Source organism: Cornus florida, unplaced genomic scaffold, assembly GCF_030987335.1.
Source record: "Cornus florida cultivar Cherokee Brave unplaced genomic scaffold, ASM3098733v1 CherokeeBrave_3.0.0_Hap2_Chr03, whole genome shotgun sequence".
Taxonomy (NCBI): domain Eukaryota; kingdom Viridiplantae; phylum Streptophyta; class Magnoliopsida; order Cornales; family Cornaceae; genus Cornus; species Cornus florida.
The window spans coordinates 49,164,547-49,227,765 of NW_026775573.1; the positions used below are offsets into that span (position 1 = coordinate 49,164,547).

At 34.7% G+C, this 63,219-nt stretch overlaps 1 protein-coding gene across 2 annotated transcripts; it reads right to left on the reverse strand.

Moving 5' to 3' along the window:
- Window positions 1-33,513: 33,513 nt before the first annotated feature.
- LOC132300470 (uncharacterized) lies at window positions 33,514-51,095 on the reverse strand. 2 transcript variants are annotated; one of them, XM_059797555.1, is made up of 12 exons: window positions 50,955-51,095; window positions 49,082-49,196; window positions 48,484-48,566; window positions 48,254-48,329; window positions 48,020-48,087; window positions 43,770-43,854; window positions 41,716-41,810; window positions 41,550-41,633; window positions 36,053-36,199; window positions 34,850-34,958; window positions 34,620-34,739; window positions 33,514-33,861 (listed from the first exon to the last, which is right to left on the reverse strand). In XM_059797555.1, the coding sequence occupies exons 2-12, from the start codon at window positions 49,167-49,169 to the stop codon at window positions 33,788-33,790; spliced, it is 1,029 nt and encodes a 342-aa protein (XP_059653538.1). In that variant the 5' UTR covers window positions 49,170-49,196; window positions 50,955-51,095; the 3' UTR covers window positions 33,514-33,787. The 2 variants fall into 2 exon arrangements, with proteins under 2 accessions (XP_059653538.1, XP_059653539.1); XM_059797556.1 differs by lacking the exon at window positions 48,484-48,566.
- Window positions 51,096-63,219: the final 12,124 nt, after the last annotated feature.

Here is a 63,219-nt window from a genome sequence, read left to right on the forward strand (position 1 = left end):
AAGGGTTGGAATTGGAATCCGGCTTGCAGATTTGAGAACCGGGAGGACACGTTCTTTACATAGGAGTCATCTGGAAATACCACACGCCTATAAAAGTTTTTGTTGAAAGAGAAATAAGGGGGCATGGGGATCATTTGAGTCAGACCAAATTGCCTAGCAAGTTGGTTTGGATTGTAGAACTCAACTCCAACTTTTGAGTTTACTGTGCCTAGAGGGCCAGTGTTGAAGTGAAGGTCTCTTGAAAGTAAGAAACTAGCCCACATGGCCGAATGCTTATCAGCTGATTTTTTGGTAGACACTCCTTGAGGAGGAGTCACCCATCGAGGTGCTTATGAGCAATGAGAAAATGGAAGGAATTGGCTGATAGTCCTCTGTTCACAACCGGAGTAAAAGAAATTGAAGCAATCTCCAAACGAATGGGATTTAGGTACGGCTGATGCGTAACTTACAGAAAGTAATGGGTCATTGGCCGAAGGCCTTACCACAGGTCCGAGTTCATGAAAGTACACTTGAAGCCAAATTTGAAATAACCAGAGGGGACCACCATAGCGTCCGAAGTTGGAGGTAAGCAAGTCATAAATCCCTCTATATAAATGAGAAAGCACCAAGGGGGCAAGAGCAAGGTGTTTACCTCTTGAAAGGGCAACGGCCACATGAATGTAATCCTTTGTGACTTGAAAGGCCGGTACGCATAGAAGAAACTTGTTCAGCCACGCCAACAAGAAGGCAATATGTTCAGCATCATTCACAGGGACGCGAGGATCCATGGTGGAAGTTAAGTATTTGCCATAAGAGGATTCAGATGATTTGGTTCCAGTTTGCTTTGAAGGGAAGATGAAAGGAGAATCCTTTTCTACCAATAAGGTACTTACATCAATCCCAAAGGGTTTGAGGCCGGTTAGATAGCACACGTCTTGAATGGTTGGAGCCATCATGCCACATTTCAAGTGTAAGGAGTTGGTGGTGGTCGACCAATTAAACATGGCTGCTATCATCATGGCTCTGTCTTGGGCGATGTCAGTTTTACTTAGCTGAATGGCATCATATATGCCACAATCCTTCCATATTTCTCCCTTCACAGCTCCAACTCGGTCGACCCAATTGATCCAAGCATCATTTGGGCTATGCCATGTTCTAAAATGAAAGTGTGGCAAACTGCCATTTTTATTAGGAGGGAAGGTTTGAAGGAATGGAAGAACGTCGGCCGAAGGATAGAAAGGTGAGATTGATGAAGGAGCTTTATCAAGGAAAGTAGGACCTAAGCCTTTGAAGTCAGTACGAAGATCGATAAGGGTATTGAGACAGTATTTGTAAGGAGATAGAGTTTTTAGGGATTTTTCTATGATGTTGCCATAAGTTGAAGGATCGGTAGGATGAGGGATAGAGGTGGAATCAGTTGATTTAGTTTTCTTAGGAGCCATAGAGGACGTCAGGAACGATTTCGCCGAGAAAGAATTTCAGAGATAGAAAGTTTAAGGAAAGAAGAATGATTTAGAGATTAGAGGGTATCAAGCTAAATACTTGTTGGATGTAATAGCGGATTAGTGTAGTCGCCGCTTTAATTGGGAAAGATAACCATTAAAGCAGGTGGTTGGGAAAAGGATTTATTACTAAAATTTGAATTACAATTTTAGGCCAATTCAAATTCCAAACGCTTCGTATCATAAGTGATAAAAGCCTTTGAAATTCAGGGGGCATTTGTTGGCACCAAAACTTGGCAGCCACTTCAGCAGCGACGTGGACCAATGGGAAGCCGATAAGGGTTGAGCATGTCCAAGAATGGTCGGCCAATGGAGAAATAGTAGGAGAAGATTTAGGAGGATATCTATATATATTCAGCCACCTCACCAAAAGGGTTGTTACTAAATAACCGAGATTTGTGTTAATTTTAAAAGGAAATTTCGTCAGAAATAGAACATTGGGAGAGGTTGGCTGAGGTGATATAATTAAGTTCCTAAAAAATAGGGATTTAGTTATAAGAAAGGAAATTGAATCCTTATAGAAATGAAATTCAAAAAGAAAGGGGCAGCCACGTGAGCGTATGGGTCAAGGCTATAAATGGTTTTCCAACCATTTAAAGGAATATTTCAGTCAAAGCTTGAAGAAAGAAGTTGCTAAAAATCAGCAACTTACTAGCAATCTTCCAGCAGCTTTCTACCGACTTCTTAGCAATTAATATTTTCTTCAACAAAGGTATTTTATTTGAAGTAAGACGAAACAAAAGGAGAAGAGATGTGAAAGACTACTGGAATATGACTTATTTTCAGCAACAAAGTGAAGCAAATCAAGGAAAAGAGAGATTTCAGTAAAGACTTTCCCATTGAAACTGGAGCATCGATATTGAAGGCGAGGAATGTTGGGCCGTAGCTCGGTTTGAATTTCAAAAGAAAAAAAAAATGATTGAAGCAAAAGAGATTTTCTAGCAATTAATTAGGAGAATAGGTTGAGATAGAACTTCTATAAATAGAAGTATTGTATTCCATTCCAATCTGTCCAGCACCACCACAAAACATGCATTTCAACTAAAAATATTTTCAATTGACTCTACGTCATTTTTTCCTATCAATTTCTTTATTTCAATTTAATGGCAATTGATTAGATCATTGTCAACTATTTCAATTCAGCCATTTACTTTCTTTCAATTTCAATTATGCCAATTTTAATTACGCAATTTTAGTTAGGCTTTCAATTCAATGGCAATTGATTAAATTCTTGCCATTGAATCGTAGTGACAATTGATTAAATTCTTGTCATTACTTGGCTGATGGCAATTGATTAAATTCTTGCTATCACGTTTCAGTGGCGATCGATTAAATTCTTGACATTGTGTTTGGCTGATGGCGATTGATTAAGTTCTCGCCATCACGTTCGGCCGGCGATCGATTAAGTTCTTGCTGCCTGTCTTCACTCGGCCATTCCATCCATTCAAACATTCATCAGCCGTTGCATTTCTTTAGACACTCTAAAAAGTCCTTGCTACAAACAAGGCATAAAAGAACCTTGCTGGGAGTTCTTACTAGTCTCTCTCCCACACAATCGCCTGAGAGTCAGCCATCGGAAAAAGGGATAGGCTGGTGTTCAATTACATATTTTGGGTATTTTGTACAAATACTCTGGCACGCTCGCGAAGAGTCCATCGACCGGCGTAGGGAACAAAAACCGCGCGAACAGTACGAAAAGATTATATACGTAACTGATCGTGAATTATGAAGTACTTTAAGACACTCAAGATTATGTTGACAAAAATATAAACAGTTTTAATTTGTTAGTAGCGTAATGTACATTTTAAAAGTAAATGGTTGTAACACTTGCCACACACTCGTCTTATATTGCTTATGTACCTAGTGTTATTAGCCAACTTATGCATGCATCATGTGATTAGACTGGATCAATTTTAGTCGAATATCCATATCTGGTTATTGCTCTTTTATTAGAGGTAATCTAGTAACATGGCACCAAAAAAAAAAAAAAAAAAAAATTAGTCGGATGTTGCTAAATCTAGAATTGGTTCATTGAATACGTGAGTTACTTTGGTTGAAATTGTTGTTGCAAGCATTGGGGTTTGATTCCAACGATCCAATGATGTTGTACTGTGAAAAAAATAAATAAATAAATAAAACGCATTAAACATTGCACACAATCCAATCCAACATGATAGAACTATTAAAGTTGATAGACACTTTATTAAGAACAATTAGGAATGCATGGATGTTCAATGACCAAATGTGCAATGTTATAGATATTGCCAACTCTTTAGAGGTCCAGTGGGGCACCATGGACTCCTAAGAGGCCGGGGGGAGGGGGTTGTTACAGACAGTGGGGGTAATTTGGGTAATTTGCAATTATAATTTGGGTATATCAGGTTCATTGTTCGAGTTTTTCAGGTTTTATAATTTGGGATGGACTTGAGTATGGCTTTGGTTGCTCCGTCATGGTAACTGAATTTTGTTATTTTTGAACCTGAATTGATTGGCTGATCCTATGGTCAAAACTGCCATTGCAGATGAAACAAGTATATAATAGAGGAGTAATCTCTAATTAAATTTAAATTTGGTGGAATATATATATTTATCGTTAAGTTAAAATTATGAAACTTTAGTAACTTTTAAAATCCTTGGAAAATGTTGGATGTAATACTTTACTAAACTAAAAATCACACTTTATCCAACCATATCCCCACTTTGGAATCTTAAATTCCAAAGATTAAAAAAGAAAAAGAAAAATAGAGAGTCTCTAAACCCTTTTATGATTTCTTTACTTTTAAAAGGATTTGAAGCTTAAATCTTAATAAAAGTTGAAGCTATTAAGACTATATGAACAAAATTAAATAAGGCTAGATAAACTATGTACAAGGAACAAGAACACCAAAAGGCTATTAAGAACAGGGGAAAAGAATTGTACAAGGAAATAAATCAAAAAATAATAGTTATCCCAAACGCTTTAAGGCTTTTACCTTTACCTCATGGATTAGGCCCTTCTCCAACAAGCCCATGAGATAGCTTAGGCCTGAACTTAGGGTCTGTTTTGTAATTCTCATTTTATTTTATTTTGTGAAAATTAGGGTTTTTTTTTTTTTTTTTTTTTCACTTAACCCAAAATTAGAGAGATTATTAAGTATGACTAGAATGTTTTTGTTGCCGAATTTTGTGAAGGATTGATTGTGTAATGAGATGGTTGAAATCTTCAAATAATGTATATAAATAGGGAAGACATCAAAATAATGAAGATGATGAGGTAGTCTAATTTTTGTTTTATTATTATAAATCTTTTTTTAATAATTTATTTTAAATAAAATTATTTACAGTAGTATGAAATGCTAAGAACCAACCGCATTTATCCATTAGGCTGGCAGGGCTAATTTATTTTTGAGTTAATATCAAAACTAATCATTATAGAACTTATATAATTCATATGAATACACACCATTACGTTAAAAAAAAAAAAAAAAAAAAAAAAAAAAAAAAAAAAAAAAAATCATTTGTCTCACCAGTGAAAAACCATTTATGAAATCAAAATTACAATTAACGAATTTAATTGAGATTTTAAATCTTCATTGATGTGGTGGCGCATGTTATTATTATATTGTTCAGTGAAAAACCATTTGTCTCACCAGTGAAAAACCATTTATGAAATCAAAATTACAATTAACGAATTTAATTGAGATTTTAAATCTTCATTGATGTGGTGGCGCATGTTATTATTATATTATTCAGTGTAATTTCTTAAGATATATGAGGATGTTTTATTTTATTTGTATTAAAGTCATTTATATTACAGTGAAATTAAGTGTTCCATAATATTTAAGTTTAGTTTATGTGCATTATAAAGAAATTGTTAAACTTAAATAAATGGAATTTCTACAGTTTAGGTTCTTCCTTGGGGTTTAGGAAGAACGGTAAAATGACCGTTTCAAATGTGGTAGCCAAAGTGGGTGATGCCTGCCAAAAGGTGATACGCTCACGGAGGTTATTATTTCTTTGAAAATTTTAAAACATTGGTCTTATTGAGGTCTCACAGTACACTTACCTACATGAGGGCATTTTTCTGCCAAAAGGTAATCAATGTCTTAGTGTGCAATAAGTGAGTAGAATATTTGAGAGTGCTTAAATTATAACTAAATAACCCTCTTGCCAAAAGGTAGTGGAAGTGTTTAGTAATAATTCAAGTATAATCAAATAGGTCTATGTGCGATTTTATCGCAGGTTTGGGGGTAAAGTAAAAATCTAAAATTCTGCCAAAAGGTGATTTTTAGATGACATTTTATTTGTTTCCATAGGGTGGATGGTTTTGCACATAGTAAAACACCCTGAGAAATTCGACTTAAAACCCCAAGCACGAATTAAAGTAAGAATCCCTCAAGTTATGACATATTATTTTATATGTTGTTTATGTGGTGTTATTCAATATAACATTTATTCAAGTTACAGACGCTTCCGCAATTTTAAAGATAGCTCATAAGGATTGAACCATTGAATGGTTAAAATTATATTGGCTAGAAGATATGTTTTGATATTATATTGGGTTTCTTAGACCATGAGTCTACGTTTTTTTTTTAGGAAGAAACCCATGTGCCTAGTGCGGAATCTTCTTAGGTAAAAAAAGTTATTGCATTTTTAGGTGGACTAAAGGTACTACCATGTCATTAGGTTAATTTATGCTTCTATTGGTGATACTATTCAGGGTGGTATTCTAGTTTTGATACTGCAAAGAGCTTCTGGTTTTTATCAAGAAAGAGTTAATGGGCATTAAGAAGCAACTACAGTACTATTATCTGACATGGATTATGTTAGTGAGATATGATGGCAATGGTTTAGTAAGAGAATGCATCTATAAGATGTGTAAGCTGGTTAATGATCTGAGTTTTTCAAGGTGAATTATAATTCATAAGAAGTTAAATGTGGCATTAACCAACTGTTAGCACTTTGTGTGATTGAAAGGAAGCAACTCAAGGGTGTTAAAACTGAGTCAGCTCTCTTGCCATGACAACAAGAATCGTTGCAAGAATAAACTAGGTGGCAAGAAAGTGAATAAGGCTAAACAGAATAAAGAAAGGCAGAACAATATATGAAAAGTCATTGATCATGGAATGATAAATGTTGATCCTGTAGAAATAAAAGGACATCAAAAGAAAAGGTTATTGTGGTGAAAAAGAAAACCAAAGCAGAAAAGAAAATTGTCATGTTAATAGTTGAGCCTAACTTGGTAAAAGTATAGGTATTGATATGGTGGATGGATTCAGGTGTGATTCTACTTATTTCTTGTTTTTCTATAAACTCGATACCTTCCGAATAAAATCGTGCTTTGGTTAGAGAGGATTCATCTATGCTATGCATAGGATATTGGGGAATGTCTCTCCAAAGAGACTTGAACCCTTGGTCAAAGATGAGATTATTTGGCCACAAATTTTATGCATTGGTTGTATCAAAGGACAAATGCAGAGAAACGCAATTTTGAGGTTAATCGGTTATTTGGTCTTTTAGACTATATTTATATTGAATTTTGTGGTCCATTTCTTATTGTAACTCGTTTGCGGTAAAGGTATTTCATTGTCTTCATTGATGGGTTCTCAAGGTATGATTGTGTACTTAATCCACCAGAAGTCCGAAGCACTTGATGTGTGTAAAAACTACTAGACTAAAGTTGAAAGTAGTTGGTATAAAAATTATGGTTTTAAGATCAGATTAAGTTGGTGAGTTTTAATGGGAAAATGGTAAGAAGGGTGTAAATCGTAGTACTTTCAGTACATACTTAAAGAGCAGTGCATTATACATCACTCCTAGTTTTCCTTAACAGAATAAAGTTGCAGAAAATAGAAGTGTAGGTGTAATACCCCGTAATTTTAAAGAATGTATTTAAATTAATTTTGTGTTAGGTTAATTAATTTTATTTATTTGTGCATACTACATTATTTTATTAAATTCATTTAATTGTGCATGTAAATTAATTGTGTATGTTAAAATAGTAAATTTATTCATTTAATTGTGCATGTATTATTTTAATTACTTTTATTTGTTGATTATGTTTAATAAAGCTATATTAGTTAATTAGAGTATTATATTTGTGTTATATAGTATTATGATGATATAATGTATTATTTTGTAATAATAATAATTATATTAGTTTAATAATAATAATAATAATAATAATATAATAATAATAATAATTATTATAAAAGTTTATTAATAATAATATTAGTAATAATAATAATAATATTTATAATAATAGTATTAAACCAAAGTCATGATGAAATTAGAGATTAGGATAGGATTGCATCAATGGTTATGGTTGGAATTAAAGCCATATAGGTAGGAATATGAGAAATGGGTGAGAAGTTATTATAAATTAGATATTTGTAATATTTATATTATATATTTTGTGTATAAATTAACTAGCTTGCCTTAGAAAAAAATAAAAGGGAGTTAGAAGCAAAGTATAAATTCTAGAGAGCTATTTTATAAGAGTGAAAGGAAAAGAGAAAGAGAAAGAAGCTTGGACCGGTGTAGGCAATTTTACCCGACTACGCGCAGACCGGCGGATTTATTTTAAATCCAAAAAGGCAAGTTATTATCTACTTTTCCCCTTTGAATTAATAAATTAATTGTTTAGCTTAGTTTTATGCATAGAGCCAAGGTTTAGAGGTTAATAAATTATTAGTTTTATTTTATTCAATTAATGGAATTTTAATTATATAGGATGGTATATATTTATTTAATGTCCTATGAAATTAATAATGGCTAAAAATAATTAAATAAGACTTTAGGGATTTTTCTAGAATTTTCTAGATTTTTCCGGGCATTTTCTGCAATTTCCGGCGACCTTCCGGCGAGTTTTTCCGGTCGCCGGCAGTGGGGGAGACGACCGGAGTGATCCGGTGCGACGCGGCACACCATAGGAGGGTGTACGCGCGCATCCTGGCCATTAGTGGAGTCTGATTGATCCGGTGCATCGCGGTCCATGATACCGCGGTACACCCGGATCTGTGGGCGTTGGATGGAGGGAAGATAGGGTGAGATGATCCGGTGTGACGCGAGTACGGAATCCGGATGCAGCCAACCAACCAGGAAGTGACACGTCAGCAAGGCACCCTTAGTGCGCGCGTGGCAGCGCGTGCGCGCGCGTGGGAGCGCGTGGCTGATGCCAGACGCGCGTGGAGGCGCGTGGGAGAGTGGGGAAGGTTGGGCTGCGCGTGGGGAGGCTCTGGGAGGCGCGTGAGGGCGCGTGTGGGGTCCCTACAGCTGCTGGAAATTACCAGAATACCCCTAGGGCCTGTTTTGTAAATTCCAGAACCTTAAACTTGGATTTTTAGGTACTGTGTTGGTAATTACGGGTTTAACGGGCCACGAAATTATTATTTTAACACCCGTTACTTATTCTTATGGCCGATTAATCTTTTCTAAGCATTTATTGGCTCGTTCGCAGTACGGATACTAATGTGATTTATTTAACGACATTGTTAAATATAAAAAGTGTTATTATCGTATTTAATGGTATCAAACATTACTGTTAAATTAAATAAGGCCATGGTTTTAGTCAGATAAATTATCCATGATATCTTATAGGATGTTTATACTGTTAATTGATATATAAACCATGATTATTATGCTGTGTGCATTTCAGGAAATAAATGGACTGTTTAATTATGTCGCATTTATATTATATGGATGTGTTGCCATATAGAACCATATGAGCTGGCTAATAAGTTTAGACTCATTTATACCTTATGCATTCGTTGCGATAGACAGATGTGTGGCTGTCGGGGTATGTGGTTTAATATTATTGGCATGTGTTGCCTAACTGACATACTTGGTATATTTATTAATATTATTGGCATGTGTTGCCTAAATTGACATTCTCGGTATCTTTATTAATATTGTTGGCATGTGTTGCCTAATTTATATGCTCAGTATATTCATCAGTACTTTGCGAGGTGTTATCACTGTGTAGTTCGTTATAGTCTGTGTTGTCAGTACCGTGCACCATGTATAATAGCTGATTTCCCGGGTAGGGAAAGGCGACACTTAACCACCTAGTGTGAGTCTAAGTGATCACCGTCTATTCTGGTTGAGGTCATGTTATACATCGGATAGTTCCCGTAGGATGTATACAGATATAGTACTCATCCGATTCATAATGATTAATTTATTTGATTCTCTGATTTGGGTCATAGTAGAGAGGACTTGCTCGTGGGGTTGACCCACCATTGTTGTTATTTCAGGATACGGTCAGTATCCGTTTCAAGGCTGAGGTTAGCAGTGTGGGACCATCATCCGAACTCATCTACTCTTACGATCCAGTGCAGGGTAGAAGTTTTATGTAATACTTCAGTTTCAGTTTTTATTTACTTTTGACGTTGAACTCTCAGGGTTATATTTAAGGATCCCTGACGTAGGATTTCCAAGTTGTAATGAAGTACTGCATTAAATAAAGGTTGGATGGATGTTGTATTATTTAATGTTTCTTTCCTGTCTAAATTCTTTTAATTCCATCATTTTGTATTCCATGCTTGTATATTGCCAATTGTTTTTGATATCCCTCGTTTTTCGTGTATAAGCCTGATCAACTTATGCGTGGAAAATGTGGGGGTGTTACAGTTGGTATCAGAGCATTCCAGGTTCGAGTGTCTTAGGGATCTGTGATTACTATACTTCCGCGTTGTGTATTCTGATAATTAGAGCCTAAGTATTAGGGTTCTTTGTATTCTTTTAGTCGGTCCATGATAATGTACTGACGTTAGATTTTTCTGAATTTAAAAGAAGGATGTCTCGGCGTGGGACAAGGAATGCGAACCGTCATCGCAGTATTTCCCCAACTCAAAATGAGAATCAGGAATTTTCTCCTCAAGTTGCTGACATCATTGCACGAGCTGTGGCAGCAGGAGTAGCATCTGCTCTACGAAACCAGCAACCTCCTCCGATAGTACCTGTTCCTGAACCAGTGGCACAGCCAATGTCATGGGACAAAGTTCGTCACTCGTTCATTCGGGGAAATCCACCGACATTTGCGGGGTCCACAGATGTCTTGTTAGCATATCAGTGGAAACAGGAGAGCGAGCGTCATCTTCGGATGGTAATCTGTACCGAAGTGCAGAAACAGATGCTGGCTACGTTTATGCTGATAGGCAATGCATTGCAGTGGTGGGAGTCTATTACTACTGTCGATGAGAGGACCAGATTGACGTATGCTGAATTTCAGACTCGCTTTGACGGCAAGTATTTTCCTATGTCAGTAAGATCAGCGATGAAGACCGAATTTCTGGATCTGCAACAGGAAGATATGACTGTGGCTGAGTATGAACAGAAGTTCATAAATTTGTCATTATTTGCACCAGAGGAGGTCAATACGGAAGAAAAGAAGAGAGACCGCTTTGTGAAGGGGTTAATATGGCCGATTAAAGTGGTGATCTTAGGTAGTCCTGCATATACTACTTATATCCAGGTGGTTAATGCCGCCTTACAGCACTGCCAGATGAGGAGTGATTACCGGAAGTCCAAGGGAGATAAGCGGACTAACCGAGACTACCAGACAGTGGAGAAAGGAAGCAGCAGTGGTGCCAAGTCCAATGATCGGGGCAGATTTCAAGGACATCCACCTTGGAAGAAAAACAAAGGAAACCTAGATGTGCAGAGGGATGGAGTCCCTAATCAGGGTAGACAAGGTGGGATACCTCAGACCGGACAGGAACAGTGGTCGGGAAATCAACAGAGAAGGCAGGCAGGTCCTTTTACGGGACGTTGTTATCACTGTAGAAAGATTGGGCATCCGGCCAAGATGTGTCCCAAAGCTAAGCAGGGACAGTATGGGCAGCCGAGACCTAATCAGCCATTACCTCTACCGGCCCCACCGATGCCACGTGGGCAAGTTCAGAATTTTCCGGCACTTCCAGCACCACCATTTCCTCCGGGACAACCTCCACAGCAGTTGCATCATGGCAGAGTTTATAACTTCATGCCACATAATGCGCAAGCTCCTCAGGCTATTGAGGGTATGTTTTCTATACATGGTCGAACTGCTCGTATACTGTTTGACACTGGTGCATCACATTCTTTTGTGTCTAGATCTTTTGTTATCTTATCTGGTATGACGACTCAGTTATGTGACCAACCTCTTAATATTTATACACCATTGGGAGTTGGCGCAATTTTACGAGAGTATAGCGGTGATATCCTTATAGATATGGGCCGGCTTCGATTTCTTGCAAATTTGTTAGTGTTAGATATGCATTCGTATGATGTTATACTTGGGATGGACTGGTTATCTCAGTACCATGCTCAGGTTAACTGTTACGAAAAGTCTATTGTATTTTCCATACCAGGACAGGAGATGTATCTTCTTGTTGTACCACAACCTGATAGAGGGCCTAGCACTTATTTATTCATTCTTGAGGAGGACTCACAGGAAGCGACTGCGGTATCTCTTGACAGCATCCCGGTAGTACAGGAATTCCAGGATGTATTCCAGGAAATTCCAGGCTTGCCACCGAGTCGAGAGATAGATTTCGTTATTGATTTAGCTCCAGGCACTACGCCTATTGCTAAGGTACCGTACCGAATGGCACCAGTGGAGATGCGAGAGTTGAAAGATCAAATTCAACAGTTGCTCAGCCAGGGATTTATTCGCAGGAGTACTTCACCATGGGGAGCACCAGTACTGTTTGTCAAGAAGAAGGATGGATCTCTTCGTCTTTGTATTGATTACAGAGAACTGAACAAGGTCACTATTCGCAACAAGTACCCGTTGCCCAGAATTGATGACCTGTTTGATCAGTTGAAGGGAGCTACTTACTTCTCAAAGATCGATTTGAGGTCTGGTTATCATCAGCTACGAGTCAGAGAACAAGATGTTCCAAAGACAGCATTTCTCACGAGGTACGGATCTTATGAGTTTCGTGTTATGCCTTTCGGTTTGACGAACGCTCCAGCTGTCTTTATGGACTTGATGAATAGAGTATTCAGAGAATACTTAGATCAGTTTGTCATTGTTTTCATTGATGATATTCTGGTTTACTCTAAGTCGGAGAAGGACCATGCCAGACATTTACGCACAGTATTGCAGACACTTCGAGAACATCAGTTGTTTGCGAAGTTTGAGAAGTGTGAATTTTGGCAGAAAGAGGTCAAATTTCTGGGACATGTAGTGTCAGAAGAAGGGTTAGCAGTAGATCCAGCTAAGGTTGCGGCCGTTATGGAGTGGGGACAGCCTACCTCACCGACAGAGATTCGCAGTTTTCTGGGATTAGCGGGGTATTATCGCCGGTTCATCCAGGGATTTTCCAAAATTGCGGGTCCACTTACTCATCTAACTAAGAAGAATGTACCATTTGTATGGGATGATTCTTGTCAGACTGCTTTTGCTGAATTGAAGAGTAAGTTAACTTCTGCACCTGTCTTAGCCACACCACAGAGTGGAATCGAGTATTTAGTATTTACCGACGCTTCTCTGAAGGGTTTGGGTTGTGTGTTGATGCAAGAAGAGCGACCAGTTTCTTATGGGTCTAGGAAGCTTAAGCCTCATGAGCTTAATTACCCGACTCACGACCTAGAGCTCGCCGCAGTGGTTTTTGCCTTGCGTATTTGGAGACATTATCTTTTGGGGGAGACTTTTCGATTGTTTAGCGATCATAAGAGTCTACAGTATTTGTTCACACAGAGGGAACTGAATATGAGACAACGCAGATGGTTGGAATTCGTGAAAGACTATCACTTCTCTATTCAGTATCATCCAGGGAAAGCGAATGTTGTAGCAGACGCACTCAGCCGCCGACCCTATGTCAGCCTTTCAGCTTTGTTTACAACAGAGTGGGATGCTTTGAAGACGGTTGATGAGTTAGCAGACGCTTTTATGGCATGTGTGGTAGTAACTCCTTCTATCATTCATCAGGTCATTCAAGCGCAACTCTCAGATCAACAGTGTATTGATCGGGTTTCGGAGTTAGCCTCCGGAGATGTTCCTTTTTATTCTATAGGGACTGATGGAGGATTGAGGTACAAGGGACGTTTAATTGTGCCTTCAGCTGATAATTTGAGAAATGTTGTGATGAGAGAGACACACACTTCTCAGTTCTCTGTACATCCAGGGGGAGACAAGATGTATCAGGACATGAAACGCCAGTTTTGGTGGGCCGGCATGAAAAGAGATATAGCTATCTTTGTCTCTAAATGTAGCACCTGTCAGATGATTAAGATTGATCATCAGAGACCGCCAGGATCGTTACAGCCACTTCCCATACCAGAGTGGAAATGGGAAAGTATTTCCATGGACTTTATAGAGGGATTACCTACTTCACAGCATAATCACAACTCTATTTGGGTCATTGTTGATAGATTGACCAAGTCCGCTCACTTTCTGCCTGTTCGTTCAAACTTTACGTCAGAACAGTATGCTAAGCTGTATATTGCAGAAATGGTGAAACTTCATGGTGTACCATTGTCCATCGTATCAGATAGAGATCCGAAGTTTGTATCAGGATTTTGGAGGAGCTTTCAGCAGGCTTTGGGTACAGAACTATATCTTAGCACTGCTTATCATCCTCAAACAGATGGACAGACTGAGCGAGTTAATCAGATTTTAGAAGACATGTTGCGGGCATGTGTTCTTGATTTTAAGGGCAATTGGGAGGAATATTTGCCGCTTTCAGAGTTTGCTTATAACAATAGTTATCAGAAAACTATTGGTATGGCACCATTTGAGGCTTTGTACGGCAGACCGTGTAGGTCTCCTGTCTGTTGGCTTGGAGTTGGCGAGAACAGCTTTCTGGGTCCTGAATTTATTAAGGACACGTCAGAAAAGATCGCTATCATTAGGGATCGGATGCGTACAGCTCAAAGCAGACAGAAAAGTTATGCTGACCGTCGAACTCGTGCTTTGGAGTTTAAGGTTGGTGATCAGGTTTTGCTTAAGGTTTCTCCCATGAAGGGAGTAATGCGGTTTGGGTCAAAGGGTAAGTTATCGCCTCGTTTTGTGGGTCCTTTTATGATTACAGATCGGATTGGGGCAGTAGCTTATCGTCTGGCTCTACCAGATAATCTTCATAGGGTACATAATGTTTTTCATGTATCTATGCTGCGAAAATTTCTACGGGATGAAGATCGATACCAACACATTGATGTGGGTGAGATTGAGTTGCAACCCGATGCAACCTATTTGGAACAACCTTACTGTATTCTCGATCGTAGGAATCAGATACTGCGCACGAAGACTATTCCATTAGTACGTGTACAGTGGAGTCATCATAGTGCTACAGAGTCTACTTGGGAACGGGAAGATATTATCCGTGCCAAGTATCCAGAACTTTTTAAGACAGGTATGTAGTGAATTTCGGGGACGAAATTCCTTTATTAGGGGGGGAGAATGTAATACCCCGTAATTTTAAAGAATGTATTTAAATTAATTTTGTGTTAGGTTAATTAATTTTATTTATTTGTGCATACTACATTATTTTATTAAATTCATTTAATTGTGCATGTAAATTAATTGTGTATGTTAAAATAGTAAATTTATTCATTTAATTGTGCATGTATTATTTTAATTACTTTTATTTGTTGATTATGTTTAATAAAGCTATATTAGTTAATTAGAGTATTATATTTGTGTTATATAGTATTATGATGATATAATGTATTATTTTGTAATAATAATAATTATATTAGTTTAATAATAATAATAATAATAATAATATAATAATAATAATAATTATTATAAAAGTTTATTAATAATAATATTAGTAATAATAATAATAATATTTATAATAATAGTATTAAACCAAAGTCATGATGAAATTAGAGATTAGGATAGGATTGCATCAATGGTTATGGTTGGAATTAAAGCCATATAGGTAGGAATATGAGAAATGGGTGAGAAGTTATTATAAATTAGATATTTGTAATATTTATATTATATATTTTGTGTATAAATTAACTAGCTTGCCTTAGAAAAAAATAAAAGGGAGTTAGAAGCAAAGTATAAATTCTAGAGAGCTATTTTATAAGAGTGAAAGGAAAAGAGAAAGAGAAAGAAGCTTGGACCGGTGTAGGCAATTTTACCCGACTACGCGCAGACCGGCGGATTTATTTTAAATCCAAAAAGGCAAGTTATTATCTACTTTTCCCCTTTGAATTAATAAATTAATTGTTTAGCTTAGTTTTATGCATAGAGCCAAGGTTTAGAGGTTAATAAATTATTAGTTTTATTTTATTCAATTAATGGAATTTTAATTATATAGGATGGTATATATTTATTTAATGTCCTATGAAATTAATAATGGCTAAAAATAATTAAATAAGACTTTAGGGATTTTTCTAGAATTTTCTAGATTTTTCCGGGCATTTTCTGCAATTTCCGGCGACCTTCCGGCGAGTTTTTCCGGTCGCCGGCAGTGGGGGAGACGACCGGAGTGATCCGGTGCGACGCGGCACACCATAGGAGGGTGTACGCGCGCATCCTGGCCATTAGTGGAGTCTGATTGATCCGGTGCATCGCGGTCCATGATACCGCGGTACACCCGGATCTGTGGGCGTTGGATGGAGGGAAGATAGGGTGAGATGATCCGGTGTGACGCGAGTACGGAATCCGGATGCAGCCAACCAACCAGGAAGTGACACGTCAGCAAGGCACCCTTAGTGCGCGCGTGGCAGCGCGTGCGCGCGCGTGGGAGCGCGTGGCTGATGCCAGACGCGCGTGGAGGCGCGTGGGAGAGTGGGGAAGGTTGGGCTGCGCGTGGGGAGGCTCTGGGAGGCGCGTGAGGGCGCGTGTGGGGTCCCTACAGCTGCTGGAAATTACCAGAATACCCCTAGGGCCTGTTTTGTAAATTCCAGAACCTTAAACTTGGATTTTTAGGTACTGTGTTGGTAATTACGGGTTTAACGGGCCACGAAATTATTATTTTAACACCCGTTACTTATTCTTATGGCCGATTAATCTTTTCTAAGCATTTATTGGCTCGTTCGCAGTACGGATACTAATGTGATTTATTTAACGACATTGTTAAATATAAAAAGTGTTATTATCGTATTTAATGGTATCAAACATTACTGTTAAATTAAATAAGGCCATGGTTTTAGTCAGATAAATTATCCATGATATCTTATAGGATGTTTATACTGTTAATTGATATATAAACCATGATTATTATGCTGTGTGCATTTCAGGAAATAAATGGACTGTTTAATTATGTCGCATTTATATTATATGGATGTGTTGCCATATAGAACCATATGAGCTGGCTAATAAGTTTAGACTCATTTATACCTTATGCATTCGTTGCGATAGACAGATGTGTGGCTGTCGGGGTATGTGGTTTAATATTATTGGCATGTGTTGCCTAACTGACATACTTGGTATATTTATTAATATTATTGGCATGTGTTGCCTAAATTGACATTCTCGGTATCTTTATTAATATTGTTGGCATGTGTTGCCTAATTTATATGCTCAGTATATTCATCAGTACTTTGCGAGGTGTTATCACTGTGTAGTTCGTTATAGTCTGTGTTGTCAGTACCGTGCACCATGTATAATAGCTGATTTCCCGGGTAGGGAAAGGCGACACTTAACCACCTAGTGTGAGTCTAAGTGATCACCGTCTATTCTGGTTGAGGTCATGTTATACATCGGATAGTTCCCGTAGGATGTATACAGATATAGTACTCATCCGATTCATAATGATTAATTTATTTGATTCTCTGATTTGGGTCATAGTAGAGAGGACTTGCTCGTGGGGTTGACCCACCATTGTTGTTATTTCAGGATACGGTCAGTATCCGTTTCAAGGCTGAGGTTAGCAGTGTGGGACCATCATCCGAACTCATCTACTCTTACGATCCAGTGCAGGGTAGAAGTTTTATGTAATACTTCAGTTTCAGTTTTTATTTACTTTTGACGTTGAACTCTCAGGGTTATATTTAAGGATCCCTGACGTAGGATTTCCAAGTTGTAATGAAGTACTGCATTAAATAAAGGTTGGATGGATGTTGTATTATTTAATGTTTCTTTCCTGTCTAAATTCTTTTAATTCCATCATTTTGTATTCCATGCTTGTATATTGCCAATTGTTTTTGATATCCCTCGTTTTTCGTGTATAAGCCTGATCAACTTATGCGTGGAAAATGTGGGGGTGTTACAGTAGGAATGTCTTATAGAGACAGAGTTATATAATGCAGATATCAAGGAGCTTAATCTTACACTATCACTTATTGTTCTGTTGGGCATCCTGAAAGATTAAAGGATTGAATATTTTACTATCCAGTTTACCTATGGAGATTGTTGATATATATCATACAAATTTGATGAGAATGGCGAATCCAATGGGAGTTTAGAATACTGTAGTTTCTTTTTGCAGATGAGCAACTTTCAGTATCTATTCCGTTTATTTCAGACTTCATTCCACTTTCTTTAGTGGTTTTATTTATAATTCCTATTCTCATTTTTTTTGCTATTCCCATTCATTTAGTTATTTCTCATTTGCAGTCTCTTCTTTCAGTTTTCAATCTAGTTCCTAAGCTAGTTTTAGCTTAGGAGATCTTATAGAGTTTGGAAGTATACTGTAGTTGGTGATTTTGAGGTGTCTTGTGAATATAAGACAAAATTGATGGCCAAGTGCTTAAGCAAAAGTTAAGTGTTGATTTATTTGAGATTTTCTCCAATTTCATTAAAGGACTCTTTAAGAGTCATTCTTTCATTATCACTCATTTATGGCTTAAATAAGTTTTACAGCAGTAGTATCCAAAATTTTGATACAGTGGTTACTAATTGTAGATTCAAAGAGAATGTTATGGATAAATGCATATACCTCAAGTTCAGTGGGAGTTATTTTTGTTTTCCTTGTCCTATATGTTGATGATATTTTGCAAGGTAGCAATGACATTCATGTGATACATGATATTAGGAATTTTATGTAAAGTTTTGACATGAAGAACATGGGTAAGCAAAGTATGTCCTTGGCATTAGGATCCATAGAGATCACGCTATTAGAATACTTGGACTTTCTCTAAAAGCTTATATTAATTAAGTATATGGAAACAATTTAAGGGTGACCAAGTGTAGTAAGTTCATTGACATAAAGTACAATTTTAAGCGTGAGAATGTTAAAGTTTAAGTGTTATTAAGATTTTCCTATATGGTTACAGAAAGATTGTTGCAGATCCTCTCTAACTAAAGGTCTTCAGCCAAAGATAATAGAGTATTTATAAAGTACGTGATTCGGATAGGTGTTCGAGAATCATTATGTTATGATGTTCGGTATTTCTTTTATATATGCTACATTACAGTTAGTTTCTTTACGCCTTGTGGTGACAGTTATTTTTCCTCCAGTTTACACCTTATGGTGACAGTCATTTGCATCCAAAATAAAGTTATGATACATCATCATTATTATTATTTTGATATATATGGTTTATACACGTGCTATTATGTTTGTCTGGGAGTAGTATTTCACTCATGAGGTTGTTTGGGCTAGATATAAGATTGACACCATATCGGTAAATCCAAACATAAGATTTGTCTGGGAGTGGTAATACACTCATGAGATTGTTTGGACTAGATGTGAGATTGACACCATATCGGTAAATCCAAACATAAATATTAAAGTTTGCCTGTGGGAGTTTTTTTTTTTTTTTTTTTCACACTCCATGAGGATAGCTTAGGCTAGATATGAGATTGACTCCATATTGGTAAACTCTCACACTGAACAGAAGGTTGGCGGTTTGCTGTAATATGTTCAGGTGACATACCGCGATGGTATAAAGTAGGACGAATAGTGAGGTGTGCGTTTAGACCACATGCAGTTTGCACATCTCATGAAATACAGTAAAAACCACTATATTTGCTTGAATCCTAGATGTAATCGATTTTGAGACTATGGAACTGTTTAGACTAATATATTACTTGTCTACGCATTCATGATCCATTATTGAATAAATTTATGGAGGAGAGTGTTCTAAAGTTTCAATCCATCAATTTCGATGATTGTGTTTTCTAAATAAAAATGAGTGGCCACTCGACTTTTATACAGTGTGTTGCAATCCATAGTGTTATTTTATAAAACTTAGAGTGCATAAAACCAAGTGGGAGATTGTTGGAATTTTATATATATATTTAAATAATAAAAATTATTTTATAGTCCTATACACTACGTTTTCTAAAGTAGGATTGCAATGTGATTATTGATACTTGATGGATTGGATTGTTCTTTCTAATTTGGTGGTCTAATTGGGAGTATGGTTTTTATATCGTTGGATTATGGTTTTCAAACTTATTTGGTGTGATTTAATTCTAACCATTAATATCTAAGTTTCTATGATAGGAAAGGAAACTTAGGTATGCTTGTTTGTAGAGAAGTCGTCCCCCCCCCCCCCCCTGTTGTTGTTCTATATAAGGGTTTTAAAACCCTTATTCAATCCTATCGTATCGACAACTCTCAGAAGGGGGTAAAACGCTCTAATATTTCGCAGGAATTTACAGAGAATTACACGGATATTCTAAAGGTATATGTGTGTTAATCATCAACCAGGTACGAGTCTGAATTACTCTTTAATTAATTAAAGTATTCTTAATTTTTACATGAATTAATTTGATTAAAACCCAACAGTCATGTCCTTCTCTGCTAAACTTTGCTGTCGATCGACTCCGGTGTCTATCAGCCAAGTGTCTGTGATTTTGTTTGAGGACTTCTTTGGCTAACTTGGAGTTGGAGACGACAACATTTAGGGTAGACCCGAAACAAACCGATATGATAGGACCGCAGGACTCGGAGTTTAGGTGTTGTTGACGGTGTGTTAAATAACGGAGAAACACTGAATTCACTTTCACTGTTTCATTGAAAACTAGCCATGGATATGGAATTTTAAGTTCTTGTGCATCTACAGAATTCTGGGAGGAAAAAGAAAAGAAAAGAAAATTGCAATCCATAAATAAAATAGAACTAGGATCTCAATTTCGTGCCTGTGTCAAAAAGAAAGAAATTTATACAAAAATTATTCATGGAAAACTGCAGCAATAAAAGATGGAACTTACGGATTCTCGACTCCAAGTAGTCCTTCCCGTGGTAGGTTGTTACAGCTGGGGTCAAGCTTGTCGCTGTGTGTTTTGGTTGCCCGTCGGTGTACCACAGTTGCCGAGAGCTTGCCCGTTGTTGGTCGGAGCTTTGCGGGTTATACTTATGCCGTCGGAGTGATGATGTAAGCGTATAGGATTAATTTTTTTGCCAGCTGGATGCCACATGGATTTTGTCTAATTAATCGGTTAGATGTTTCTGCCGGACTATCACTAGTCTTTTTTCTTCCCTCATCTTTTAATCTATCCATATGAAAATGTGTGTGTACATATATAAAAAAAAAAAAATTAGATAATTTGAAAGGCTATTTTTGTTTTAAAAAATAATATTTATAGAATCTTATAAAAATAGAAATTCAGATAGTTAATAAATTTAAAACTAACAAATTCTAACGGAGACATGAGAGAACAATCGCATGCCTGATTGCACTCTCTATATTTTGACTATATGTTTACGAAGTTAATCATTATAATATCTAGTTGGTATGGTTGCATATAAAGATGGTATGTATTTGACAATCAGCAAAGATGATTATGGCTTGCTTTTATATATAAGTAGTAATTTTGATGTAATCATCATCTGAGTAATTACAGCAACATTGTCCCATGAATTATTAGTACTAAATTCAACAAATTTTAATGATCAGCCAATGCACGATGTTAGATTGTAAAAGTAATATAAAATTCATTACCTACCACCTATAGGGTTAGTGTTTCTTGTGACACACATCTCTCCTACCATTCATGTATCACATGCCATACTTAGCTGTCACCTACCACACTCATAGTTTATATATAGAACCTTTTGTACTGTTCATTAATATACAATGCAATATAATATACGTTTTCACATATTCAATGTGGTATTAGAACCAACGCGGGGATGGCACCAAAAGTCTCATTCCCGGTGGCGGGCATTCACCACCCACGTGATCTTGCATCAGTCTTAGTAATTTGATCATAAGTTTTGAGTCGAATATTGGAAGGACCCAAACTCTTCGGCTGTGAAGAAAGACTTGAAACCCGTTATATTTGTATTCACGGTCGTAAAAATCACTCCAAATAGGTTAAAATTGGGTTGTAAGTTGACACAAATACGAAAGACAAATTGTGACTAAATTCGTTTTTCGCACTTTCCTGTTTTCTTTTTCTCGGAGAAAATCCTACCTTATGTCTAACATAAATTATGATCAATATTATTATTGTATTTCAGTTTATTTTTTTTATTATGAGTTATTGAACTTTTTTTGCTAAGATTAAGAGTGAAACCACAATATTGATATGGTGTCTGCTTAATAATTTTTTTTCGTTTTATTTAAGTTTTTATATTTTTCAATTGATTCTACTATTTTGGAAAAGTGTTTGTTCTGTATAATTATTTGATTTATCATTAACTCCAGATACGATGAATGCTTAGGATTCCATACAAATCAAATTACTAGTTTGTCAAGTTATGAATCAATTAATTTTATGAATTCATCTTTTGAAAAATATTTAATATTTTGATAAAATAACTTTCAATATCTTCTGGTTCGGATCATGCTTCGTATGCTCAATTGAATTATAAAAGAATCGTTATCAAATATCATGAATTTGTTGTGTGTAAATCACAAAAACCTTACTGTTTTGAAATATATTTTTTTTAAAAATCAATTATTTGTTATCAAACCTCTAAATATTGAAAACGTTTTAAATACATATATTTTTCACCATAAATTGTTGTTTTCTCTTTTTGTTAGACTCACCGAGAACATTTTACTACGCGACATTCACATTTGAGAGCATTATTAGAAGTAACAGCATGCAAGGGATTGGCCCCCGGGGGCTTAGCAGTGACGGTAAGGTGTTGGCTTGGGTCATCACTCGGCCCAGGTTCGAGCTTTTCCCCCTGCTAAGATTCTCTCGACTCACCTGGTGTATGGTGGGGGTAGCCCTACACCTCCAGTTTGATGCCACATGTTGGGATTCGTAAGGGCCGCTTCGTGGGGAGTTTTGGATTATCCAAAAAAAAAAAAAACATGCAAGGGATTGGATTGGTTTGGTTAAGAAACATCAAAGTTGCCAAATTATTTGCAACCTTCTCATAAACCAATAAATAATACTTATCCCAAACGCTTTTAGGCTTTTACCTTTGCCTCATGGACTAGGCCCTTCTCCAATAAGCCCATCAGATCCTTTTTGCCAGATCTTAGGGTCTGTTTTGTAATTGTTATTTTATTTTATTGTGTGAAAATCAGGTAAAATGTACAAAAATATGTTTAGTTAACTATTTTTTAAAATTAAAGAAATGTCATGCCTGATATTAATGTGAAAAACTTTATAGATGTATAAATATATAATATGTATTTAACCAATTTAAATACTTTATGTGTGGGTGGTCTATATATATACATATTTTAAACTCGAGTTGGTTACATCAAACATTCATAAGCAGTTGTAAATTGGAAAGTTATCTTGGCAAACGAAAATAGAGAGTGAAATTTTTTATAATAGGAATATTTTCTTAAATGATATTTATTTTTAAAAGATTACAATTTGTAGAAAAATGAAAATTTTATAGAGCTTCTCAAATGCACATTTTAGATATTTATTTAAAAGTTATTGGTTTCATGACTCTGAAGTAATGCTTCATTCCTTCATTCCTTTGATTACTATCATTCATAATGATTCACAATGAACGCCGGCTAATGAACCAGATATGGAGCTGTAAAAAAAAAAACATAAAAAAAGAGGAATTTAAAAAGGCAGACAAAACAAAAACCAACGAATTCAACGGAAAAAAACACATTATTTTAAGAATTTATTTGGAAATTGAAGAGAAGAGAACAGAAAGAGGGATTAACAAAAATACTTTTTTTTAGAGGGTTTGTTGTGCGAGAGCTGTGCCTCTGGTCGGATTCACTTGGCTAGAAAGAGAGAGTCTTCGCCGGATTGACGACTCACTTGGCTAGAAAGAGAGAGTCTTCGCCGGATTGACGACGAAGTTGGTCCCTCTCTGTTCTCCGCGGCAGAGGTTGTGACAATCTCCTCCTTTGTTGCCCCACCGCAAACGAGTATAATTAAATTTCCTCCAATATTTCATTTATGATTATTTTTTTTTTTTTTTCAATTCAAATTTTAAAAAATGGCTTACTAAAACAAACTCTGAATAAACTGTTACAAATTGATTTAGAAACATGAAATAAAGCAAATTCACATCAATTTGAAAGTCATTATTAAGATGCATATAATCATGCGGATTGTGCTTCTTAAAATGAATGTAGCATTTTCTATCAACAAATTCTTTAAAAAAAGTAAAATATATACTGCCATATATGATTTGTAATTTTTTTTCATCTTCAGCAGTCTGTTAAGATACCGAACCCCTTCACACAGTCACGTAAGCATTTTTTCATTCTCCTCCCCCTTTTCCACTCGCGGTTCTCTTTCTTCTCTCTCATTCCCTTTCGAGAGCGGCATAGAGAAAAATTTGTAATTGACAGCAAGGTAAGAACTGCTCGACCATCTGCTATCATTGCAGTAGATTATAGGGTTTTTTAAGATAGAATTCTGGTGGCGGCGATAAAGGTTTACTATTGACGGGATGGGAAAGTAAAATATAGGGGGAAATTATTTTTTTTTTTCTAATTGAAGAGAATTAGGACGTAAGGTTTAATCACGAAAAGTTAATCAAGTAGGTTTGTAAAAGTTATATAGGGTCTTGGGTATGATACGTGGTTGGTTATTATTGGGGAATAGCTAAAAATAGGTAATACAAAATTTTTGTGTAAATCTACTCTGATACGTTAGATTTACACAAAAATATACTAGTGTCGGAGATGCTCAAAAATAATAATAATAACAATAATAATAATCCCACCTAATCTTACTTTTTATAAATCTGTCCTATAAATATTTAGGCACTTTCAAAACTAATTTTAATTATAAGAAAATTTGGTTAGATTTACACTTTGGCAAGAGTTGTGTCAAAATGAAACATCTATAACCTATATAATGTCTTTGTAAATCTTTAGGGTCTAACTGATTGGTAACTCTAAAAATAATTATAAAAATTCAGAGAACTAAAAACTGTTGTTAGAGAATTATAAAAAACAGTGTCTGAAAATAAACCTACCTTTTTATAAATGAGTTTTCATTATACAATTTTCATGCATGTTTTTTTGTATAATTTTTTATTTTCCGAAAACATAAAAATATTCCCAAAGTTATAAATCAAGCAGGGCCTTAATTTCCCGTGATATAAAACAATGGATCCGATACAACTCCACGTGCCTTTCTCCATTTAAATCTGTTTCTGGGTTAGTTTTTGATGATTTTGGAAGGTACATAATATAATATAATATAATATAATATATCTATATATATATATATATATATAAAACTCCCTCCGTTCTAAATTAAATATCCACATTTTTATTTTTTTTAGTCCCAAAATAAATCAAAGTAGTAAATTTTTGCAACATTACCACTTTAACCTTATTTGCATTGAACTTATAAAAAAACAGTAAATCATTACATCTGTCTCATTTTAGTATGGACATATTTCATAATTCATTAACTATCAATACAATAAAAAATATTAAAATCCATCCCCCTTAAAAAGTTAAATTCTTAAGAAAAGAAGTTTAGTTTAGTCCGGACTGAGTAATATTTATGTTGTATATTGTACGGTAATGGAAATGCTTTTGAGTTCTATATTAAAATGAGTTTCATATACTTAAGAATTTCAGGATTTTGTATTTTATTTATTTATTTATTTTTTTTTTTGCATAAATATATATCTTCAATTTCATATTTAAAACTGGCAATTTTTTTTTTTCTTTTAAAATTTTCAGTTGTGATGAGGTATTTCACAGCAGGTCTTGTCACAACGAAATGAAAGAAAGATGATGTTTATTGATTTTATTATTATTATTATTTATTTATTCTTTTCGTTTTCTCATGGTGCAAACGCGTTAGTAGAAAATTTATAAACATTTCGTTTCATACTTTACTATTATTTTGAATTTTAAAATTTTTTGTTCACTCTCAACTCTACTTCAATCAAAGTAATTTATGATTTCAAATGATGAACTTTTCTTATTCTCGGAAATTAACCACTTGCAATGCAAGTGTCTTTTTGGTGTGTGTATATATATATATATATATTGGTACAGAGTTGTTAAGTAAAATTTGGGACTTTTTTCTAAAGCAAATGGTGCTGTAACATCGGTATCAAACTATCCTTTTAAGCTTTTGGTAAACATACTGGCCATCACGTTCTTCCTTGTCTGAAGTTTCTTGGCGTCGACAGGTTTATCACCTTCTGCTAGTTTACCGAGTATTTCAACAATTTCTTTAATACCTGCATCCTCTACGGTGTTTACCTTCTGCTAGTTTACCGAGTATTTCAACAATTGCTTTCGACATATGCAGGGTTTGCTGCCATTTGCTCGCTGAGAATAGTTTGCCGCAGAACCAGAATACTGCGCAGTTTACACAAATATCAGTCAGTGTCGAGAAAATTGAGAGTCGGAGAGTTTTAGAAGGAAAGAGAGATGGAAATCTAATTCACCTACCTGGTAGAAATTACAATGATCTTCTGAATTTGAGACTGGACACCCCCTTAGCCTATAGAGGTTGAGCTTCAGAGTTTCAGGTACAGCTTCTTCTGTTAGGCCAGCTACTCCACTTACTAACTTTAACAACCCGAGCCTCACCATCAAATCAACCTTGTCCCCCTTGCATTTAAGATGTTGATAATCTGATGAACCACCTACAGCCAAAAAACAAGATAATGTTAAGAAATATAGATATATATATATACACACATACATATACATATCTGTGTCGCATTTTGTACCGATTTCTTTCTTTTAAAAAAAAATTAAATAATATTTTTACCTGTAGTGTTCGTAGAGGCCTCAGAATATGAAGCCTCTTGGTTTCCACTGATTTTGACTGAGATGCTTCCGCCAGTTCTAAGGGGGGTGGAAGGAACAAGTCTTTGAGACGAACTATCTGTTGAGTAATATTTTAATAAAATAAATATATTTATTTATTAAAATATTACTCAACAAACCCCACCTATATTAATAAAATAAGTAAAATATATAATTGAGCAACTTTGTATTATGCAATAGGCATAGATGCTTTCTGGGGTTGAAGTTACGCTTAGTATGATAATCTCCATTTGAGGACATGAATGAATTAAGCTTTAAATTCAGTCCCTTGAGCCAAATTTTAACATACCACACACATAGTATTGACGATAGACTTGGTTTGGAGAGTTAGTACGATTAATGGCCATGCGCTGATATCTTGATTCTCATAAAAGCTCTAAGGAACAGCCCAACTCCCACGGTCGTGGCCTCGCGACGACTTTCATTTATGTGAAACCTCCAAGGGTATATGTGACCTATACCTTGCGAGAGTATGTTTGCCTCGAATTCATTCAGGGTAAAACCCTTCCTTAACGTCACATCACAACACGGATGCCATAGGGATGTGAAGGAAAGAATATACTCAAGAAACCTCCTAAAAAGAGTGTTAATGAGTCACGCTGTACAGATTGTTTTTACATATTGAACCTTTCATCATGTGTGATGTTTTTAATTTTCAAAATTTTTCATTTTTTCTAGAAATTCGTTAGTGCAAGGGTATTTCTGTCTTTTCTCATTTTGTGGTTGGGTCCAATTGCATTTTGTGCACTTTAATTTTTATGGTTGTGTGGTGTTTATTTGGTGGTGTATGTATTTAAATATATATGAGGTGTAAAATGCAAGACAAAAGAAAAAAAAAAAAAAAAAATTCAAAAGTGGTGGGACCCACTACAATCTCAAAAGTGGTCTAGAGACCACATTTCCTTTCTCATTTTCTCTCTCCCCGTAGCTTCTCTTTCTCTCTCTATTTTCTCTTCATTTTCTTTCTTTTGGAAGCTAGCTTTGATCTAAGGTTTCTTACTCAATACTTGATGATTTTAAGTGCCGTTTGAGGCAAAATAAAGAGCACGACAAGCTCTACGCGTGTGTACCAGAAATTTCAGCTTTGACCCTCCCTAGGGATTTCGAAATTTTTGACTTATTTTAAAGGTTTTGCTCAAATCAAGGTAGGGGTTCTTAATCCATGATATTCTTGTGCTTTAGTGAGTCAACTCTTCATAAATGGCTAATTAGAATGCCTAATTTGGGTAGTTCCTAGACAATTGTTCAGTTGTTATGTATTTTATTAATTGTGGGATTATGTGAATTAAATGATCTATGTGATGAACATGCTTATGTGTTGAACTATGTATGCTCAAAATGCTAGATTATTGATGTATACGAGCATGTGATAAATTCCTTTGAAATTCTTGTGAACTATACTTAGTAGTCAAACTTGAATTAATTGTGAAATGATGAACATTGACAAGACATTAATGCATTTACATTGGGCAAGAAATGGGAAGAATTGATTTTGGAAATGAAAATAGGGAATTTTGGGAAAGTGTTTTGTTGAATCGGTTTTATGAAAACCCGATCGCCACGGGGGTACCAAAGGGCCGAAGTGTTAATATAGCCTAGAGGGAATTAGGGAGTCGCCCTAGCGTGGTTGAGCTAGCTGGGCCCCATAATGACGCCGCGGGGGTACCAAGGGTCAGGGACACTAGCCAATCCTTTTCTCGTGTCGCTGTAGGGTCACCAAAGGGCGGGTTATATTAACAGTTTGAAAGCGATGAATTTGAATGTGAAAAAAATGGAGAACAACATCGACATGCATTGCACTCCCATTGCATCAAATTGTGTATACTTGAGACTGATTATTATGCGATATTGTCCCGACATTGTATGATCCCCATTTCCTATTTTGTCTATTCTTTGTATGGATTCACGGGGACATAAGAGGCGTGTCTTAAGTGTCTTCTACTGAGCAATTTGCTCACCCCATATAATTAACATTTTTCAGGTCATGGCAAAGAAACGGCGGATGAAAATCCACCACTGAATTAAAGGAACTTGGAGAGCATTTTGGATGTACTTTTGTAGAGCTTGAACTTGTTTTATGTAGCACATGTAACAAGATATATTAAGTTCTTTTGGCCTGTAATGATGTAACAAGAAGTTTAAACTCGTTTTTAATGTAAATTATCCATGACGTAAAATCTATATTTTAAACTTATGCAATTGATTCCAAATGATGTTTAATGTGACCACGTGTTGGTTCTTTCGTCTGTGATCATAGAGTAACACTTGATTGATGACCTATCTCGAGTTCAAACCATTGCTAAGTCTCCATTACAGCTTCCCTTCCATTTTCACAAAGCAGTATGCTAAATTCAGGACCAAGGCTCAAGGGAGTTGTTTCAGTCGACCGAAATGGCTCATCGGTCGACCGAACTGAGTTCACACTCTTAGTATCTCCTGTTTTGGTCGACCGAAATAGGGTTCGGTCGACTGAACCATCTTCATACTCTCAGGATCTCCTGTTTCGGTCGACCGAAATAAGGTTCGGTCGACCGAACCATCCTGCTGCTCTCGGGATCTCACTGTTGGACTCTTGGTTTCATTTGGGGTGTGCTTCGATCGACCGAAGCTCTCCATCGGTCTACCGAAATGCACTGGTTGATTTCACCTTGTTCTTCTTTCCCCGTTTATCCATCCTTGACCCTTGGGTTTGCTTAGAACCTTGAGAGAACTTAGTTTTGATCCTAATGCGTTGTTTTGACTCTAGTAATGATGAGTTTGACGTAATTGACCTCGGGTTTGAGTAAGGACACGGGTAACGGTCCGGATCCACGGATTCTAGTCGTTACATCATGTGATATAAATTACAATCAAAAGGTTGGGTTACTGCTGTATGTGACTCTCTTGGGGCTTAGGATCATCCCCCTCGACATATATAGGACTGTGTCCTAATAAGACACTTGGTTTTTTTAACTTTCTTTTTTTTCCTTCACAACCCAACTATTGGGTTTTTCTTTCTTTCTCCTCAAATTTTTTTTTTTTTTCTCTTCATATTTTTCCTTTCTAAAAACAAAATGATTCATCACTGAATAATACCTCACCGGAAAAATTTTGGAGATGGATGATTTGATAGCTTGAATTGTTAGTGCATCCGAATGCATTTGTTTTTCCTTTATGTTTGTTGCAACATTACAAATTAGGAATTGGCATGATGAGGGAGAATGCAAGCACACATAAACACACACCATATCAGATGAGAGAACTCGGGACATGCAACTCCCGTGCGATCTCCCTCCACCACACAAAACTCAAATTTTATTATGTTGTGACCCACCATGCAAGCTTACTTGCCATGACAAAGGTCATATTGCATATACTATACTTTTGTTTTCTTTTTTTCATATTCACTGTGCACTGTGTCTGTCCCTTGCATTCATGCGCGCCTTGTACATGACTATTAGGTCCTTATCATGTCAATGTCAGTATGTCTTTGAAGCTTGCATTGGATTGCATCATCTCTTGTTGGACCGCAACATGTGCTCGGATAGTGAGGTGGCCAGTTTTTATATTCTTCAAAACATGTTTTTAGCATTTGCCATATACGTCATATTAAACCTCCATATGACACAGAAGGAAGAAAAAATCATTTGTTTTAACAGTCATTATCAACCCCACCTATTGAGTAATCAATGCCTCACAAATTTCTCGACTCAGTTTAAATTTTTTATTTTAGTTTTCTATAGTATCGCGAGTCACTAACCTTTTAAATACCATTCAAATAATAATAATAGAACTGACATACTATTACAGAATTACTCCATTATAGAAACACAATTTTCACTAAATTAAATCATATGAATAAACATTGCAATGAGAGCGGCAATAATATGTAACAGCTTAACATTAATTGTATAGCATAATTGCAATCATGATTAAATGAAATGTAAGCAGGTATTAAAACACATTGTAACGGCTAAACATGTAAATGTATTCCACCAGCTTTCTCTCTTTATAATGTTAGCAGTTATATATCAATAAAATATCCATTTAACAGTGCTATATAACTCATGGCTATTTTAATTTATATGTAATGCAATTTTAATTACACTAATGGACTTAACTACTGAAAGAATTAAGCATTATTCCAGAGGTAACAAATACATGGAAAATAAACTAGCAATGTACACGAAGCAAATAAATTTATATTAATTTATAATATCGAATTTTTCTTTTCAGAGTATATGCAAAAGTGATATCCAAATAAGGCCATAAAACTCATGCCTACAAGCACACGCGCGCGCGTGCACACACACATATATATATGTAACTATATTTCCTTCTTGTATAAGGCCGGAGGAAAAGCAGAATTCACAAATATGATATAGCGAATGCCTAGCATAAACTTTCTTTAGCAATACTTTATATTTTTCTATAACTGATACACCTATCAAATAAATTACTGACAATTCAACGTGTATTTAGATGCATAGGGTCAACAATTTGTTACTATTATAAATTTTCAATTTAAACATTGCATTTATTTATCATTTGATATATGGTTAGTTTCTAAAGATCAAAAAATACTCATTAATTAATGTAACTCATGATGCAGAAACAAATTCAAACATATTCAAACATAACATTATTTTTCAGAATCAAATCACGATGATTGGGAAATAATAGCAGAACCACTAAAATAATTTTAATTGTAAGCAAGAAAACAATTTTTTTTTTTTATCCTTCCAAAAACATAATACAGCAACACGTATTCTTAGTAAAGCGGGTATTTTTAACAGTTTTCAAAATTTCTAAAAACTATTTTCGTTTTGGACAAAAACTTCAAAATCAATTTTTGCAAGGAAAACTTATACAATTTTTAAATCTTTTGTAACTTGTATGTAAAAAGGATAATTATGACTTTAGATAGGAAACATATCAGCTTTAGACTGTTGTGGAAACTTCACATATTTTATAAAATAACACAAATACAGTAAATCAATTCAACATTGTGTATTCATTACAGAATAATTTTGAATAATACATTAATAACACTTTGCAATTCTTTCAATAAAATGAATACAACAATATGAACAGCATGATATAAAGATGAATAAGGATTTAACAATATAATAATTCTGGAATAGAAATTATGAAATGAAAACAATATTAAAATATTATTAAATACAATTTAATAGAATTGTTTATTATATTTATATTGATGAAATAATTATATTTAAATTCTCTATTTATGTCGCTATAACCGTTACACTCTTTTGCACTATAAAAATATTATATGTTTTTCATTCTAGAGATTGAAGTATGGATACGTATATCTAGTTTGAGTGAGACTCTAAAAGAATAGTTTTTATCTCTCTATTATACTCTTCTATATATATATACGTGTATACTGTATTTGAGAGTATTTTATTTATTGAGTTTATAAGCAACTAGACTTATATAAACTTGAACTTAGTCTTTCTGTGGTCGTACACATAGAGGAGACGTCGCTGTAAGTTGATTGGGTTGTATCTTGGAGCTGACTAATTTCGCCAATACTCGCACGAAGGGGAGGACTGCCAGTTTTAGATCAATGTGTTTACACATATTTCAACAATCAGGCCAGTACTTTCTTACCTATTTTATTATTATTGTTTTACTTCTTAATTTATATTATTGAGTTAATATTAATATTATATTGTTGAATTATTTATCTTGTTAAATTCATGTTCATGGTTATTTTTATATTATTCAAATAATGTATTATTCAGTGTAATGAAATAATCGTTATTAGATTATCAATTCATTGGTAGTGTTGTTGATTATCTTAAATCATGTATGAATATTGTACTTTATACTTTTTCTAAATATGTGAAATTTTCACAACACTTTCTTAGATCCTTGTCAACTCCGAGAAAAAGACGATTCCAATATTAAAGAAATGCTATCACGGGAATACCTGCAAAATATAAATTGTATGACTCATTAAAGGAATGGAAAACACATGAAAGTCTATTATAAAAATAAAGTTGTCTCACCATTCATAGTAATTTATAATCAAATTTTGAGCACTAAATGCCTTACGATTTTAAATTTTATATAATTTTTTCTTACTATTATTTGAGATATGGGAGCAAATTAAACCGCAGTCAATCGACTCAACCTTATATCTTGTTAATCTATTGTGCTTAACTAACTGTAATTGTGTGTAACTGTGCTATGGATACTAGAACAAGCATCTTTCTTGAAAGAAATAAACCAATTTTGTTTAGGGTGAATTTACTCTGACCCAAATAAACTTACCAAAATTCGATTACCCCGAATCTTGAAAGAAATAAACCAATTTTGTTTAGGGTGAATTTACTCTGACCCAAATAAACTTACCAAAATTCGATTACCCGAATCTTTAATGAAGTTACAAAATTATCCCCATGACTTGTGTACGTAACTTTTTTTAAATCTTTTACTTTTCAATCCATTCTCAATTTTAATTTTAAATATATATAGAGAGATGGTTATCCCTCAATTTTAATAAGACTTTTTTATTCTTTATTTTTATTTTTCCAACATCAAATTATTTGTTCGAAACATGTTTGTTAAGTAAAATTTTTAAAAAGTAAAAATATATAAACAAATTTAGTAAAAGAAGTGTTAAATGAGTCTGGTTAAAATATGCATATTCGCTACATATATGATATCGTGATGCACCAGATGACTGTTGATCATCCCGTCCGAACGAGGAAAGACCACTGGCCCCAAGATACACAAGGCCAAAGCAGGCATTTGGCTGCGCGGCCACTGATTGCGCCCCCTATTGAAGTCAGGTTAACCTGCGTCGGTGTCAACAAAACCCTACCGAGCAGCTACCATCGGCCCTGGCATCTACAGACCTCTTAATCAAAAGTAACTTGCTTACCCTCGGACCCATGTCCCCATCCTCAGGAAGATGCACAAACACGCTCAACTTTTCATCCATATATTATATTGAAATTTTCATTTGAGATACGTTTGATATATCCATGATCAGCTTTCCAGGAATATATATATACTATACATGTACAATATATTAAGCATATCCCCACATTTTAAAATATATTGAATTTAAATCAAATATAAATATGGTACCCGATCTTGCAAAACAAAATGTATCAATGGTCGTATAAAAAATAAAAAAATAAAAAACAGTAAGTTACACAAAGTCTTTCCCCAGTAGAACAAGGCCCTCGTGCTCTTGCTTTGTGGAGTTATACACTGATGATTCTCAATTGATTTAACAGATCCTTGGAAATGCATCTAATTTCATGGCAATTGTAGAAACCTCAACTTTAACGAAATTTAGTTCCTGTGTTCGGTTTTGTCAGCATCTCAATAAATCTGTACATCCAACGATCTAGCATTCCTGTCGACACAACAGAACAGTAGGTAATGTCATGGATGACAAAGAAGCCTTCACTCAAGAAACCAACCAGGAAAGTAATCAGCAGATTCATCCAATAATGTCAAACATCAACCTCTTCAAACTCTTCCGAGACCAATTTTCTATTTTCAAAGTACACAAAAATTGAAAATAGTACGAAAATTCATTTGGTTGAGTTTTCCAAACAATATTTTTTGAAAATTGAGTTAAAAAGAGGATGTGTTATCCAAGAACAGCATTTTGTTTTTATGACAACAGAAAAACTGAAAACAGTCCACAGTACTCTAAAAATTATTGTCGGAAAATTGAGTTAAAAAAGACTTCATATCATGGAATAATTGGACAATTTTCTTTTTTCGAAGTTCAATTCAAACATTTCTACGTGAATTTCTATTTGAAACCAAATTTGTAAAATTTGCCAAATATAATGATCTTACTTTCGCAATTTTGTCAATTTTTGATAAGCACATTTTCATGGTTACCCAAATTGAAAAAAATAAATAAATAAATTGAAACTCACATTTTAGAATTAGTTTTAAATTTCACCATTTTGGACAGAAGTACATCTATTTCTTCCGGACGAATTTTTTACCCGTTAAAAGTTCACATCATCATCATCATCATCATCATCCTTACCTTTATCACGAAGAAATGGGACGGCCAAATCCTCATTTTATTTTGCTCATGCTGCACAATTTATGTCAAATTCAAAGACCGTGGTAAAAGAACAAAAAACATACCTGTTACAGCAAAAGTACCACCTAATACTGCACAAAGCCGAGTGATGAAGTGAAGAAAATTACGACGTTCTTCTTTGATAGTCACGGTAATTGGTGACAAATCATACAAAAAGTAGACAGCTGTATCAAACAGTAAAACAAGGGCTTAGTTATTGATGCCCACTACCACTGAAAAGATGGGAACCGAGAAGATTGAAAAAGACTCCATGTGAAGAATGGTTGAGACAAACCTGGCCATGTCCTATCAAACTCGTTCATAGGGGAGAAATATTCCGTAACAGAGAATTGATTAGTTGGCAAAACTTCTTTCGAGAGATATTTGTACTCAGTCGGAACAATCTACATCACAATTAATAGAGTTCATAATGTACAACTGCAAGGGGAATGCGAAAACATTAAGTAGAAATCTCAATTCAAACAGGAAACTAAATTAAAATAAATATTCTGTATCTTTCATTTTTTTTCTTTCTTAAAGGACAAAGTTGAGGCTATGGATTTCTTGAACAAATGAACAAGACGATTAGTATGAAATAGACCAATTTTGCCTTCTATTGCATTTTATATGATTCTACTTGCATTTATTTCTAGGGGCCATAGCTTGGATAAAACGTAAAATTTTCAAGTAGCCAAGCATGAGAATGCAGGTTTGTGTATAAGAGCCAGACACTTTGTGGAAATTATGCCAATAATTAAGTCCTCGTTCAGTATATGCCCCTCAGCATCATAAATTATTAAGGCCAAAACTGGGCAACGGCCTGCATATGTTATTGTTGTGAATATAAGAAAAGCATATTAAGATTATTCCAATAAATAGTTGGTTCCCGATTCCTTTGCCGTTTACTCTTATATCTCTATATTACAGTATTACACTATAAATTAGCTCGCCAAATGGTATTCAAAATCAACTGATTAAAAACATCTTTAAATTGACTAACAGTAAAAGCCACTAGTTTTAAGAATACATAGAGTATCACAACTCTCCTCTGGATTGCCAATTTGACAACAAACAAAAATTATTTGACAGTTAAAGAGAACAAAGAATTCTTGTAACATGATGCATTGCTCAATCATCACAACAGGATCATTCATTCTAGAGTAAAAGGAATACTCAATTTCCTACTTGTATGAAATTCCTTTGACTACCGTTTTTGGTGCCAATATTGGGTCTTCTCACTTAAGCTGGGCACCATAAGATGGAGAGTGCAATTAGACCGTTAAGGTAATTATAAAGGGGAACTGAACCAGTACAAGGTTTGGTACAGAATATAGGATCATCCTGCCAAAGCTAAGCTTTATATACATTATACATGGTAGAATCAGACCCTTAGAGGCTTGTAAACTCTCTACAGTAAAAATAATCTTATTAAAGGAAATATCAAAAAAATATATTTACAAAATCCATAGGTATATAAAAGAAAGCTCAGCATTCATACCTTTATGTAATATTTGAATGTTCCACTTGCACTGTGAAGAATTCGTGCAGTCCCATCCAGCGGATTATGAAGTCCCGGATATTTTGGCCCGAATGACATGTCATGAACAATATGACTTACATTGACATGAGTAGCTCCTTCAAAAATCTGTGGGGAAAATGAAACAGTACTCTATATGAAAAAGAGAACTAAGAACGATAGACAAAAAAAAGATGCAGTTTCTAGAAGATACATAAAAAAAACCTGCCTAAGAGCCAGTAAACATACTTCAATCTAGAAGATGCCACTGGTAGTGAGATCGAAGAAGCTCATTAGAAGGATCAAAATATTAAATAATCTAGCATTTTCTTGTAAAGCAACACTTGTGTGTGTGAGTGTTTTGTTTGTGGGGTGAAGGAGAGGGGGAAGGGGGTGATCCTTACCCACTTATCTTGCCAACTTGCCAAACAAAACTGTTTTTACCACCTGGCCTGTGGCATGGGTGGAAACCTCTAACTCTACGTCCCCAAAAGGGAGGTTAAGGGTCCAAACCCCAAGTAGGGTAAAATGCGTGTGCAAGGTACTATATATTACTATTATTATTATTATTTGAACTCATCTGAGGTGTTGAATGCCTCGTTTAAAAAACACGTAAGAGTTCACAAACTGATCTACTACTACCCTTGGACAATTGCTAAGAATGTTTGTAAAAGGAACAGAGCAATGTATTTGTGTAGGAGCACAAATAAAATTAACTAAAGGCAGTGTTCGACCTGATAAGGTGGTAGTATCTCTGTGAGCAATGTAATATACAAATGTGGTTCATTTTGGGAAAAAGGTAAACGCTTAGACCCTGACATTTATGAGTGATAACATGCTTTTGACTTGTCAGGGTGCCCAAGCAAAAGAGTTGGTGATCAGTGACAACCTCCTTTAAAGTTGCATTAGTGGAGTGAAAAGCACGGTTTTAAGGCCCAAACCTTAATTTGATCAAGTTGGATCATTTATTGGTCTTTTAATGTGGACTTTTAAATCAGTCAGCCCTGGTGTCTTTTATGCGCTTTTGTTCATTTTATTAAAATGGTTAAAAGATTAGAAGTCTACAAGACATGATCAACACTAGTGCAAATCATGGATTACCTCCATTATAACATAAGTGTAAGAGTCATGCTGAGTAGGAACTACTATAAAAAGGGCGTAATATTTTACTCTACCAATGATTGATTGAATGACTAAGCCTTACAAAATCTTGTGCCAGATTCACAAACTTTGAGGGTGTTAACCCTTCCCTAACTATGATGCCTAGGCCTTACTGGTGGGACTGCCATAGTTTCTTGCTTATCCTTCCCCTCTAATTTTAAATGGTAAATTACAATGACCCTCCCTCTAGTTTAGCAAAATTACAGAGACCTTTCCTATGTATTCAAATTTACTCACTACCCTTGAGGGTTATGGTATGGACCTATGGTAATACTTTCCCATTTTGTTACCGGTGAATGCTAGTCAATGCCAAAAGTTGATTATGTCAGCAAAATATTTGATTAAAAAGTCCTTTTTATCCTTAAAATGTGCAAAGATAATAATGTGAGAGAAAATTAGTAAAACTGCAACTTCCATTAACATTGTCCAATGACAAGATCTGACTAGGAAATACTGTAATTTCGCTTAACTTGAGGTGAGGTCAATATAATTCACCCAATTTTATTGTCTAATATTTTTATTAATTTTATAAAGTAAAATATTTTATTTATGTTAAATAGTGTTTAATATAAGCATTTCACTTGTTTTCAAGCAAAAATATAATAATATTGAATCATTAGATATGCTTAAATGGTGCATTTCCATCCAAAAGTGTCGGGGACATATCCCATATCAATGGCCCAATATAGCGTGTCCGACGCGGGTACTTCAACTACTTTTTAAGAGTCCGAGTACTATAGGTGCTTGAACTATCATTTTTTAGCAATTTACTCTCTGAATTTCTAATTTTGCAACAAACCCCCCTGAACTTACTCAAAAGTTTGCAATCTCCCCTGCTGTTTGCTGAAAGTCAGAAAAGTGACAAAAGAATAATCATGTGTATTTCACGTGGCAAATCAGTTCTAAAATCTTTTTTTGGTCCTTTTTTATTGACTAAAATGTAAATGGATTAGTTTATGATCCATAAAACAAGGGGTTGTGGCTCTATTTAAAAATAGAAATTGGAACTATCAAAATAGCTCAGCTCCCGGACTCAAATTCGTAGATTCTAACTGAATGAAAATGATGGCTGATGGCTGAGGAACTAATTCTTTCGAAATTCCTAGGCAAGCCCTTTTGGCTTGAGGGTCAGAATTACCTTGGATCAGATGGGTATCGAGTGTGACCACAAAGAAGAGATTTGTTTAACAAAAGCCCTTCACGGTGAACCCAATTCATAAGAAAATTCCTGCGCTGATTCACAATGGTAAACCTATGTGAGAATCACTAACGATAGATCAGTATATTTACGAGGTTTGGAAGGGCGGATCTCCTTAATTTCCTTTTGATAATTACCAGAAAGCACAAGCAAGATTTTGGGCTGGCATAATTGACAAAGAGGTCTGTTATATAGTATGCATATACGTGTCAAAGTTTACCATGTGTATATATTATTTTTCTTCATCAAAGTGCATAGAAGAAATGGTGCATACATGTGTGCTTAAGGATATAACCAAAAGTAATTGGGTGGTTACCCCAATGTTAAGTGGTGGAATTGTAAGTCGTAGACCAAGTCTAGGAAGGCATCCTAGGTTCAATATCTCCCTTCTAGCTAGTCTCACGTGTTGTTTTTTGGATTAAAATTAATTCATGACACTACCTAGGACATCTAATATGTGTATGAAAAACAAGAATGGACACATACCATTCACAGCATCTGTTATCATCGGACCTCAAATAAAATGAACACAATAGTTACTGGAATGATATTGTGTAATTAACGTTTGCGCGCGTGAGGGGGGAGAAAGAACGAAATTTTCATTCCAACCCGTCAAATAGAGGTTGTTTTGATTGCTACATATATTTCCTCTGGCGATGGCATTTTCGTCAATTAAAGCATTGTAATGCCGATGTTCCTATTTGAAGGGACTGCAATTTTTTTGGTAAGTCTAGGGGTTTGTTACCAAATTAGAAGTACAGGAATGTAAGTAGCAAAAACTGATAGTTCAGCAGGGTTATTTGCAGTTTGACCTTTTGTGATAAGTAAAGATTGTATGAAAAGCATTTAAAAGGGGAACGCATCCCCTCAAAAGCTACACAAGGCCAAATAGGGCCTCTAAATTCTGTGCATATTTTTGTGTATGCAGATATTTGTAAATATATATACACAATAACTTGATGATCATTACTAATTATAATATTAGTTGGAATTGATACTTTAGATCCACATAGATCCTATTCTTGTTTTTTTTTTTTTTTTTTTTTTTTTGTCAATCAACGTTTCTTCTTTTGCGCTGCTTAATAACCAAACAATTGAATCGCTTATAATGATTACTATCCAATTTATATCTTCTTTTGATACTCATTTTTTATCATCACAGTATTCTTCAAAAAATTTATTCTACTCCTCGACTAGGGTAGGGTAGTCAATGAATTTTTTTTGGAATAGTTGATATTTTGATAGAATGATAGAAAACGTATTATTTCGTCTAAAAATCTGAATAATATTCATTACTTGAAGTGGTTCTTTCAGGCATTGGAGACGCTTCGAATTTGACCAATTGAGATATATACCAACTCATTTGATAAATCTCCTTGTATCTTTTGTTTTCAAATAGAGAAAATTACAAAACTCCTAAACGATCAGTTTTTTGCAATAAAACTTCTAAACTATTAAAATAGCAAAAGAACCCCCGAGTTTTCACAAATTGCAAATAGACTCTTGGTGTGTGTTGTCCGTAGTGAAGAAATGGAAAGTATATTACGTGATGTGCATGTGAAAAACTTAAAATCTTGAATGACCATTTAACCCTTTTTGATTAATTTATTAAGGGTTCATTTTTGAATGACCATTTAACCCTTTTTGATTTATTTACTAAGGGTAAAACTTTAAAGAACCCTTTGAATTATTCAATATTTAAATAGCCCCCTGAAGTTATTAAAAAAAAAAAAAAAAAAACTAAACTATAAAAAAATAAATAAATAAATTGCAAATAATCCCTTCTTCAAATTCAACTTGATGAAATTACATAACTCTCTTTAAAAATAAGAATGAAAAATTTTAGTTTTGATATCAGATCTTTTTTCAGGTGGGTCACAAATGCCCGTGGATCCCTTCCCATGGAGGGCTATTTGGTGCTCAAAGGCCCCAATCAAAGTGGCTTTTTTGTTTGGACCTTTGTCTTGGGGAAGATATTGGACTCAGGATAACCCGGATAAGAGGAGGCAGTTTGTGATCAATTGTTGTTGCATGTGTAAAAAGGATGTGTAAAAAGGATGAGGAAACGATTGATCATCTTCTGTTGCATTGTCCTGTGGCTTGGGATTGCTGTTTTATGATGTTGGGTTTTGCTTGGGATTCCGTGTGTTATGCCCAGGTCATCCATAGGCTTGGTTGAGGCTTGGAGAGGTTGTATAGTGGGTGTCCGAGTCCGTGATTTTTGGAGGGTTGCGCCATTATACGTTTGGTGGTGGTGTCTATGGCTTGAAAGAAATAGGAGATCCTTCAAAGGTTCATTTGCCATTTTATTTTATTTTTTACATTTTGCCAATTAAGGTAATTCGTAGATTGAAGGACAACTAAATTATTTTACTACAGAACTAACAGCTAGCAAACAGCCTATCCTGATTTGCTAACTTCAATAGTCTAGGGACAATCAGAAGCTCTACAAATTATCTGCAAATCCTTTAACACATCACCAATTACACTATAACACCTTTGAACATTAATATACTTTGGAACCATTTTGACCACCAAAGGTATTGCAAAAATGCCAATTCCACTTTCTAGCTGTTCATGCTACCAGCCTACCAGGAGGACCATTTGCTTAACACTGGAGTACCCATGTCAACACGACACAGGATGGGTAAGGATACCCATCCCAACACTTCAAAATAATATAGAGTCTAAGCAGAAGTATCCAACATCAAACACAAGGTGTTCAAGCAACATAAGCAGCAATCAGGATCCAAATTGATACTATGCGCCTAAATACGGTTTTTCAGAACTGGTACCACTAACACAACAAGGAAAGACCTATATAAATGTTGAAGGATTTAAATATTAGATGGTTGTTAAAATGATATCAGAGCAGGCAAGGTCCTGTGTTCAAACCTCACCATCAACCTGATAATTTAAATTGAAACACGTTAGACCAAAAATATAGTTCACACATGAGGGGGCCGTGTTGAAAGATTCAAATAAAAAAGTTACACCCTCTCCAACAACTTAAACTTTTAGAGTAGATGGTTGTTAACATTAAATGTATAAACTAAACTAAGCTAGTTGGATGCTCTGATTCGATTAAAGATATAAAAAATAAAGCTCAGGAAAACTGACCATTTGTGCCACAAAAATGTTTAACCCATGAACTGAAATATGAAAGTTCCCAGCAACCCTTTGGACATCTAAAACACCATAAACCTGTAAGAAATTTAACACCATAAATTATATTATGATTATGTAATATGTTGAAATTCCAAAGTGGGACCAAATTGAAGAATACCCGACATCCTTCTCCAACAGACAGTGCTTGCTTCACCTTCTTAATCATATTTTCAGCATCTTGATCAAAACCATGCAGATGATTGTTGTCCTCATCTGCATTCCATGAAAATCAATTTATGAAACAAAAACCATGCTGGCACAGTGGCCCAAAGAAATTTAAATAACTAACACCTAACATTTGGCAATATTTGTTTGAAGTGGATAATCCCAAACACAATCTCATGATTTCATGCCTAGCAAGCTGAGCTTTTACAAAGAAAATGAAGATCTTTATTTTAACTGACCATAACAAACATTAAATGAAAATCCCTCAACTATGAAATAATTTCAGGCCATGGCGTCCATTGCTCAGAACATAACTAAATCATCAGCAACACAAAGGTATCCTGAATAAAATATAGTCCACTATAAAGGCAACTGTGGCCAATCTTGATGGTAGCTAACTCTTAGCAGACCACGGTAACTGGCTTTTCCACACAGAGAACTGTCTGTGTAGACAATCTAGCAGCTATGTTGTAAAAGTCCTAAGTTATTTATATTTATTTTGATTATAAAGGGAGTTTAAAATGAATCCAAACAATACATCAAAAGTTAGTAGAACATAGAGCCTAACAACAAAACATCAGAAACTCTTCTTTGCCAGAATACGTACCTGAGATATATTCAAAGAGGAGACACAAAACAAATCTTGGAGAAAGAAGATCAAAGTGAAATTTTTGTAAAGAAATCTGTGTGTGTTATCTACTCTTTCTTGCTACGTAAAACAATAAAGATTTTTAAGAACAAAAAAAAGGGTTTGAACGAAATGTTTTTACTGTATGACTATTTCAAGGTGAATAAAATTTGTCACATACAAAAGTATCTAAGAGGTTGCCTTGTCATTGTTGTCATATAAATTGGCGTAACCAACCTTTAACAAATATTTTTAAAACAGAACACCTAACAGAATTTAACTGATCAAAAAAGAAATATTATAGAAATTTATACCACAATGAGAATCACAGTTACAATACAAGCATTTAAAATCACATTTTTCAATTTGGAGTGATCCCTATTGCAAATCCCTTTATCATCTTCATTTCAAGTTTTACCATGTCAATGCCATCCACCCATGACATTATAGCATTGGAACCAATATGACCACAGCCACCAATTCCAAACAAACAAAACAATAGAATCATTAGTTCTAAACAGGGAATAAGCCAAGATTTCAAATCAAATGACTCATTCTTGGGAACAAAATCATTACTCAGGCTTAGCTTTACATGAATGTTTGAATTCACATTAACGGTTCTCCAAATAGAACAAATAAAAATATTGCTGAAAGCTGTATCCCATCATTCAAATGAATTTTTGCATTCGAAGTATAATATGAAGGCAACTTTGCCAATAGATTCAGCTTACCAGGCAACACATAAGAGACAACGGCAAGCATGTGTGGCATGCCAGTGTAGATAGGACATGCTGACTTTGAGAACAAGTCAATGTGCAATGATTTAGGTATTCGGTGATCAGTTTTAGTCAAGAGGTAACTGGGAGTTAAAGGATATGTGAACTTTAACTTAGTGTAATATCTCAATCTGATAGTGGATTTATCTGACTTGACTTGAGTTTTGCCATGTAAAAATCATGGTGTCCTATATTCATGATTTATATTGCTTTAATTTACTAACGTTTAAATGATGTTTTGATTGGGATGTTGGATTGAATGGTATCCAATTTTTTTATTTTAATTTGAACTAGATAATTCAGTAATCAAATTAAAAGTTCAAAAAGTTGTTAAAATTAGTTAAAGCTACCATCAAGATCTATTCACCTCATCTCGATTTCAGTTGTTACCCCATCAGTTAGCTTTAATGTTTTAATAAATTAACAATTATAAGCATGCATTTCTTTCTTCAGAAACTCAGATTTAGCCATCAAAATTCAATTGAAATTGCAGAAAACAAATTGGGGTAGCACTTACATTATTAATAGCAAAGAGGATAAAAAAGAAAGCATAAATAATGTTCTAAGTCAGAAAACAATTATAAAATGCAGCAACAACAATACCATGCTTACGAACAGTATGTTCCTTTTCCACAAGGTCCGACAAATATTCAGTGCCAATGACATAGCCATCACTATTCAGGCGAAGCTGCAGAAATTATCAACTAGTTAAGAGAATGACATAACTGGTGAATTGAACTCTGAGTGTGTGTGTGTGAGTGAGAGAGAGAGAGACCAACATAAAAAATAAATAAATAAATAAATAAGCAAATATTGATAACATGGAAGGCATGGAATTAATGGTTGGAAAAAGTGGAGTCACCTCCTAAAATACTGAAAATATAAACTGATATATTGCCACTTTACTGTGAACACAAGTAACATAACTGATTCAACACAACGTTAATACCGCAAAGGCATACATTCAAAATCACCACTACCTACCAGCAAGTTTTGAACAGATAATTCTTTTCAAAAAAAAATCCTATAAGAATTAGGAATCTTGACAAAACTCATCAATGGGCTAAGCTCAAGTATTGGGAAATTCAGAGGACTTCCTGCAAGTAGTTCAAGCAATAAAACAACCACTCCTTTTGGATCAAAGTTTCAAATATCATTAGACTCCAAAATTCGTAGTTAACAAGAAAAAACATCAATACATTGAGAGTTGAAACACATGAATTTCTCCCAACATTCCAACACTTGAAAGAATATACATTGAACCTAAGTGCCCTAATCTGTCCTTCCAGGTGGGCGGAGGAGAAATCAGCAGGCAGAACAGCAAGTTGAGAGTAAATCTGGGATTAATTCTCAAATTCAGTTTTCTGCATCCATGGAGTCTTATTGGTTTTATTGACCTATCACATGTGGCACTATGCTGAACTACAATACACCAGAAAGCACCAAGCAACTGGATCAAGCTACACTCAGTTCAAAATTGCACAAAACTCTGACCAATAAGAATGGAACCAATGGTCAGAAGGAAGAGGAAGGCATGGGATGCAGCTACTTTGTGCTTAATGTGGTGTACTTGGGCAAAAAAGAAAAAAAGGTGGTCATTAGATGGGAAGAAGAATTCTGTTCTTTTAGTTAAGAGTATTTTCGGGTATTTTGTTTAGTTGGATGATGGGAAGGGTTAATCCCTACTCGAATATTCTTTTTCTTTTATGCTTTTATTGGAAAATTATACATTATATAGGATTGTGTCATTATATAGGACTGTGAAGTACAAAACTTTTAATGAAATCACCTCGTTGCAGTCAGAGCAAATGAGAAGTTTTGGTCATCTCAATTTTCCTTACATTTATATATATAATAAATAAAAGTGACTCGAGAATTACAAAAACAGAGTTCAAATTTGCCTCACATGTCAAGGATGGTCAAGTCTGATTAGCTGATTGATTGTAATGACTTGATCTTGATCACAATGAGCTCTGCTAGCCTCAGCCAAGATCAAGCACAAATTGGACACGAGTAAGCCAATCCAAAATATTTCATAACTTTGCTACACTTATTTCAACTCTATCCCTAAAATAATGAAGCTTTTAAAAATGAACAAAGGAAAGAGGAACGAGAAAAAAGAATTTTTTGTTTGATCAAAAAAGAGAGGACATTTACGTTAAAAACAAATCTACATGATGCAAAATGGATGAGATGCTCTGAGAATCCATATAATGATCTAGGACGAATTAAAATAAATAAATAACTTATCACACATTTGCAAATAAACCTAGGACAAAATTAAATAAATAAATAAATTGCATATCATGCATTTGCAAATAACCTCACTCTACTACCCAAAAAAAATCCCTAAACAATAAAAGATTTGCAAATAAAATTTTATTGTCACTACTGTTAACGGACTAAGAGGATTACATAACTAGCCCTTACAAAATGAGATGACAAACTGCAAAAGAAAACTCCTGAACAATCACTCTTTTATGATTAACCCCATCATACGACAAAAACCCCTGATCAATCAAAAATTTACAAATAAGTAAAGACAATAGTTTGGCATTCCTTACTGGTTGGATGGATTTTTATTTTCCACGTCAAAGGAGCACATACAAAGCAAAGAGCTTTGAGGAGAAGGGGATTGCCTTTGCCCTCAGGATGTCAATTCTGGGGAAGACTCAAAACGATCATCTATTTTGGACCTGTAATTATGCTTCTCAAGTTTGGAAGTGGTTCATTCAGCTTTGCATGTGCCATGTGGGAATGTTCACAGAAAATGCAGTCCTTCAATTGCTTACTATACCTGCTACTTTTTATTGAACTTTACTAGTCCTCAATCGATGGCCCGATTGATTGAGAGGTTTGTCAGTAGTGTCTATCGTTGCCTCAAACTATCAAACCTTACATAAGTCTTTTTTTGGCAACTCACTCTAAACAAATTTCCACAAGGGATCCAAATCATCCAACTTACCAAAACGATTGGATCTTCTATATTTTCTATATATCACTCTGTCCAGGGTATATATTCTGTGTCTCTAAGCATCTAAGAGAGAGAAAAACCTTGTGATGTAGAGGGAATTTGTTTTACTACTCAATCTGAGTTTTCCTTTAGATATAGCATATGTGATTGCATGATCAGCAAGGAGAAGATTATCTTACCGCCGAGGCAAATCAGTCACAGAGAAGCAGCTTGTGTGACAAAGAAATCAGTTGACAGACCAGATCAAAGGCCCGAAAGACTGTAAGTATGAGTTTGACTATGGTCTGTGTCAAGAGGTAACTAGGGGTTCTATTGTGTGGGAACTTTCAACCTAGTTACATTCCTCATAGTGGATTGTTCATGGCAGCACTAAGTCCCATGGTTTTACCCTGTTTAGGTTTTTTCACGTAAAAAAATTGTCTCTGCTCTCTATTTATTTTTGTGGCTGTGTCATTTAATTTGTCTCTACAAGGAATAACTGAAACAAACTAAATTCAAATCACCATCATCAAACATCTACTGTATAACTAATATTTGAAATTAGTATCCATAAGACCTATTCAAACCCCCCACCCCCAGCCCCTTCTACGTCATTCACTGTTTGCATTTTGACATAATCAGATCTTCAGGAACAGTATCAAGATGCAAGAAAACCCTAAAGATCTACCATATCTTCTTAAAAACTAGACCCACTCATTATACTAAACAAAGAATACTCAAATTGGATTATAATAAATATATTTGAAAATATATATAAAATAAAAACTAAGCTATTAACAGGGAGGATTTCAAGCCCAAAAAAAACTACAACCTAACACAGAGGACTACGATAATGTAGAAAATCTAACTAATAGAGCAACGGAATATTGAAAATTCTAAATGAATATTACAAAACACCACTCAAGTGTTTATTAAAAAAAAAATCTTTGGTAAAAGCTGATGAGATATGTAATTGCTTGCAACTTGCTCTCCTCTTCCTGTTGCCACTGCATCAATAAATCAGCCATCTAGGCCAAAAACTATTGCTGCCTCTAGAAGCATTTAGCTACGCCCAACAGATGGAAACAAAGTCTCCAACAACAAAATTATGTTCACACTCTGCAAGTCTCCAATCTAACCTCACTTTAGATAAATAATACTCATCAATTAACACAAAAAAAGATCTTGCTCCACTTTCAACAATTTTCTACAACCCCACACTCTTCACATCATGTCATTCATATTTCAGTTTTCTTTCCTCCTTTCCAAAAGATAGCAGTTCCAATGTTTAAGACACTCATTTATCAACACCTCCTTTCTGAACAGCAGCCTAAATATAAGATCCAACATCAAACAGATCCTACAATATTAAGTGAGCTTCTCCAATCAACATTGGGATGTGGCAGATACAACACCACAATGCACATGCAATCATGCACATATCCACAAATGTTCACACATTAAAAAAAGTTATCGTTATTTACCCTAAAGAAGGAGGAGAGTTCAGTATAACATGTGCAACATGTGATTCTGCTTCCTTGTTGATTTTCTCCCCAGGCTTTCTCCAGAGACTTTTAGACTAGAATACTAAGATATGTATACATTGTTACATTCCTATTTCAAAACAAAATATTTCCAAAACACTCCTATATAGCCACTTCCAATGTATTTTGGAATCCAAATTAGATATGTCATATTGCAATCGGTTGTCCACATTCAGATGATTAAATACCTGACATAAATGTAAATTATTCTCTTCATAGCTAAATAAAAATGCTGCTAGAAATGTATGATTAATTCATATTTTTCATTCACGCATATACAGCATCAAATAGAAAACAAGTTCAAATGCAATATATATCTATATATATTATCTTCATAAGAAAAACAATTGCCTTACTTTCCATATATTCGTATCAAGATCCACTTCATGCTTGCCTGACATATCAATGGCATCCACACTTAACACTGCCAACATATATATATATATATACACGTGTATATACACATATACAAATAGATAAATGTGAGCATTTTGAAACATATTTAGAGGCAGTAAAGCTGACAAAAAAGATGTAACTAAAGGAGAAGAAAACAAGCATGGCAATTAAAAATAAAAAAGAAACATGCTAACCGTCACAAGGTAGGGAAGGGAATGTCATATTAATGTGGATTGGAAGAGTTTCCCCGCGTTTTAAATCAACAGCCATCTGCCAATATAAGAAATTCAAAATCCAAAATTGAAAAGAGAGAGTATAATAAAGATCAACAACTAAATTGCAGTGTAATTATAACTCCTCGCCAAAAGTATAAGAATGAACACAAAACATTATATATAGGAACTTGAGTTAATTAGCAATGAACCTGATGAACTGTATATGTGGAAAGATAATATCTCAGCTCATGCAAGAATAGTGTGGCCATTATCACTAGACCAATAATTGAAACTACAAGAATTGAGAGACATAAAAAGGCTCAAGTCAGTAGCTAGAATCAATAAATCAAGTAATAGAATAAAGAACAGAAAGATTTACAAGTTGCTAATCTTTTCTGACACCTTCCCAACTGATTTGATATAAATGGAGTACAAAGGAGGCCCCAAATAATATGGATCTATTCAAGGCACTATATAAAATTTTAATACTCATTTTACTCGAGAAAAGAAAACAACCCATGGCTACTGAATTTGCTGGAGATATCACTGTGATGCTAGAACTAGTTAGTTTCTAAAGTTTAAGCAACAAAGTTGGTCAACCTCTATAATTCAAGGAGAGTTATTTTCTAAGGTTTTGGGGAAGTAAGACCTAAAAGAATTTAAAGCAGATATTCAAGTAGATTCCAACTTTTCAGTGTCGTATACAAGATAGAAGAAAAAACTGATTACCAAACCAGGAAGTGCCCAAATAAATAGACTAAACAACCTGTGTAAATATCCCTTAAATTACAAGCAAAGAATCAGTACCAAGCGCTCCCGATTGAGTTTTCTGCAACAAGTGCTCTTCTGCACGCGGAAACGCATCAAGGCTTTTTAATGCTTGTTTTACACCCATCCCTTCCTCGTTTGGAATATAAACTACCTGTGATATGCATCAGAATTTTATAAATTATATGGATGACCATATCATGTTTCAAAAAAATCAATGTTGTCAAACCCAAGGGCTACCTCAAAGAGCTAAGATCCTATATGTCTGAAGCACTGGGCACAAGAACAACTAATTTCTTAAAAAATTTACAAGCATCTTTTACTTTGTGCATGTATAGAGATATAGTGCTTGATAACTCTATCAGACGTAACAGAGAAAAATAAAAGAACTCAGCATTATGACTAGAACTGTGAAAGAAAAACAAAGAACTATAGAATGAGGCATAACAACACATAGAGGGACCACATGATGATTTTTATTTTATTTTTGGTGTGTGTGTGTGTGTGTTGTGGGGGGGAGGGGGATGCAAGACAACTTCAAATTTTTAGAAAAAAACAAAAAAAAAAAAAAAATCTAGGTTATTACTTATTCTAAGCATAACAAAAGTTTTGAATAGCAGGATCTTGTAAATCATCCCAACAAGTCCATTCCATAGCAGTAATTGCAGATATAACAAAGATAGATAGATATTAAATCAATACTAATTTTTTTTAAAACAAAAAATAGAACCCAAAAAACAACAATTGGTAACAGAATTCAGATTTTATTATTGTTATGAACAAAATTTCTAGAATCTTTTTTTGAAAACCAATCATGACCTGAAATCAATGTTACATGTACTCAAGTACGTGTATCGGGTTTGTGTACAAGTGTCAAAAATATAAAATCTCTAAACAGGACACAATAACACTTGCTAAATATTTACTCCGTATATTATTAATTTTTTATGTTATGTTCTAATGATGTAACATAGTGTTCAACTAGGCCTTGCACCTGTTTTCAAGCAATAATGTGACAAAATTTTAAGTTATTGGATGTATTTTTTACACGCATGCCCAGCCAAGTAAGTCAGCCACGTATCTCATACCCATGTCCGAGTGTGTTCTGTTTGATATGGGAACTTCACACACTTTTGAAAAGTTCACGTAACATAACTCAGAATCACATAAATATAAAATATTTTAGTGGTAGTTTAATCTATAAAAAAAAAATTCCTGAATGGTGTATATATTATTGATACAAATAAATCAATATTATACATAAGGATTAAACTATCTGTATCTACGTCGACTAATTTCATTGCCTTAGTAACAAATGCTATGAACTAATTCTGTTTTTATCTTCATTTTAAAACATGCAACTTTCAAAAACCAGTTTTCAGAAAAAATAAATAAATAAATAATAATAATAATAAATGTTTTAATCCAGTTCTCTGAAATTAAGACCTGTTTTTTTTAACTGTTGAAAACAATTTTCAAAAACTGTCAATCAAGTGAAATTCTTGTTCAGTTCTCTGATTGAAAAATAAATAAACTGTTATGAAAACTAAACCAAACAGGCCCAAAACATCTCACAGTTTTCTTTTCATTTTTTTTCCTTCGGTAAGTAACCAACACACGCATTTGCCCCTGGTAATTGAACCCTAGACGTCCTCCCATTGGAATCTCAGTGTTGACGAAATAAAAATACACAATATCAAACAAAACATTCAAACCTAATCCATGTGAAGCATGATATCATAATTGAGAATTGAGAAATTGACCATGGCAACAATATCAAATCCATCTATAGATCAACACTTACTAAAGAAATTGATGAACTTTATGTGACAGTGATAAATCAAACTTCTAAAGTCAATTTCGCACCAATGATATAGCCAACCAGTGATGTAGTATGGATGTTGAAAATTACCTGATCGGATATCTCGCCGGAGAGTCGTCGGAAAGTATCGAATGGAAATTCGCGATCGGCGGGAGAGGTTTGCAGATATTCAAACGTTATTACGAGAGAAGAAAAAGGGATGATTCTCTCCGTTAGCTGATCAGTCCGCTATTTTTCGCTGTGACTATCGAGTGGCCGACAAAAGGCCACGTCAAATATAATACTCCAATTACAAAACCAAAACCACTAAAAGCTCCGTTTGGTTAACAGAAATAGCAAGAAAAAAATTTTAATGGAAAATGAAAAAATAATGTAAAGTGAAGGGTGTAAAAAGAAAATTAATTTTTTAACATGCATTTGATTAAGATGTATATTTATTGAGAAAATTGTAAAAAAAATATTTACAATTTAGAATACCTAAATTGTCTTTATTTTATAAAAATAGTAAAATATAAATATAAATAATAGAATAATAAAAAATTAATTAATAGTGATGTATATAAAAAAATATAGAGAGAGTTTTCAATTAATTCAAACCTTGCAAATTACTATTTATTTACTTTCCATGTATGATGGATAACCACTATAGGAATGGAAGTCAAGTTAATTAAAATTTTACCATTAATAAAGTTGTTGGACTGCGTAACAAAAAAAAATTGATAAAGTTCTTGATGGTCTGCAATTATCCTTGAAGTTCTTGGGTAAAATAGGAGCGCAAAAAAAAAGGCCGAAGCAAGTGTTTTGTGCTGGAAACGTTTTGGGGAAAAATATGGAGATGCTGAATCCTAATTTTCAATAATCTTTCCTTTTCATTCTATCCAGACTCCCAAAAAAAAAAAAATTAATAAGATTTTTTATTTCCTTTCTCTTCTCATGATTCTATCTGACCAAACTATGCCTTATGCAAGCATTATGGGCTTAGCTGTGTCGGCAAGGTTTTTCCATCCTTTTTAATTATTATTATTTATTTTATTTTATTTTATTTTTATTTTTATTATTTTGTGTATGTGTTGTAGCCTTCAAAATTTGAGAAAATCATGTGTTTATTCAAGATTATACATCATTCTCAACGTATGATATTTTCTCTCATTCACCTTCATCTTCTCCTTCTTTCCCTTTCGTACATTCTTATTTCATTTTTTCTAAGGTGTAAAACCCTAAACCCCAATTTATTTTAAACCCCATGTCTTCGAATCTTTGGCAATAATAAAAGAGAATTAGCACGAGTCATCCAATGGTTAAAAGATCTAATTGGTAGGGATAACAATTTCCCCCCGCGCCCGCCGAATTTGGTAGCCCTTAAATGGGAGTAGGGGAGGATGTGGTAATTTAATGTAAAACCCGACGCAGGTTCAAAGCAGGGATAGTTTAGTGTCACCCCCGCCCCCGACTCCACCCCATTATATATATATACCCCTTAAAATTGTATTAATACCCTTATTCTATTAAAATTTTTGTATACCAGCCCCTCATATATATATATATATATATATATATTTAGCTAGAGTTAGTGCAGCTCTTCATTCTTTAACATTCACTTTTTTAGAAACATCTAAAGAAAGATCAAAGACACAGTGACTCACACAAACCCTATCCCAACTACCAATTTGCCACTCCTCTAAAGAGAAGACTAAAAAGATACCGACCGGCCTAACGGTGATCTAAAGCTTTGACGTCATACAGCCAATGGTTATCTAAAGATACGACATCGTCAGTACAGTACTCACTTGTTGCTTGTCACTGAATCAACGACAATCTCAAAATCTCACCCGATCTGTCCTTCTGTCCTCGCGATAGTCATATCTGAACGTCGCCAGCACTGCAATTCTCACTTCTCAAACCTCAATTAAATAATCGGTCCTCACCCCTCTCCTCTGGTACATTGGTATTATCTATCTGTCTCCCCCCCTTTCTATCCTGCTCGAGTTTGACTTCATATTTGTACAAAATTGTCATTATTAAGAGGCATATTCAAATAAAAAAGAACATTCACACACACACACACACATCGAGAGAGTATTTATGTGATGAACATTCACACACACATACACATCTGGGCATGAGTTTTATGCTGATAACTCTGTGATTATCATTAGGGTTCCAAACCTCAATGTATGAAACTCTGAAGTAATTGGAACACAAATTCGTGAAACTCTCTTTCTTATTAACGGGTTTGTTTAGGGATGCCAACGGGGTGGGTTTGGGACAAATTTGTCTAAACCCTACCCCACCCAATTTGGAAAAATATCAATACCATCTGTAATACCCCTAATTTTCAAAGTATTTGTTTATTTTATTTTATTGCATTTAAATTATTGTTTGGCTATTTGTCTATTGATTGATTGAAGCATTTGAATTATGCTTTGTTTGTAGCATGGGTTGTTTGCAGTAAATTGTTTGTTAATTGTGTTAAAATGAAATTGTTTAATTGTTAATTGATGAGTTTATTTATTTGCTTGTTTTTTTATTTTTATTTCAAGTCAATTGATTTGGGCTTGTAGTAGCTGGGCAATTGAGTTGGTCTTAGATTACTTGAAGAAAGCTTCGATGGGTTTGGATCATAGCCCATGGTTGGATGCATGTGTGTATGTGTGTGTGTGTTATGTATTAGTATTATTGTTATACGATTAATAGGATTGGGTTGAAGGGATAGGGGTGTAATGTAGTTATATATATATTAGTTCTATTATAGGGTTTACAAGCTCGTGTGTAAAGAGAGAGGTGGGAGTTGAATTAAGGAAGGAAGAAAAGAAGATTACGTGTGGGGTAGCAATCGGACCAGCAGAGCAAACGATGGCAACTCGAAGGCTGCGGGCATTAGAGAAAAAGGAAGTTGGGTTTTCGATCCAAAAACGGTTAGGCAAGTTCTTCATTCTACACTTCTCCCTTTGATTTTGTGTTCTATACGCCTTTAGTATAGCTTTAGGAATTTTTAGACAGGATTATAATCTAGTTAATTTGCATTATTTAAAACGGATTTAAATGAAGTAATATATATGTATAGTTATATGTATATGAAACTATTAAATCTTGTATGTTTATGCATTAAAATTTGGATTTAGGCACTCTAATGTTGATTAATTGCTCCGTAATAATGTTGGACATCAATTGGGACATAGAGGCATGTTTTTGGACCATTAACGGCAAATTTCTAGACTTGGAATGGACCTCCCGAGCTGTTTTTCTGAAACAGGGCTCGAGCACTACTTTCTAGAAAAACAGCGCTCGAGCGCTATTTAAATAGGGCTTAAACACTGTTGTTTAGGGCTCAGGCGCTGGGGCATGTTCTGAACAAACCCGAATTGATTTATTAAGGTTATGAACATGTTACAGAGACTCGGGAACATTAATATGTGGATTTTATGGCATGAAACTCAACTGTGCCTGACACAATGAGATTAAATAAACTAAGAAGTTGTAAATTGAATCTTTAAATTATTTAGACCTGGCATTTAAATGTTTTAGCATGGTTAATGATTATAGTCATCTTAGTTGTTGAAATTGTGGGTTATATGAATGCTCCATGGTTGTAATTTTGGTTTGCTATGACTGGAAGCAGTGGACTTAAATAATTTATAAGTTGTGCATGTTTTATGTTTGCAGTTTTATTATAACAATTGCAATGAATGATAATATGATTATAATCACGTTTGGGACTGAATCAAATGATCTATTTTTGTTGTTTATGTCGGGTCATTGTCAGTATATGGCTTAATGATGTGTGTTGTGTGGTTGAGCTGTCAAATGAGTTCAGACCCACTCTATGTCACTGTTAAGAAATGGTTGTGATATGTTAAATGTTACTTGTGTCATTGTTAGGATATGGTTACAATATGTTATATGTCATCGTGCCATTGTCAGGATATATAGTTACGGTAGTTTATGGTTGGTGTGCCATTGTCAGGATATGGCTAGATATATATAGTTATGTGTGCCCTAATACGAACTTAAGGTATCGGGATCAGTGGTTAGAATTGAGGCGTGTATTGCAGGTCGAGATAGGTAACTGGATATAGGGACGTGTGTGCCCTTGTATAAGGAGGACTCGTAACTACCTTGTGTGCGCTTTTCACAAGATACTCACTATCCAGTTGAGTCTGCCTTTTAGTCCAATGAGAGTCTTTAATGTGTGTGTGTGTGTGTGTGTGTGTGTGTGTGTGTGTGTGTGTCTCTATCGACTACTTAGATATTGTATGAGTTAGTTAGGGATGTATCATTTCTCGGGTCTCTGTTTGGGTTGTTATAGAAAGGACTTGTTCGTGGGTTTTCACACACATTTGTTATATTTTTCAGGTCCTTATCAGTAACAAGCTTAGAGGTTGTCCGATGTGATACCCCCAGGTTTTCAAATGCGGGTTGGCTAAACCCGTGCCCGAACACCCAAGAATATCAAAACAAATGGCAATAAACAAATACAGAATACAATTATGATAAATAGAAATAAATAAAAATTGCTGAAAGAAAACTAAAATGATAATCCAATGATGAAAACTTCAGATTAAATTTTTATATATAAGAACTATTCTGTTACATCCAATACAAATACAACTTGGGAATCCATTTAGTGGACCCTTAATCAAAACCCAACTGAAGATATACTAAACTAAAAAGAAAATCCAAAACTAAATACAAATAACAGTCCTACGCAGTCGGAAGAATGAGTGACCATTTATGCTCAGCACGAACAAGCTTTAAGATTGGAACCGTCCGATACCTGAAAAATAATAGTGGGTCAGACCCACGAACAAGTTCTATTCTAATTACAATCCAAATAGAGACCCGATACGCAGATACATCCTAGACATCTCAACAATATCTATCTAGTGCATACACATATATATCTACACTAAATGACTCTCACTGGACTATAATGGGGGTCTCAACCTAAATATAAGACAACATGCAAAACGCACCAGTGGTGGGTATGAGCACCTAGCCCTAACAGAGTACACCTCAACCATCATAGCTAACTATGCATCTCAATGCATATACGCTCCCTAACCAACGATCCCGAGACTCAAGCTTATATCGTGGCACCATAAATATATATCTAAACTCCGTCCAAAACCAAAATATGTCATTCAATTGTTCATTGATCTGACATAAGACTTCCATTCCAGTTAGTCACTCAACTTATTCAGTTGATCTGTCTTAACTACAAATAACAATTTAATCCGTGTAGTCACTCAACTTACTCAGTTGATCTGACTTAAATATAAGTAGGATTCAATATCTTATAACCCATTCCCTTATTCTAATAAGGTAGGTCTTAGCGTTTTGAGCTAAACCATCCCTAGTATGTAACCGTCCCATACCGGTGCATATAGTCCATAACATCCAGGTAATTGACAGAACATAATATAGTAGTTCAGCAATTAAAATCCACAACAGTAATCCATGTAATTGAAAGAACGTAGTTTAATAATTTAGTAATTAATAACCGAAACAATAATCCATGTAATTGCAGAACATCATTTATTATTTCAGCAATTAGAATCCTAAGCAAGCATAGATCAAGTCTGATAAATATATGTTCCTATTGTGCATCCAAAGCAAGATTTATAATCCGCTACAGCCCGTTAAATTGTTAAAACAGAATTAAACAATTTGATCTCTTTTTATCCGTTAACAGCATACAAGATTGTTTAAACTTTCCTACTGTTAAATCCATTATCATAAAAATATTAATTCTGCCGTATAGGTTCTTATACAGCATAATAGCATGTTTAGAGTCCATGCTACAATCCATTAAATTGTTAAAACAAAATTAAACAATTTAGTCATTTTCATCTGTTAACAGCATGCAAAGTTGCTTAATTTCATATTGTTCATTCTATTAGCCTAACGGTGTAAATTATGCAACATGAGATTTTAGAATTCCATGAAATTACATTTAGAACCCTTAGTACAGTCCTCAAAACAATCCAGAATACCAAACTCGTCCAAAAAATGCCCAGAAAAGTCCCGATTACAAGTATATAAGAGAGCCTGCTCTTAAACCTTTATGCTATGTTTGGTTGGAGGGAAGGATTGAGGAGGGATGGATGAGAAAGGGGATAAACTAACTTTTTCGTGTTTGGTTGGAGGGAAGGGAAAAACGGGAGGAAGCAAGGAGGGATGCTTCATCCCTCCTTCATTTGTATTTCTTTATTCTCCCAAAATTGGGAGGAAGAGGAGAGAGAAAGAAATAATAACTAACACAAATATCGATTTTCCATTTCTAACTTTCATAAAAATTTGGGATAGATATAAAATTTTAAAATGCTGAGGCTATATTAGTAAAAAGAATATAAAAACCCTATTTCCCTTTCTTCCAACCAAACAAAAAAAATGTGTCACCCCATCCATCATTTCTACTATCCATTCTATTAAAGCAAATAAAAAGTGAGAGAGACACCTTCCATTCCCTATGGATGCCTCATCCATCCATTCCCTTATCCCTTCCATCTATTTTTCCATCCCTCCAACCAAACGAAGTATTAGAGCAGGCTCCAACCAAGCTTGGAGCCGACTCCATGCCCCTTGGAGCCGGCTCTGCACTTGAGGGAGCCGGCTCTTTCTTCCATGGAGTCGGCTCTCTCACTCTCTGAGAACCTTGATCCGTTTCTGACCTTCTGCTTTGTCTCTGGCCACTTCCAACTCTTCCGTTATTCATTAATATTGACCTTAAGAGTTTAAATTGCATCCAGTATCACCCCAGTTATTCATTCCAATCAGTTTGCATTAAAAAGAATAATTAAAACAATTACCGATTCATTATGTTTTAATATCAGACAATAAAACCTAAAATTGCACAAACTATTCCAGATCACAGTAAACACATACAGGCAATTATATTAACATATACTAAGCATGCACAATTTATTTAAAGTCCGATTAAAACTCTAGAGATCATCTAGACATGCACAGAACACAGGTCAAGGGAAGAGAGATATAATAGAACTTGCCTATGTGGTTTTGAATCAAAACCTTGTTGCCGTCTTCCTAAGTTTCCCGGCGACGTCCGTTCACTGTCAACCTTCTACTGCTCAACCTTCTCTCCTCCTAGATCCGTCCTTTAATCCACAGTCGAAACCCTAACAGAACTCTCTCTGTTTTTCTCACAATTCCCTCTCTGTTTCTCTCTATGTCTCTGTACGTGAATAGGGTTCTAAAAACCCTTTACAGACTTATAACAGTATATATATAGGCAAATATAAAGCCCAAGTCTAATTGTAATTAGAGACGAAAACCCAACTAAACCCTAGTCGGCCAATACGTGATCCATAAAAGACTAAAACCCTAAATTTACATTACAATTATAAATACTAATTTAATCCAATTAATTCCATTTAAATAAACTAATAAACCATTTAAAATAATTAAAACAAGTAATTCAATTAAAGAAAATAAAAATACAATTAAATAACCAATTAAACAAACAATTCAATTAAATAAAACAGTTATATCAATTAATGAAAAAAAACAAGCAAATACACAAATAAACAACTAAAAATGCACTAAAATAATTATTAAAAATACTGAGACTATCCTTTAAAAATTAGGGATATTACATCCGAGCAGATCGGAGACTACTCTTTATCCTCATTTTTCTAAAGTCGTTGACGTAGGATATTGCCTTTGTTTGGTTTATGTAGTAGACTATCTTTGTTTGGTTTGCCCTTGTTTGGTTCATGAGATGGATTCCCGAGTTGTCTTTTGTAGATTTATTATTTATGATTCGAAAATTTGTATCAGAGATTTATTATTAATCCTTATTTTTATTTTCAGCGTTAATTATAATTTTATTATATTCCTCTTGTATTTTGTGTTCATTTATTACTCAATTATTTTAATATCTCCGAGTTTTCATGTGTGGGCCTAGCCAACCTACACATGAAAATTCAGGGTATCACACCATCTCTGCCTCTAATCCAAGACGGGTTTGTAAACGGCACACCATCACTGCCCCACCAACTCCATTTAATGATGGGGCAAGTGTAATATCCCTAATTTCTGGAGGTTTATTTAAATTATTTTAATTGCATTTTTATATAATTTTGTGGCTATTTGTTTTAGTTATTTTATTTTTGTTCAACTTAAATTTAATGATGTAGCTACTTGTGTGTGTGTATTCTCTTAATTGATTTCATGCATATTTTGTGCGATGTGTTTTGTTTAATTAAGTTGCTTTTAAATATTTAATTGTGTAGTTAAATGTTTAGTTTATTTTTTATTTTTATTTATTTTTAATTTTAAATGATGGATTGGGCTTGTATTCTTTGGACCAACTAGATGGGTCTTCAACTATTTAGAAGGGATCCTGGATGGGTTTGGATATTGGTTGTGGGGATGAGTATATATATATTTAATGTTGTGTGTGTATATATATATATAGATATTATGTTTTCATATAATAATTATATTATTATTATTAGTTTTATTTTTCTTTTGTCAGACGTGTTGTAAGATTGGGGTATAGAATATATGTAGTGTGTGTGTATATATATATATACACATACATATATTGTTGGTTTGGAAAAGAAAAGAAAAGGAGAGAGGGTGAGAGAGAGCGAAAAAAAATAAAAGGAATAAGAAGAAGGAAGGTACGTTCGTGGGTAGATCGGATCAGCGGAGTGGACGACGGTAACTCGAAGGCTACCGGTGTTAAAGAAGAAGAATAAGAAAGAATGAGTTTTGCTTTCGATTTGAAAGCTTAAGGCGAGTCTTTTGTTCTACATTTCTCCCTACAACTTGTGTTATGTATGTCTCTAGTATAACTTTAGGGATTTTTAAAGGATTAATTGAATTTGTCTTTATGTTTAAATGGATCTATAAAATAGGTTTTGTGAATATATGTTCATCTTTTTACATGTTGAATGTTTTTGGGTAAAATAAAGGATTATTTCTACTTTTTTACATGTTAAATTGATGTAAATTGGTTCATGGATGGTTATGAGACTTAGTAACATGACTTAGGACCCTTGAAAATGAAGAACAGGGTGAAAAAATGGAGTTTTCAAGCTGTTTTCCGAAATAGTGTTTGAGCACTCTTAAGAAGGCTCGGGTGCCATTTTCTGAGAAATAACACTCTTGCACTATTTAGCGCTCGAGCCCAGTAAAAAAGGTGCTCGAGCATTGTTATGTATTTATGGCCCAAACATGTTCCGTTCGGGTCCAAATTGATTATTTAAGGTCCCGAACACTAAATAAGGACTTAAGGACAGTGGTATGTGAATTAAAAGACGTGATGATTAATTATGCATGCTAATTTGGATTAATTCAATTATGAACCTGTAAATTTAATCCTATAAATTGTTTTAACAAGTGAGATTAAACGTTTAGCATGAGATATATTTGTAAATCTCTTTATTTGCTGAAAAATAAATTGTCAGCATGTGTATTGTTTTGTTTATTGTGAAATAAATGATCTAGAAGGTTTTAAATAACTCATAAGTTATTCTTGAGGTTTAATAACATTAAATTGTATGTTATTTTCTATTATACGATATTGTGAATTTAATTATGGGTATAACTATATTTTATGATGTTAAACATGATTTATATATATGTATGGTTTATTTAGGAACCATTGTCAGGATATGGTTTTATATCATGCTATTGTTAGGATATGGATGACATGCCATTATTGGGATATGGCTATTTTAATTTATATGTTCCCAACTGGTGTGCTCCGTCGTCGTGCACCAAATTGCAATAAAGTGTGTAGTGCGGCCAAATTTGAATTTATAGAATGCCACTACCACTACTAACTATTAATGTAGCTAGAGTAAGTAGGGATCGTCTCAGTGGAAATTGGAATGTACTTTTGCTTGGAAATCAATGTAGGATTAGTAGGTCGAATGATCAAAGATGGTTTGGTGGTTGAATTAGACTACAACTTAAACTAAATAAATGCAATGTAAGGCAATTAAAGTAAAATGAGGTGTAGAGAATATAAAAGAGGAGTCTTGGGACTTAGAGTTCACCACTAAGTATTACCTTCCTAGACATGCAATGTTTAATGGATTAGGGGGACTATATGTTGTAAATGAAAGTGTGTTCCATTAATTGAATTAACAAGCATGGATCGCCAAGTAAGTATACATTGTCTAGCCAAACTAGTAAATAACATAATATATCAAATCAAGCCATTATTCATTCCTTTAAGTCCATAATTAATGCACATCATCAAATTAGAGAAATATACTACTTCTATTCATAAACATGGAACATTAAACAACAAGTATGGATTGTCCTCCTATCTAAAAAAGTAAGACAATTACACTACAACTAAGCTAGTGAGATGAAAATTAAACTAAGGAGGAGGTACAATCCATCAAGAAATTAGTATGTACCATCAAACAAACCACAAGAGTAATTTATTTAAGCACCATGCCTTAACCATCACTAGATTTATAGTATCAACACACATAGACATGTATCAATATCACAAAATTTAGAAATAAACACATGAACATTCATCTTAGCATACCTAGACATATAAATAGAATTAAATAATCAATTGAAAGTATTAAACCACACAAATCATTGTAGAAACAAGATTTATATATATAAGATGTCAATGCAACAATTACAACGCAAATCCCCTTTAATTACAAAATATCAAAGTCTAGGAGGTATGTTTAGGGCCATCTCTAGCCCCGAGAGAATGGTTTAGCCACTCATTGATGTTGTCATCCAACCCTCAAGGGCTATCTCCTTGGTAGAAATGATCTTCTTCTTCTTGGTAGAAACCCTAGATGAGTGGAAAAACTTTCCCAAATGGCGTGTATCTTTCTTTCCCTTTCTAAACTCCTCAAACCTCTATATTGTATGCGATTCCCTATTAATTCTCTATATTTCCTCCAAATAGCCAAAATCCTTATATAGGTAGCTCAAATGTCACACCCAATGGTCAGACCTTGTGCACTAGGACCCCCTAATGATTGTACCACGAGTACACCTTTTAATTGGTTGTAACTCTATTTTTTCTCACACTTGAGGTAGTTCGATCGATCACAAGGGTGCTTCAATCGATCGAACTATGGCGGCGCCTTTTTGAATAATGACAAAGCTGAGATATTTTTCGAGATATTTTTGGGAAAAGGACAAAAGTGGTAGATGATGATAAGATCAAAAATATTCGATCGATCAGAAGGGATGTTGGATCAATCGAACAGGGAAATGTCCTGAAGATAAGGACAAAAGGCTCGATCCATCTTGGCATGGTTGGAACGATTACTGTGTGATAGATTTGGAGCTTGTTTCGATCGATCGAAAAGGGCTTCTTTTCACCACTTTGCTTCCACTTTGCTCTTTTCTTTCACTATGTTTGATATTGCTTTTTTTATGCTCTAATTCAGCTGAATTGACTTATTTTGGGGATAAGTGCCTGAAAAGATAAATAACATAAAATTAGACTAAAACGAGAAATTAAGATAGAATAAGGTCCTAGGACGTTTAAGGTTAAGGGGTGTGCACTTTTCAGTGCTTATCACCAACCAATTGTTAGGATATAGGTACGACATTCGGTTTTGGTATGCCATTGTCAACATATGGTTAGTTATATACATTGATATTTTATGTACCATAATACGAGCTAAAGGTCTCGTGATCGGTGGTTAGGAAGGATGCGTATATTGCCATTAGGATGGGTAGCTGAATTTAGGGATGTGTGTGCCCTGGTAGAAGGAGGACTTATGACTACCTCGTGTGTGCATTGCATGAGTCTGCCTTAATCCAGTGAGAGTCTTTAGTGTGTATATTTATATTTATCGATTATGTAACTATTGCATGAGTTAATTATAGATGTATAGTTCATTAGGTCTCTGTTTGGGTTGTAGTAGAAATGACTTATTCATGAGTTTTGGCTCACCTTGTTATATTTTTCAAGTCCTTGTCAATAGCAGGATTAAACGTTGCTCGTGTAAATTAGAGACTTGTCTTCATCACTCTTCCGGTGTCGTCGATGTAAGATTCTACTTCATAATTATATATTCAATTTTAGACAGTTATATTTACTTCAGTTATGAGATTTTTATTAGGGGTCAACGCTGAGGATTCCCGAGTTGTATTTTGGAAAATTAATTATATTTCTGAATTTGTGGAATATTCTTCAAAGGATTATTTATCTTTGGGAATTAATGGATTTATTTAGATGAGTTATTACTTGGGAGGGGGAGGGGGAGCGAGAGCCGAGGGGTGGGGGGGTTGGACAGTTTAGCATTTTAACCAAGTATTATGATGAGATTGTAAGTGATGCTAATAATTAAAGTAAGGTGAGTGCGAAAACAAAGTTGGACTATTACTTGGC

What these genes read in the sequence shown, in the direction of transcription:
- LOC132300470 (XM_059797555.1), bottom strand. Translation starts at nt 49,169, where the DNA reads ATGGGTGTAAAACAAGCATTAAAAAGCCTTGATGCGTTTCCGCGTGCA. An exon ending in CCACATATACAGTTCATCAG is followed by an intron (nt 48,330 to 48,483) that starts GTTCATTGCTAA and finishes TTATATTGGCAG; the next exon opens with ATGGCTGTTGATTTAAAACG. An exon ending in GTTTGATAGGACATGGCCAG is followed by an intron (nt 34,740 to 34,849) that starts GTTTGTCTCAAC and finishes TGTTTGATACAG; the next exon opens with CTGTCTACTTTTTGTATGAT.